The 60948-nt window shown below is 37.6% G+C and overlaps 2 protein-coding genes across 3 annotated transcripts in view; both read right to left on the bottom strand.

Annotated features, from left to right (window-relative positions):
* Positions 1–2170, bottom strand: part of TFAM (transcription factor A, mitochondrial) — an 18755-nt gene extending 16585 nt beyond the window's left edge. Inside the window, exons 1-2 of the mRNA XM_028513624.2 lie at positions 1637–2170; positions 952–1070 (exon numbers count right to left, since the gene is read on the bottom strand). Of these exons, the coding sequence (XP_028369425.1) occupies positions 952–1070; positions 1637–1737 (220 nt within the window). The 5' untranslated portion in view covers positions 1738–2170. The remainder of the gene's footprint in view (positions 1–951; positions 1071–1636) is intronic.
* A 20945-nt stretch (positions 2171–23115) lies between these two features.
* UBE2D1 (ubiquitin conjugating enzyme E2 D1) lies at positions 23116–60692 on the bottom strand. 2 transcript variants are annotated; one of them, XM_028512037.2, is made up of 7 exons: positions 60447–60692; positions 34693–34756; positions 34569–34600; positions 32520–32597; positions 31133–31238; positions 25524–25617; positions 23116–24795 (listed from the first exon to the last, which is right to left on the bottom strand). In XM_028512037.2, the coding sequence occupies exons 1-7, from the start codon at positions 60468–60470 to the stop codon at positions 24750–24752; spliced, it is 444 nt and encodes a 147-aa protein (XP_028367838.1). In that variant the 5' UTR covers positions 60471–60692; the 3' UTR covers positions 23116–24749. The 2 variants fall into 2 exon arrangements, with proteins under 2 accessions (XP_028367838.1, XP_035882831.1); XM_036026938.1 differs by lacking the exon at positions 34569–34600 and having other exon boundaries at positions 60447–60689.
* Between the last annotated feature and the right edge of the window lie 256 nt (positions 60693–60948).

Raw genomic sequence — 60948 nt, forward strand, 5'->3', positions numbered from 1 at the left:
TGCAAACAAACTAAAGTTTTCTAAAATTCATGCATTATTCCCAATTTCCTTCCTTAACTTAACTAAAATGGTGGGTGTAAATGCTTTACCAAACCACTTACTAGTTTCAACTCCTACATTTTAAAAGATGTGAGCACTTAAGCACGTCTCATAAACCAATTCTTTGAGAATTTTTATTATAGCTCATTTGATTTTTAGAAGTGTCCTGTGATGTACTACTTGTGACAAGGCTTTAGAAATCATAAGCAAAGGTTAGCTATTAGCTTTCACTACAACCCCAAATGAAGACCCTACAACCTCTCTAGGGAGTCATAAAACATGCTATCTCGAAATCTTTCAGTGCAAAAGCACTACTTTGTATAGAGCTTTCAAGTGTTCACAACACTTCCACAGATGTTATTTCACTACAACTTTCATTAATAATTCCTTGAGGCAAGGAGCTAAGCAAGAGATAAAATGATTCATCAATGGTCTTTTAAGCCAAGGGCAACTGGGCCCAAAATGGTGCTATTTTTAAAATACCTTTCCCCCTGGCTGGTATGGCTCAATGAATTGAGTCCTGACCTGTGAACCAAAAGGTCGCTGGTTCAATTCCCAGTCAGGACACTTGCCTGGGTTGCAGGGCCAGGTCCCCAGTTGGGGGCCTGTGAAAAGCAAATGATCAATGTCTGTCTCTCACATGTTTCTCTCTCTCTCTTTCTCCCTCCCTTCTCCTCTCTCTAAAAACAAATAAAGAGAATCTTAAAAAAAATACCTTTCATAAGTTCTCAATTATATTTAGTATTTCTATTTTGTAAAAATAATGTTAGACCTGCTATTTCACAGGCCATCAATGAGAACAGTTATGTTCCTGCAGTCACTGTATTGTTTGGTAGTGGAAATCAAATTTGCAGTTTAACTGCTTAGTGGGCTATTACATCAGAGAAGAGTGCAAGTCCCAAAACTCCTTACCTGGGTTCTGAGCTTTAAATATGGGTAGCTGTTCTTTAGAAAAGCGAACATATGAAGTCATAGGCTTCTTTGGATAACTTCTCAAGGTGGATGAAAACCATCTCGGTATATACACAAAACTACATAAATAAAAAGAAAATAACCAATGTCAAATATATATTCCCAATGCCAATATTCCCAAGTACATAAATAGGTCCCAAATAAGATGTCATCAAGATGCTGTATTTCCGACACTTTCGACAAAATAGCTAGTGACATTTAAAATCGTTCCCTAACCAGAGGGAACAGCAAAACTGAAACCTAACTCCAAGCCCTTACCTCCTACGAAAGGCAGAAAGTAGCGAACGCACCTCTACTGCAGCTCCTGGGCCCCGCCTCCAGCACGCGTGGATGAAGGCGGGAGACTGTTGGCGCAATTTTACAAAGAACGCCAAACAACCGGGCAGGTGCTCCAAGACCGGGCAGAGACGAGGGGCGGGAAGGTGGAAAGTGGCCCGAAGCAAAGCATGGGGTACTACTGGATAAGGCCTGCAAAGCTACCACCCCCCTGGCAAGGTCGGGGTCTGATCAAAGGGTTTAGGCAACCCTGACGTCTTGGGCCGGGGCGGGGTGGGGGGGGGGGTGGCGGCAGGGGCGCAGAAAGTGGAAGAAACCGTCTACATTGCAGGCTCGTGGTCTTTCTTACCTGAAAGGGGAGCGCAGTCGGCTCCCACAGTCCGCGCAGAGATCCGCTCCCGACTTTCCCAGGGCACTCAGCACGCCCCACACACCCCGAAGAAGCGGCATTGCACCCGCCGGAGCAGGTAGTAACCAAGCCGCAATCTCGCTGTGCACCCAGGCCCAACAGGAGAACCCCAACAAAGACAATCTGAACCTGTATTCAACCCTCCGGAGCGTGCAATCAAACCCCTCCACTCGCGAGGCACTATGGGAAACCTATTAACATCCTGTTGGTTGATAGGCTAGGGAGAGGCAGAATTGGCGCAGGCGCAATCGTGGCTACCCACGTGGGCGGGGCTGCAGAAAAGGTGGAGGAGCTTAGAAGGGGTGGAGGGGAACCGCAGCCCGGCTAGCTGCGGAGGGCCCTAGCCTCGAAGGGGCGCTGTAGAGCCGCCTCTGCCCCCGGCCCCCGCCTCCGCAGTAGGTTCCGCAGTGGGGCCAGGAGGTGATGGAGGTGCGGCGGCCCTCTTCATCCGGACTGGGCCTTGCTTGGCGTCCGCCAGTGTTGGCCGGAGGGCTAGTACGTAACAGACAGCTTACAATCAGAAAACGCGCCGCCCACGCTGCTCTGAGGTCAGATTGGGGGATGCTGAGCGCCCGCAGAGCCGCTCAGTGAATGCAGGAGCTGGAGCCGAAAGTATTGTGGAGGAGTGGGGTAGAGGATGCGGCGTGTTTTCAAACCTAAACATGCATATTTCCGGGCCTTTCTGCAGCGCCCGATTCAGTGTATCTGTGTGGAGCCCATGAATCTCCGTTTTTAGTGAGCTCCTCGAGGTTCGACAAATTCTAATGCCAGTGGTCGTGGGACTACATTTAAAGCAACACTAATCTAGACTGTCGTCCTGCAGCGAACATTGACCTTCAAGCCTGGCACGCTACCTTGCTTAATTTGTGGGCAGGACACTTAGGCCAGTTAGTTGTCTGAAGTCGCGAGTTCTAGCCCCAACATTAACATTAACGTCTTGATCCAGGAACGTCGTGTCCCATCTCTGAGATTCAATTTTTCCCACTGCAAATGAGGGTTTATATTAGATCAGTTTTCCCAACCAAAGCCCTGAGAACTTGTGTCAAGCAAGTACACCTTGAGATATTGATTCATGTGCTGTATAACATGAAAAAAATTGGGAAGACCTAAAGATATCTAAGGACACTTCAGCTTTTACATTATAGTTACTTCAAAGATAGCCATCTCCTCAAACAGCCTTTCCTCTGTTGGATAGCTGGGATTGTTCGAAAATTCTTAACCTATGTGATATTGAGCTGAGAATCTACTTCCTTTCTGTAGCTTTGAAACATCGGCCCTTTGGCCCTTCGGTACTACAAAGGAATGCAGATCACTTCCTTTAAGTGGTAAGGAATGAGTGCCACTTCCCTTATCATACTCTTAGGGTTGAAACGGACCTTCTAGATCATCTCTGTTCAAATCTCCAGTCCTGACACGAAAGAAAGTTTTTTTCCTGCGTACACAGGATGTACAGCACAAGACCCCTAACACAGGTGACAGACACAGCATTTCCCCACCCCCAGTACAATTTAGTGGCACAGAAAAAGAAATAAATAATTACAACTTAGTATTAAGAGAGAAGTATATATATAATTCCATTTTGGAAATAATTTTTTTCTAGTTTTGTAGAATGTTTTTGTTCTTTCAGATGTTTGATGTGTTAATCTTCTTTTGGATTATTAAATCTTTCTGTTGTTTTTAAGCGTCATTCTGATAAATATTGCTATATAGTTCCTTATCAATCTGATCTGTCACATGACTGTTTTCATCAGATACCAATATTCTTTAAAACACATTTACACTGCAGTGATTTTATTCCAAAAGCAGTAATTACAAAGAAAATATAATTCTACCTACTTTCTCATTCTTTGAATGAAGACATATGACTTTATTTATATTTACTTTATAAAACATGAAGACTTTCCATAGCCTTTCCCAGAGTTCTGTCCCTTTATTTTGTTTTAAAAATTCATCCACTCTGATGACTTCCAGTTATATTTTATATTGAACCTGTATTTTATATTGAAGCCAGACCTGTCATTTTAGTCCCGTATCTATGCAACCACTGTCTTCTCGACATCTGTAGCACCATGCCCCACATATACTTCAATTTTCCTGAACAGAATTCACTATCTTTCCCTAACTGGAACAACTCTTGTTAAGAGGTACCAGTATCCCATTTGACTCATCCAAGCCTATAACTTGATAAATCATTTTATAATCTCCCCCACTGACACTCCTCCCCTGTCAACCAACTAATGCTAAATATTGCTGATTCCTCATTAAGCTCTCTAGTAGGTTATTCCCTCCTCTCCAACCTATTTTCAAGCTAATAGTGTGTTGGTAAATCAGCTCTTCAAAATGAAAAGCCCTAATTGGTAGTGTTTGCCAACATTTGTGGTTTAAATACTCCCAGCAGGCTGACTGATCATAAAATACCAACCTGGTGTTGCTGAACCTCAAGTTGGGCAGACACATAGTTGGCTCTCCAACCCAGTACCAGCCAGTTCCTGCATGCCACCCGTTCAGGCTCTGCCATCTTCACCCAAACTCTGACAGCAGTGTTCCTACTTTCAGTCTTCCCTCCAAACCATATTCCACATTGTCGCCAGGTCATTCTTCCTAAAAGACAAATCCCATTTATTCATTTGTTCATTAAGTATGTTTGGAGCACAAGTTTTGTGCAGGCAGGCAGTGACTGCATTTCTGTAGTTGAAACCTTTGGAGACTCCTGGTTACCCACAGAATCAAGTTTTAAATCCTCACACATGGCACACAAGTCTTCCATGAGCTGGCCTTTGTTTCCTCTATAGCTTCATTCCTCACTTCACCTTTGCTTAAAATAATTTATTAAATACCTATTTCTTCTGATATAACACATGAAGCCACTTCATTTGGCTCTGAGTTTACTATTGCATTTTGTGTGATATTCCAAAGTTATGGAAATAACTGGTTTAGAAGTTAGGCAGATCTAGGTTCAAATAGTGCTGTTGTTACTTACTAGCTGTGTGACCTCACCAAAGGACAATCATTCTGACCCAGAGTTTTTCCCTCTGGGAAATAGGACAATAATAGTTGTTGAGATTAAATCAGAAAATTTAGGATTGTTGAGAAGATTAAATCAGAAAAACGCATAAAAAGTTCTTAGCAGAGTCTCTGGCACATAATAAAGGCTCAATAAACAGTGGCTATCATTATCCTTACATTATTCATAACAATTATTAGTAGCTTCTAAATAATTATAAGTGTAATATAAATTGTCCCCAAACAAGTCAGATTTGTATCACAGCCCTGTCATTACCTCTCCCTACTAAGTAACACACATACACCAAAAATATACCTCTCTTTTTATTGAACTTTCAACATTTCTTAGTGTTTGAGCATAAATATTATGGTATGTAATAAAAAATTAAAATTAGCCCTGGCTGGTGTGGCTCAGTGGATTGAATGCTGGCCCATGAACCAAAAGGTTGCTGGTTCAATTCCTGGTCAGGGCACATGCCTGGGTTGTGGGCCAGGTCTCCAGTTGGGGGTGTGTGAGAAGCAACCGATCTGTGTATTTCTTGGATGTTGATGTTTCTCTCCCTCTCTTTCTCCCTCCCACCCCCTCTCTCTAAAAATAAATAAATAAAACCTTAAAAAATTAAAACACACCCTTAGGTTGTAATCATACTTTAATATTGTCAGAACATTTTTATATAATTTTATTTGATTGTATGATTTACAAACTGAAGAAGTGAACAGAAAAGGTATTATCGTGATCATGATTCCCAATTTACATGTGAGAGAAATTAGCTTCAGAAAGCCCAAGTCATGATGTTACAATAGTTAACAAGTGGTGGAAGTGAAAACCTGGTCTTCCAATTCACTGTCTCGTGCTTTTCCCATTATATCAAACTATCCCTCAGACTCAGTCAAGAAACCACACAATTCCAGCCTGTAATATCTTCCTTGGATCTTCTATAGTGTGTAACTTTGTATTATTTACTTGTGCTATAGCATATACCACTTTAGTTTGTAACTCTTTTTTGTGTGTACAGATTTTTGCCTCAATAGTCAGTAAGCTACTTGAGGCAAGACCAAGTCTTCGTTTCTTTCAGTGCTCTTTAGTACCTAGCATAGTACACTGAACTTGACTGATAGAGAGAGGGAGGGAGGGAGGGAGGGAAGGAAAATATGAAAAGATTAGTATCCACACAAATTAGTTATCAACCCCAAGGAAAACATCAACTATCTTTTAGGAGTGTTATTTGCCAATAGAAAGCACAGTTATGTATGGAGATGGGAACCATGTAAAAATTTCGAATATACATATGAAAGTAATGAGCATGGTTTATTGATGCTTGCACACTGATAAAGCAGAAGGTAGCACCAATAAATAGCAGCAGCAGTCAGAGAAGAAGGTAATTCCCTGCTGAATAAAGGAATTAGGTACATAGATACATAGATATATCACTGGAAGGGAAAAAAAATTTTTTAAACACTAATGCTTTTGTAATTACAATGGATAAATAATTCAGCTATAACTGAAGCAATCACCTAATAGATTTAGTATATGTAATTCTGAGCGCCTGAGTAAAATATACTTCTAGGAATAAAATTATAGTGAAAACATCATATTCAAAGATAATTTACACATTGGCAATTACTTAGCACTATGATAGGCACTGGTCATGACACAAAAAGGTAAGATATTGTTCCTGTGGAAACAAAGTGTAAACATGCAAAAATACAAAAATGTAATAATTCATTCCAGCTATACAGGGTAAAAACTTATAATCTGACTATTCCCTAGGTTATCTTTCCTGTAAATTTTAATGAAATGTGTAATTTTTTCCTTCAAACCATTTTTATTCATTTGGGGGTCTATTATCACTTCACTGGAGTTTGCCCTTAAAATCAGTATGAAAAGGATGGAAGGGAGAGAAGAATTAGAAAGATCCATTGCATGTTAATAGTTCCCAGATATCCAAATTAGTTTATTTCTCAATTAGAACAAAGTCTGCATGCAGCCTTAATTATTAAGAGCATATCAGTTATTTTTAGCCAGCTGCTGTAGCAGCATTATACAAAATAAATATAGCTTTCTATTTTAGAGCTGATTCTGAGTCAGCAGGAGGTAGGACAAGAAAAGAGGATAACTATAATTTTATGCAAATTTATAAAACCTACATTCATATTGCTGGGTATTCCAGAGAGCTGACTGGAAGAGTGGAAGAAATCTAGAATGAATATATTAATGGAATAATGCTATTAATAAACAGGGTAACCTACAGTGTTTGGCCTTACATTACTGTAAAACACCTGATCAATACAAATAATTATAATTCATTCCTCAACTGAGTGCCCAAACATTTTAATATATTATCTCTAATCTTTTTACCCATCCTATAAGGTGGAATTATTTCTATTGTACAGATATAAAAACTAGTATTCAGAGAGATACATAGGAAGGAGTCATTTCCTTGTTGCATCTTTTTAAAGATTCTATTTTCCACCTATGAATCCAACTTGCAGCTTAAAATTATATTTGACTCTATGCAATATATGGAAATTAGTCATGAAGCTAGTTCTGTTTTTCTAACACATTAACTTGTTTTTCTATTCCCATTAAGACTCTTTCTTGACTTCTTTTTTAATGAGTGTTAAAACACTCTTGTTTAAATAACATCTTAAGATCCTTTATTCACTCATTCAGTCATTCAGTAACACTTAGGCTTAAGTTGTTAAAAATTACACTCACATGTGCATGGGTGTGCATACATAAAAAGTGTGTAAAGCAATATACACATTAGGTTTAATAGTGATTATACCTGAGTATTGCAGGCATGATAGATGGTACTCACTTTTTACTTTACACAGATCTATACTGTTTTATATTTTTCCAAAATAAAACAGTAATATTCAGCTTTTGTAATAATTTTAAAAAACTCAGTTCTCAGTAGAAGCCAGTACTATGCCAGATACTGCAGTAAGTTCTAAAAATACAAGAATGACTAAGGCATGATCCATCTGTTTAAATCTGCCTGGAAGAGTAAGGGATGGTTTCACAGAGTAGGTGACATTTGAACTGTTTTTGCAAGTGAGGAAGGATGGAGGTGCTTCTCAGAAAAAGGAAACAGTATGTGCAAGTCATAAATAAACATAAGAGCATGGTATAATTAAAAATATATATATATATGTGGTAATATGAGACAAAACCAAACAGGTTGAGTGGCATTCGTTTGTGAAGGGCTATGTATAACATGCCAAGGAGTCAAAAAATTATAGACAAATAACTTTTTAGGTAGTTTAAACTTGTACCAAATCTCTGGTAGGAGGAGCACAGAGAGTGATGGGAGTGAGGAGACTGTTAAGAAGATGTTAGGAGGCTTCTGCTATTATACAGGGAAGAGAGGATGAAATTCTGAACTTATACAGGTTCACACTCTAAAAGCATTTCTAAGCACAGCCAGCAGAATTTCATTGACCAGTTAAGTATATGGAACCCAAGAATGACTCTGAGGATTTCTAGTATGATGCACTATTCTAATCCAAGTTCTCTGCCGAACAAATATCCCCAAACAAATTCTTTCCTTACATCACTTTGCTGGTTAAAAACTTGCACTTAGTAGAGGCTATCAAGGTTTCACATCCAGTAGATCTGCCTTCTCCACCTAATCTTTTCTCTCATTAAATTGCATATACACCCACCAAGGTGGTTTTCACTTATTTCTACTTCATCATCTTTGTGTGGTTTCTCTATTTTAATTAATGTCTTCCCATGTACGTATGTCACTTAAGATACCAAATATCTTTCCACACCTAGTTCATTCATTTATTTATTCGATACATACTTGGGTTGTGTGCCAAATACTGTGCTAGGTCCCAGAAAGTACAAAATGGGAAACACACAGGATCTCACGATTAAAGATACTGATAATACACAGAGAAGGAGCAATTATAAAGACACACACTGGGGGTAGAGTGACATCAGCATTATGACAGAATAAGAAATCTGCTGTTCACTGCCCCCCGAAAGGAAACATTTTGGCATCCATCCTCGGACACAAATGCCTCTGTGGGAGCAGTGGGATCTAGCACCACATGCCAACGGACCCAGGAGGAGTCTTGCCTACTTGTGCATCAGGTAATAGGCATACAGATTTTGGCAGTGGCTGTGGATCCTGCAATGGCCCAAAAAACAGCTATAGCCCCTCTTGTCCACAGTCCAGGAACCCCTGCAAAACATTTTCATCTTAGATAATAATTTACAGATCGAAGAGCCATTGTGGAAGTCCAGCTTTCCAGCAGAGAACTTCCAGGACAATGCTGAAGCAAAACATAAGTTTGGACACGCTGGAGGAGGTCAGATAAACTGTTTGAACTTTATGTGCATCACCCATCTACCAAGATGGAACAGCTTAGGGCCAAGAGAGATCTTCTGGGCCTGTGATTTCTCCAATGAGTTAAAGTGAGAGCATGTGACTAGCACCCAGCTTCCCAGTGGTGTGGAACCCTGCAAAAAGAGCTCATTTCTTGTGTTCTCTCAGTCCAGAACACTGAATAATGAATTTCAGGACTACAGAGTGGCAAGAGGCTGAGAGTGCCAGATAGAATTCTGTAAGGACACTAAAGGCATTGGGATCATATTGTGTTGTGGACTCCAGCAAGAAGCCTGCCCATGAGCTGCTGAGGATGCCTCACTCACAGACCCCCTTAACTGGCCGTGGTCATCCCCAGTGCCTGGCACCCCCCCCCCCCCCCCCCCCCCCGCCATACACCATGTCCTGCGCTTCCCGTGCACACTTCTGACAACAGCCCTGAGAGCAGGACTTGGCACACAGCCAGTGGGCACACACAGAAAGCCAGCCAGACTGAAGGCCAGAGAGAGTACATAGACAAGCTTTAGCACCATTTTTGGAAAAACAAAAGATAAACTGTCAACACTCAACTTGGTGTGTTACAGGAAAGAGAGAAGACAAACAAGCTTAAGAATTCTGCCACAAGAGGGAGCAAGAAGCATGGAGCAGGTGTATTCACAGAATGTCTAAAAAAGCCTCAGAATCCCTAGCAGAGCTGATGGACAAAAGTTAATGATATTTCTCTCCTACAGGCAGTTAGTAAAGACTAGAAGTGCACTTCAAATGCAAAGATAGCAATGCAAAACTTGAAGAAACATGAAAAATCAAGGAAATAAGATGCCACCAAGGAACACATTCTTCTTGGAACCAATCCCCAAAACACAGAGATCTGAAATTTACCTGATGAAAATTTCAAAATAGCTGTTTTAAGGGAACTCAATGTGCTACAAGAAAACAAAGACAATTCAATAAAATGAGAAAAACAATACATTTAAAAAATAAAGTTTAAAAAGAAATGCAAATCGTCAAGACTAATACAAAAATTCTGGGGCTGAAGAATTCAACAAATGAAATACAAAATGCAACAGAGAGCATCAACTGCACAATGGAACAAGGGGAAGAAGAGAAGCTATGAGTCAGAAGACAGGAACTTTGATATTATGCAGTCAGAGGAGGAAGGCAAGAAAAACAGAGTGAAGACAGCCTGTATGATCTATGGGTTACCACAAAAAGAAACAATTTGCAAATTACTAAAGTTCCAGAGGAGAAGAAGGGGGCAGAAAACATATTTAAATACATAATTGCTGAGAATTTTCTAAATCTTGGGAGAAATTTGTATATCCTAGTTTATCAACCTTGCAGGTCCCCAACTCAAAATGATTGTTTTCCAGATGCATTATAATAACATGTCAAGTATCAAAGCCAAAGACAGAATCTTAAAAGCAGAAAGAGAAAAGAAGATTGTAACTCCAAGGGAGCCCCAATACAGCTATCAGCAGATTTCTTGGCAGAATTCTTACATGCCAGAGAAGATGAAGTCACATAGTCAAAGTGCTAAAAGGAAAAAAACTGTCAACCAAGATTACTCTACTGGGAAAAGCTGTCCTTCTGAAATGAAAGACAAATAGACTTTCCCAGACAAAAGGTGATGGAGTTCATCACTAATAGACCTGCTTTATGGAAAAGCTGAAATGAGTTCTTCAAGATGAAACAATACTATGTTTATTAGTACATGAAAATATCCAATACACTGGTAAAGGTAAATTTCCAAATTTAGAATACCCTAAAACTGTAAGACATATGGCATATGTTAATCACTTAAGTCCCATGTAATGGTTAAAGGACAAGATTACTACAAGCTATAACAACAATTATTTGTTAATGAATGTACAATATAAAAAGTGGTAAATACTTGTATCAAAGCATAAAAGGCAGGGGGATAAAAGGGTAGAGTTTTTGTATGCAATCAAAGTTAAGTTGTTATAGCCCTGGCTAGCGTAGCTCAGTGGATTGAGCATGGGCTGCGAACCAAAGTGTCACAGGTTTGATTTCCAGTCTGGGTTGCAGGCCATGACCCCCAGCAAACGCACATTGATGTTTCTCTCTCTCTCTCTCCCTCCCTTCCCTCTCTGGAAATAAATAAATAAAATCTTAAAAAAAAAAGTTAAGTTGTTATTAGCATTATACATATATAGTGTTTCATATAAGCCTTAAGGTAACCACAAGCAAAAACTTATAATACACTCACAGAAGATAAAGAGAAGGGAATCAAAGCATATCACTATGCAAAATCATCAGTTCATAAAGGAAGCAAGAGAGAAAGGAAGGAACAAGGAAACTACAAAACAGCAAGAAAATAATAAGTCAGTCCCTGCCTATCAATAAGCACCCTAAATGTAAGTGGATTGCATTCTCCAATTAAGACATTGAGTAGCTAGATGAATTTTTAAAATATATTTTATTATGCTATTACAGTTGTCCCATTTTTTTCTTCCCCTTTATTCCCCTCTGCCCTGCACCGCCCCTCCCACCAGCCACCCTATTTCATGTCCATGGGTTGTACATATACGTTTTTTGGCTTCTCCATTTCCTATACTATCCTTAATCTCCCCCTATTTTGTACCTACCATTTATGCTTCTTATTCCCTGTACCTTTTCCCCCTCTTCCAAGGGGTCCAAGAGGGAACAATCCTGCTTGCTCGCTTCTTGGCTGGCTTTCAGTCACTTTTTCTGCTACCCACAAGCAAATTGGGCTGTTTTGGCGCTGATTCTCTGGTAGGTGGGTTTGTATATGTTCTAGGACTCTGTGTTTCTCGCCTGTGCACTCACATGTGAGACTGGATGTTCCTTCCACCGCCTCAACCCCCGCAGGTTTTTACAGCCAGAGGTTTTGAGGCTTTACTTCCCTATGCTGGAACCCTGAGTTGTGCCGTCTGTCTTGCTCCCTAGGTGTTCCTTCTGGTTTATCCGCACGCAAATGTGGGACCACCTGGTCTGTCAGCCACCGCCTCTCCCGCCCCAGTCCTCCAGCCACTGCCTTGCCTTAAGTCCTCTCTGCCCTGGCTGCTCATCTCCACCCCTCCTACCAGTCCGGGTGAATGTTTCTTCTTGAACTCCTTAGTTGTGAGACTTCCATATAGTTCAATTTTCTGGCAGTTCTGGTTATTTTTTGTTTTTAAATCTGTTGTTTCCTTCTTTTGGTTGTGCAAGGAGGCAAAGTATATCTATCTATCTATGCCTCCATCTTGGCCAGGAGCTTGACTTCTTTTTTAAAGAGCCTTCTGATGCTGCCTACAAGAGACTCACTTCAGCCTTAAGGATATACATAGGTTCAAAGTGAAGGGATCAGAAAGGATATTCCATGCAAGTGAGAACCAAAAGGGAGCTGGGGTAGCTAGCTATACTTAATACCAGAGAGAGTAGGCTTTAATTAAAAAACTGCAACAAAAGACAAAGAAGGGCATTATATAATGATATAATGATAGAGGAGTCAATTCTTCAGGAATATGTAGCAATCTTAAATGTATATGCAACCAACATTGGAGTATCTAAATGTATTAAGCAAATATTAACAATTCTGAAGGGAGAAACAGACAGTACAATAATGGTAGGGAACTTCAAAACACCACTTTCAACATAATAGGTAGATCTTCCAGATAGAAAATTCACAAGGTGATGTTGGATTTGAACATATTTTATGACCAAGAGACCCAACAGACATATATAAAACATTTCACCCCACAGCAAAGAATACACACTTTTTTAAAAAGATTGTATTTATTTATTTTTAGAGGGGAAGGAAGGGAGAGAGGGAAACATCAATGTGTGATTGCCTCTCTCATGCCCCCTACTGGGGACCTAGTCTGCAACCCAGGCATGTGCCCTGATTGGGAATAGAACCAGCAACCCTTTTGGTTTGCAGGCTGGCACTCAATCCATTGAGCCACACCAGCCAGGGCAGAATACCCAATCTTTTTAAAAGTACTTAGAACATTGTCCAGGGTAGATCATGATAGGTCACAAAACAAATCTTAGCAGCTTAGGGAGAATGAAATTTTACCAAGTATCTTTTCAGACCACAATAGTATGAAACTAGAATTCAATAGAAAGAAACCTAGAAAATTCACAAAGATTTATAAATAAACAACACACTCCTGAAAAACCAAGGGTCAAAATAAAACAAAAGGGCTATTTTAAAAAATCTTAAAGTCATAAAAAATGGAACCAGTTCTAAAAGGAAAGTTTATAGTGATAAACACATATACTAAGACAATAGCAAGACTCCAAATAAACAACCTAACTTTACACCTAAAGGAGCCACAAAAAGAGGAACAAAGTAAGCCCAAAGATAATAGAAGGAAGTAAATAACAAAGATCAGACCAGAAGCCCTGACCACTGTGGCTCAGTTGGTTGGGCATCATCCCACAAAGTGATAAAAGTTGCCAGCTTGATTCGAGGTCGGGGACATGCCTGGGTTACCGGTTTGGTCTTTGCCTTGGGCGTGTGCAAGAGGCAACCAATTGATGTTTCTCCTCACATTGAGGTTTCTCAACCTCTCTGTCTCCCTCCCTTCCCCTCTCTCTAAAAATAAATAAAGTCTTGAAAAAAAAAAAGGTCAGACTAGAAATAAATGAAATACAGCCCTGAAAATTTCTTTTAAAAAATCGGTAAAACTAAGAGATGATTTTCAAACAGAAATTCAAAACTGAAAAACTTTTAGCTAGATTAAGAAAAAAAGAAGACACAAATAAATAAAATCAGATATGGAGAAGGAGCTATAACTGAAACCACAGAAATGCAAAGGATTACAAGACTACTGTAAACAATTACACACCAATAAATTGGATGACCTAGAAGAAATGGATGACCTAGAAACATAGAGCCTGAAGAAATAGAAAATTAAAACTAACCAATAGCAAGAAGATTGAATCAGTAATCAAAATCCCCCCACCAAAGAAAAGCTCAGGACCAGATGGTTTCCCTGGTGAATTCTACCAAACATTTAAAGAATTAATAGCAATCCTTAAACTTCCAAACAAAAAATTGAAGAACATGGAACACTGTAAAACTCATTTTATGAAACCAGCATTACCCTGATACCAAAGCCAAATAAGGAAACTGCAAAAGAAAACTACAGGACAATATCTTTGATGAATATAAATGCAAAAATCCTGAACAAAATATCAGCAAATTGAATTCAACAGCACATTTTACAGATCACACACCATGATCAAATGAGATTTATCCCTGGGATGCAAGGATGGTTCATATACACAAGTCAATAATTGTGATAAGCCACATTAATAGAATGAAAGATAAAACTCATATGATCATCTCAACTGATGCAGAAAAAACATTTGAAAAAAATACATCCTTTTAGGATAAAATCTATCAGCAAATTGAATATAGAAGGGACATTCCTTAACATAATAAAGGCCATACATGACAAGCCCTCAGCTAACATCAAACTCAACAGTGAAAGTTTGAAAGTTTTTCCCTTTAGATCAAGAATAAGACACTCCTACTCAACACAGTAGTCCTAGCCAAATCAATCAGGCACGAAAAAGAAATAAAAGGAAAAAAGTGGAAAGGAAAATGTAAAATATTCTTAGTTTGCAGATGATATGATCTTATACATAAAAAATCCCAAGGACTCCACCAAAAGACTGGTAGACGACTCAACAAAGTCAGTAAAGTTGCAGGATATAAAATCAACATACAGAAATCAGTTGCATTTCTATACACTAATAACAAAATATCTGAAAAAGAAATAAAACAGTCCCATTCACAATAGCATCTAAAACAACACAGGGGTAGGCAAAAATAGGTTTACAATTGTGAGTACATGAAACACAGAACTTATTTTTGTATTCTTGCTTATTAATTATTGTATTATTTTCCAAGCAAACAACTACTTTTGCCCACCCCTGTCAAACACTTAGGAATAAGTTTAACCAATGTGGTGAAAGGTCTATAAACTAAAATCTGGTAAGACTTTGAAGAGATTGGAGAAGACACAAATAAATGGAAAGCTGTCCTGTGTTCATGGATCAGAAGAGTATCATTAAAATGTTCACACTACCCATAGTCATCTGTACATTGAGAGCAATCTCTGTCAAAATTCCAATGTCGTTTTTCAGAGTAATAGGAAAAAAAAGTTCGTATGGAACAACAGAAGATCCTTAATAGTCAAAGCAACCCTGAAAAAGAACAAAGCTAGATGCATCCTACTACCTAATTTCAAATGATACTGCAAAGCTATATAAATCAATAGTATGGCACTAGCATAACAATGGAGATAGACCAATGGAAAAAATCAAGAGCCTATACATGAACCTTCACATCTATGATCAACTAAAACTTGACAAGGGAGCCAAGAGTGCTCTGTGGGAACAGTACCTTCAATAAATGGTACTTGGAAAACTGGATAATCATATGCAGAGGAATAAAATTGGACCCCTATCTCATACCACTCACAGTAATTAACTCAAAATGGACTAAAGGCTTGAAAGCAGGACTTGAAACTGTAAACCCCTGGAGAAAGCTAGAGAAAAACCTCCTTGACATTGTTCATGTGGAAAGGCTGGTCAAAAGATACAAACTTCCAGTTATATGATGAGTAAGTTCTGGGGATCTAATTATAACATGGTGTACATAGTTAACAATACCATATTATAAACTTTAAATTGCTGAAAGTAGATCTTAAATATTCTCACGACAAAAAAGAAATGGTAATTGAGGTAATGAAAGTGTTAACTAACACTACAGCGTGAATCAAATCAATGCATTGTTCACCTAATTGCACAATGTTGTATATAGCTTGTATCTCATCACAGCTGGGGGAAAAAGATGCATATTGAGTGTTATGGCAGTACCAATGAGGAATACTTATTTCCTCAATAGCTAAGGAAAAAGAAACAGGAAATTAAATTTTTTAATGGGTTGGAGAAGAGTGCCTTTTAGGCAGAATGAACAGTTTGACCAAAGTCTGAGAATGAGAAGCACAGGGCTCTGTACTGGAAGTGGAAGAGGCTGGGGGCCAATGGGAACTGCAGGAAGCTTGGTGAGGGGCAGGGAGTGGTAGATGAGTCTGGAGACGCAATCCAGGTCAAATCAGCAGAGTTGTAAATAACTGGTACTTTACTCTGCTGGTTGATGATTTACACAAAAGGAACAAACTGGAGAACCCACAGGACCCTGATATATAAATCTGATTTTGGTTCCTAAAATAGGAACCAAATAATAATGCCTTTGGACCCAAAGGCATTAGCGTCTCTCTTCTTTCTTTCCTAGACCCCTCTGCAAAATCACTGCTGAGGTTCTGGGAGCCATCAAAAAAATTTATAGCTGGTAACTCACAAGATCAGATTCGAGTTTGATGAAATACTCTGGTATTTCATGGATGATGAATTTCAGGGCAGCCTGATGGTAGAGAAGATATGAGGCTGTAGTAGCACTGCGTTCAAACAATGAAGAGGTAAGGATTCCTGTTTTACTGAGGATCAAAACTGGAAGAAATATAAAAATTGTAATTGAAAAGGAATGAGATTGCTTCAGAAGCCATGTGACTCTGAGGTAATCTCTGAGTACTTACACTTACTTATCTCCTGGAGTACAGGCTAGAGGCTGAGAATTTTTACTTAGCAGAGGCAGTAGGCCATTGCTGTGGTTACACAGTACTGGAGTGACAAAACTGGAGACTATGGACTTTCAACATACAACTAGTTTTCTCCTCAAGATATGTGCCAGACTTAAGCTTTGTTGGTTATGAAGCTGAACAACAAAACTTTGCAAACATAGTATAATTTCCTGATGTCTCAGCGTTAAGAAGACAAAGGCCTATTTATTAGACATAGACATTTTTTAAAAAAGATATTTATTTTTTAGAGAGAGGGAAAAGAAGGAAGAAGGTGGGGGAGAAAGAGAGGGAGAGAAACATTAATGTGCAAGAGAAACACCGATCAGGTGCCTCTTGCAAGCCCCCAACCAGGGGCCAGGCATGTGTCCTGAGAGTCATCAAACCTGTGACCTTTCAGTTTGCAGAACAATGCCCAATCCGCTGAGCCACATGAGTCAGAGCAAGGAAAATTTCTAAATGGGCAAGCTGGTCACTGTGCCAGGAAGACATCACCATTTCATGGTGGGTATACTGTGTGTGTGCGCCCAGTTGACCTCAAAATCTTTAAAGTAAAAATAAATTAATAAATAGACCATTTCACAATCATGACGGAGAAACATAAACATACCATCCTTTAATGACTGAGAATACTGTGAACACAACAAACTAGATCTGACACATATATAAACACTATACTTAATAATAACAGATTTATATTCAAGTACAAATGAAACATCAAAATTTACCACATGCTAGGCCATAAAGCAGGTTTCAACAAATTTCACACAATTGAAGTATAATTCAGATTATGTTTTTTGGCCATAGAGAAATTAAGCTAGAAATCAATAGCAAAAAAATATAATTTAAAAAATCCAATTGTCTAGGAATTAAACAATACATTTCTATTACTCAAAGGTAAATAGAAAAATCAAAACAGGGATTAGAAAATATTTCTAACTGAATGATAATGAAGTTTTATCTCAAAACTTGTAGGATACCACTAAAGTGGTGCTTAGAGAAAAATATGTAGTCTAAAGACATAGGCTAAAATTATCTCTTTAATCTCAAGATGCTAAAAAATAAATTAAGCACTCAAAACTAAAGAAAATTGTGTATAGAAGTCAATGAATTGGAAAACAAATGTGCAGTAGAAAAATCTAAAACTCAAATGTTGATCCTTTGAAAGATTAATAAAATTTACAGTCCCCTAATAAAAAACAAAACATAAGAGGTATGACTATATATGAGGGTATCAACTCTACATCACCTAATACACAAATTCCTTGAAAAACGCATCAAAATTGAGAGTAACAAATAAACAAATGTGTCTAATTCTCTCTATATTAAAGAGATAGAATTTATTATTAAAATCTTCCCACACAGAAAACTCTAGGCACTATGGCTTCAGGATATTTTTCAAAAAATTGGGAAAACAAATGTTACATGAATTCTTCAAGAGAATAAAGTGGGAATATTGCCCAACTCTTTTTATGAGATGAGCATACTCTGAGCTATCAAATTTGACAGAGATATTCAAGAAAGAAAACTATTAACTGACTTCTCTCATGAACACAGATGCAAAAATTCTCAACAAAATACTAGCAAATAGAATTGAGAACTGTCCAGATATGTAAGGATAATTTAACATTCGAACATTAGTTAACACAATTTATACTACATTTAATAATGGAAAAATGTTAAAAATCATAATAATGTCAATATATGTAGAAAAAGCATTGAATAAAATTCAAAATGTAACTCAACAACAGTAAAAATGCCCAATAACCTAAAAATAGAAGGGAACTTAGTAATATGAAGCAAAGATCATATTTGCTCCATAATAATGCTTCAAAAATCATGAAATCATAAAATCATACTGAAATAATGAAAATCTTCCCTCACAAATCAAGAGAGGATGTCAGTGATCACTATTTGTTTTCAACGACACAGGAGGTCATAGCTAATGGAAGAAGAAAAAGAAATGAGGTATCTAGATAGAAAATGAAGATATTATCACTATTTTGCAGGTAACAATTATAACTGCAGAAAACTTTAAAATTCTACAAATGTTTAAAAAGAGAATTTAGCAAGGTTGTAGGATATAAAGTGAATACTATATACGTGGTTTTTCAGTATAGTAAGAACACACAACTAGAAAATGAGATGAAAAGAACTTTTATAATAGATTTAAAAAATTAGATGCCTAAGAATCCAGTAAAAATGTGCAAGACAGCCCTGGCTGGCGTAGCTCAGTGGATTGAGTGCGGGCTGGGAACCAAAGTGTCCCAGGTTCGATTCCCAGCCAGGGTACATTCCTGGGTTGCAGGCCATAGCCCCCAGCAATCGCACATTATGTTTCTCTCTCTCTCTCTCTCTCTCTCTCTCTCTCCCCCTTCCTTCCCTCCCTAAAAATAAATAAATAAAATCTTAAAAAAAAATGTGCAAGACCTCTCAACACAGAAAACTACAAAACAATCAGAAATTAAAACACAACTTAAGTACAGTAAAATGTGGTGTTGGTCTCAAATTCTTTTCCATGGAAAAGTGGAGATCCATGTCACCTTCCCTTGAATTTGAAAAGACTTGTGACTGCTTCAACGACACAGGAAGTGCCACTGTGTTACCTCTAAGGCCAGATCCTAAAAGGTCATGCAGCTTCTCCTCATTTGCTCTCTAGATGCTCCTTCTTGGAGCTGCCATGTTGTGAGAAGCTCAAGTTCATACGTAAAGGCTTTTACTAAGTGCTCTACTAGATACCTGTCTAGATGCCAACATTGGCATGAGGAAGCTTCCCAATGATTCAGCTGCCGGCCATTTAAATCACCCCCAGCAGAGGCCCCCTGTTTCATGGGATGGACAAGTCATCCTTATGGCACCCTAATCCTAACTCGACCCAACAGAATCCATGAACATAGGAGTGTTCTGTTACACCTCTTAGTTAAAGGTGGTTTACGATTCAGCAACATGTAACCAGAACAAAAGATGTCAACCTTATCAAAACTGCTCTAAAAATTTAATACAATCCCCAATAGAAATCTCAGAAGTGGAAAAGATGATCTTAAAATACATTTGGAATTCCAAGAGATGTAAATAATTAAAACAAGATTGTAAAAGAAGAACAAAGTTGGAAGACCCATGCTTTCCAATTTCAAAAGTTAGTTCAAAGCTACAGTAATCAATATAGTTTGGCCTAGCATAAAGCGTAGAGATCAAGAGAAAATTGCGAGTCCACAAATCAACCTCTGTGGTTAATTGATTTCGACTGGGGTATCAAGACCATTCAAAGGGAAAGATTAGTCTTTTCGACAAATGGTACAGACTCATCTCAGAAGGTCTCACTTAGCTGGCTGGCCCTCAGCTGGCATTGAGGAGCTTGGCTTTTCCAGCGTTCACTATGTGGTATTTTTCATGTCTGCTGTGCTGACTAGGCTTTTTAAATAATGTGATTTATGAGTAACACCTGCTTTTCTTCTGGGAGACTAGAATTTTGAAGGGTAATAGGTACCTATGTGATTTGGCCCCCAGTAAAAATCCTGCCCTTTGCATTTCCAACAGACTTTCCTAGACAAACACTGTGCCCATGTTACTGCACGTCACTGCTGGAGGGGGAGTGCACTCCGTGTGGCCCCTCCAGAGAGAACACAGAAGCCTGCACATGCATTCCCACAGCCTCTGCCTCATCTCTCCCCGTCACTGATCCTTCCAGCTGTGTACCTTTGCCGTGTGACTATAAATCGTAGCTGTATGACCACGTGTTTAGTCTTGTGAATTCTTCTACAGACACACTGAAGGCATGGGTGGTCATGCAACTGCCAAAACAAGTGTATCAGAAGTGATGACACAACTGGTGTTATCTGTTCCCATATGTATATTTACATTTATATATATTAGGAGTTAGCAATAAAATATATATACACAACTCACAGTGACCTCTGGCACTGAGATCTTAACACAATCAGTAAATTATTTGGGGAAAGCATAGCTCAGAATTTGTACCAGTTTAATAAAAACAAGTCCCTCCTGAAGAAAGGCACATACCTCCCTATACAACAGCAGAACCTAACAAGAGTGTTAGAATAAATTTTTAAAGAAATGTAACTAAATGTGTCTTATTATACATAAATGCCCCCAAATGCTAGTCCTTTTAGGTAAATATTCCCTCTTCCTATTAGTTCAGTTCATTTCTAATTTCAAACCACATTCTCAGTATAACAGGACAACTGTAGCAGAAATGTCCAGGTGACATGTTACAGATAACTGATATAGCATTATTAGGCTGTCAACAAGACTGATGCATTACAACTTATTTCTACAACCAAAACCATCAGCTGTTCATGACTATTCAGTTACCACCACTATGGAAAAAATTCCTGGTGAAAGCTTATCAATTACACCGTTTAATAAGAGTTTGCAGCTATCACTCGGTCACCCCCCCCAAAAAAAAGGTAGAAATAACTGCACAGGATTTTTCACAAGTTAAATTGGATGAATCTCTACCTGCCACCTTATCTGTACCATGCAGCTGTCGTAACAGTAAAAAAGGTCCATTATAAAAAATGAGAACTTCCACAAATAATCTGCATTACATTTTAGGGATTTAAAGTTACTATTAAACTTCTTTAAAGTAAAAAAATTAAGGTTTGTTTGTTTATTTATTTATTTATTGGGAGAGGGAAAAGGAGGGAGGAAGAAAGGGAGAGAAACATCAATGTGTGGTTGCCTCTCACATGGCCCCACTGGGGACCTGGCCTGCAACCCAGGCATGTGCCCTGACTGGGAATCAATTCCGTGACCCTTTGGTTCGCAGCCCATGATCAATTAAAGAAAAAAAATTTGAAAGTTCTGGTTTACAGTTAAAAGAGTGATAGAACTGAACTCTAAAAATTCATATTTGTTGTTTTAGTAACAATCATTTAGAAGCTGTACATAAAAGTTGTAAATCAACTTTTTTTAAAAGCAGTACTGTTATATCTTCACAGACCAACTTCCATAATGCGAATACACCAAAGCTCTGTTTATATGGCCATGGCTAAAGCATTAATCACATTTTCCATGGCTGGTCCTAATAAGAATGAGTAACAAGACTGGTGATTCTGCAGAAATTAAATTTTAAATCATTCACTGGACTGGACTTTGAGTTCACATCAAATTGACTGCCAATAAATAAACATCATATAAGTAGCCTCGTGACCAAGAATTTGCCCAGTGTTTCCATTTTAAAATGGCGTCAGGTAAGTACTAGATTTATTTGGGTGATCACTTCCTAAGTTATATCAATGTCTAATCACTGGGTTGTACACCTGAAAATAATATAGTATTGTATGTCAACTGTACTTAAAAAATTCAAAAATTATTCAAAACATAAATAAAAATACAGAACTGTGAGAGAATAGGATCCTGTGAAACATCAATGATTGAATTGTGTGCAAAGATAAGCAGATCATTGTAATAAAATAAGAGTAAAGAAAAACTGTTCATTATTGTTTCTATGAAAAAAATCACTCTTTTAAATAGTAATACTTGGGATTGCCCTTGTGTGCCATGTGTTTCTCACTTAATATCTCTTGATCCTTTGAAATTGGTAAATAGGGATTTACAAAAAAATTTTCTGAATTTTTCCTACCAGAGTTCATGGAAGGGTGGGGGGTGGGAGATGGGGAAAATAAAGCAAAAATCAATAATATATGATTTACATAGGCATGTGCAAAACTAGTTCAGGAATCCTGTGCTTTTGAGATAGCTAGGGCATGAGGGTGAGGTTGCCCTTATAACCTGTATTACTGACTGATTGTATGTGACAATTACAAGAATCCAATTTTAAAATAGTTTTCAACTACATCTTGAAGCATCCATGGCTTCAGTGGGATCCTAAATCTCCCAAAGACTAACCATTTCCCTCGCTCCAAGGAGGTCCTTAACTTAACGGTTAAATGATGGAGGAAAGCCCCTGGCTTGGGATGTGCAGTTATAAAAGTTAACTAATGTGCTCTTTGTTCGAATTAAGCAAAAACATACCCAAATGGCAATTTGACTGATCATCATGCCACCAATGAGCTCTGAAGATTTGAGGTAAATAAGAGCTTGAGCTTACTCCTCAAGAGACTGGCTGCACAATTCAGATGCAAGCAAAGGCAAACAAGAGTTAGGCAAGTTTCAAAAACTTTAATAAAGAAAAAAGGACACTTCCAAAAATAAATGCCACACAAATGAAAGTTTATAAAAAAGTGAAAGATATTCATGAACCAAAACCCTTCACTATCAAAATATACTAAATACTAAAATCTAATGTTGTTGAGTGTTCAGATTCTGGGAGAATGTAGCTTATAATAATATAGCTAGTAAAGTGTTTTTCATGATATGGCTGTTTAAAGACATCACTTAATATAATTACTTTTTAAACCTATTATTTTCATAAACATCCATTTCACAATTCATGTAATTATTTTACATTCATTTATAAAAGCACATTTTCTAACAATTGGTTATTCTGAAATTTAATGATAATGAACCATGATAAAATACTTGAGCGATCTAGACGCGTTGCTAATGACGACACCCATCACGGACTCTTGCACGCTCCTACAACTACCGCGACAAGAAGAACTACGGCTCTTCTTGAAAATGACACTCACTCAGGTCTGGTAAGCATGCTAATAATCAGAGATGTATTTTTTCCAAAGTTAAACATTAGAACTTTCAAGCTTTCTTTAAAATCTGCAAAGATAACCTGCTTATTTAAACTACTTTTAACTGGCAATATATAAAAACAGGAAGCATCATTTTAGAATTTTCTCTATAACTTCTATAGTAAAAAAAAAAAAGAATGTTCTTTTCCAAACTGCTATCGCATTAAAATTCTATTTTAAAAATTCTAAATTTCAAAATGTGAAGAAATACAATGTCAGCTACATCTAAGCTGCTATTTTAATTAATTAACCTAATTATTCTTCAGGTCTAATAAAGACTTTTCTTCAGTGTGGGGGACACTACCTCACACACACATATCTTAGTACTTCAGTAAATAACCTATTTTAGGTATGATCCAAACAAAAACCCCAAAATTCTAAATTTTCTTCTATAACAAGGGACCAGTGTATATCATCCTTTAGACTGACAATGAGTAAACAGACACAAACCTAAAGCAATAAAATTTATATAATTAATGGTGATTAATTAGCCAATCAACAGACCTTAGTCTCACAATTTAGAATTAATTTGCATGCAAAATTTTACATAGAATTACGATCCTCACTTATACTTTTAATATTTTTAAGTAATCAAGACAAATAGTAGAAAAAGCATTTTATTTATATGGAAAAGCTACATTAAGATCTGTAAAAGGTGTCATGGTAATATGGCCTATAAAGGAAAAAATTCAAACGTGAATAGCAACAAATAAAAGTTACATATCTTCCTACTTAGCAGTGCAATTAATTCACATTGCAATAAAGTTAAGTCAAGTATAACAAAATCAAAACGAGTGTTTCTCCATAATCAGTATAATGAGAATTACAGTGTAAAGATCATTCAGGTTTAGGAAATCTGCAACTGATCTACAGAATACCCTAAGACAAGGGAGACAGACAATTAATTCATTTAATTATCAACCGTTCGGCTTTTTCAATACTGTTCACAGGAAAAAAGTAATGACTTGACATACATGTAAATAGAATACATTTAGTCTATACAGTAAAAAAATACAAATTATAAAGTGAGCTAACAAAATGAAATCTGAATACAGATTTATAAAACTGACGACAGATAGCACATACAGTATTTCTCATGTAAAAACATCTAGTTTCAGCAAAAAAATAATTTGGTTGCTTTTCAGATGCATTGTAGATCTTGTAAGATGAAGACGCAGATGTCCAAGTATCTTAAAACCCATAATAAATGTCTTTCTCAATGCATACAAAATGATAAATGCTCTCATCACAGTCTTAAGGGTATTTTTGGAAGTTTGTTTTGTCTTGCTTCAGAAATACATTTAAAATGGATAAAAATCAAAGGATCATGGTACAATGAAACAGTAAACAGTGCTCAATTTACTGCTGATATTGAAAAAAACCTAGATTTTACAGTACTCTGGTATATATGAAAATTTTTTTGATTTTACATTGCATATTTCTGAGTCCATTCTCTTGCGTGTCTGTTGTATCTGTAGGCATACAAAAGGAATATAGTAAAAACATACAAATCGAATCTTTAGAAGACCTATCTATATAAAAAAGGATACTCTACCTTCCTATGCTTAATTGCAATTATCATATATACATCAAATATTGGATCACTGTGAGTTAGCCTTATGCATAAATAAAACACAAAATTTAACTTATTTTTTAACTGATGAGTCTCTCTATAACCTATATGAAAACATACCTAAATTATAAACAACAAAGTGAAAAAAAATTTTGAATAAAAATCTATAAAATGCAATGAACATTATTTCTAAACTGCAAATGAACCAGTCATACCAAGATGACCTTGAAAACTAGGTCAGTTTGGGGGTTTAGGGATAACTTCTCTCCCTGGGAAAAGATAAGGAATATAATATCCAATACTTCCCAATTATCATTTTTTTCATTTAAATTTACTCCCTACAATTATATATAGTTATTTCCTACCAAAAACACGACCAACTGGGTAAATGCAAAGCATGTAGTACTAACAAGTAAAAAATTAAACAGCATGAAAAATGGAACAAGATTTTTTGTAAAAAGACTAATACAATTTAAAAAGGTAGGTTTACTCCTCTGGAAAGAAAAACAAACTTAATGTTAATTTTAGCAAGCATACCTAAATGTACTGATTAAATACATTGGTAATACTTATACTTTGGTAGACTACAATGAAACATACCCAAGCAGAAATAAATGAAACACTTACTTTTCTTTGTCTGATTTATAGATTTGTGCAATATCTGGTACTAAGGGGTCATCTGGATTAGGATCACAAAGTAGAGAACATATGGACAATAAAACTAGATTTAAAAGAGAACATCATATTAGATAATGACCTTTCTTGTTTATACAATTACATATGTGAAAATAATCATTAAATATAGGCAATAAAGTTATAAAGAAAACAAAATGAACATATTAAATTGCACTTTAGACTACAGCTGGTAGCAAGTATTTTTAATTTTTTAAATTATAAAATTACCATACAATATATACAATACAAATTATTATAATGTTTAAAATTTTAAATTCTAATTGAATTTTTATTTATTTAAAAAATGTGGCCCTGGCTAGTGTAGCTCAGTGGGTTCAGCATAGTCCTACAGGCTGAAAAGTCACCGGTCTGATTCCCAGTCAGGGCACATGCCTGGGTTGCAGACCAAGTCCCTGTTTGGGGGCATGCGAGAGGCAATTGATCGATGTCTCTCTTGCACATCTATGTTTCTCTCCCTCTCTTTCCCCCCGCCCCTTCCCTTCTCTCTAAAAATAAGTAAATAAAATCTTTGGGGAAAAAAAACCCGTGAACCTCGCTCTGACCAGTGTGGCTCAGTTGGCTGGGTGTCCTCACTCAGAATGAAAGGTTGCTGGTTCAATTCTGGGTCACAACATGTGCCTGAGTGGTCCTGTCAGGGTGTGTGCGAGAGGCGACTGATTGATGTTTCTCTCACGCAATGATGTTTCCCTCCTCTCCCCCCCTTTCCTAAAAATATTTAAATAAAATCTTTTTTTAAAAAAATGTTAATCTCCACAGTAGTTATTACAACCTTTCAACTAAAGAATCCTCTACAAAATATTTTTGGTAACACATACACATATCCCAAATGGAACGTAATCAGAAACTCTTTAGAACAGCATCCTAACTTTAGATGTCTCTTAGAGATACTTTTGTACTTTAATGAGAAAACTGTCCATTTTTTATTCTACAGGGTCCAGCAGAAGTAAGGCCTGCCTGAGTGTGGTTGGTAGAGTAATGATATGGGTGTAACAATTTATAGTTTTAATTTGGACATGTCACCTAAAATGTCACATGATGTGCTTGAGTGTGATATTGTTATATTAGAGAATTACATGCTTATGATTTTGTAATAAAAGATTTTTTAATAAAATAGGCACATTATTTCTGCCAGACCCTGTATTTAAATACAGAAAATTTGTGTTTTTATCAATTCAATGTAAAGCAATCAAATTATAGTTAATAGTCCAAAACATTTGGCCACTGTGTTCATGTCCTTTTTAACTTTCGCTTAGCAGTAGAGATTATCTACAAAGAAGGGAGATTTGTAAGATTGTTTTCAATGGCTCTTTTATTTCATGTACATTATATATACAGCACATGCATGTCAAAATAATGTGAATAATTACTATATTAAATATTTTAAAATATAGATGAGAATTTAAAGAGTAATTTTTTCCACATTACATCAAAATACTAATGCAAATAGCTGCACACACAAAAAAACCCCAAGTGAAAAGGAGAGAAGGAGGACTCTGCTTTAATTCAAGCCACCACTTCTGAGGGGCTCCGTGGAATTTCTGGATCAACCTTCCATCTTCAGCCTCATCTACTGTGTCCCTTTAGCTTTTCCTATTCTTAAAAACCCACAGGCAAATTTATAAAGCAAAGTTGACTCTTAGATGACACGGAAAGAGGGTATGAAGAGCACTAATGTTAAAACTAATTCTGAATTCCTCTTCCTTATCTTCTATTGCATATTAAGCCACAATTATCTGGCTCAAGTCTCCAGAAAGATTCCCAATTAAACTCACACACAAAAAAAAATCAAAATAAGGCATTTAAAAATACCTTTATTTTAGGTAGCAAGTATAAGCAACCTTACAAAATAAGAAAGAGACAAATTTCCTCATCTCCCCAGTGCTGATGCTCAGAGACATGAGCCCCGATTTCACCATTATAACATAGTTCAACTGTTTTAAGATAAGGAAAAAGGGATGTTGACATTCACTGGAGTGCTGCCCATGCGGCAGGTGCACAGGGACCCTGTGTGGCAATACTGCTATAACCCCCATTTTACATATGAGGAAACTGAGGCTATTTGAATCTGTTCTTAAAGGACAGTTACCAGAAGGCAACAATACTAATTATTCTTTAAAAAAAGCTACCAGCGTCAAAAGATAAGAGCTTAACATCTGGCAGTCTGCCATTTCTTTTACAAGTGTAAGTACTTAGCTGCTTATGCCAAATGAATTCTATTTTGTAATACCATTCCAGGAAAGATAGATGAATTGGAATAACCCTTTGACACAGAATCTTTCCTATCTGTGTTGGGCAGCAGCTAGGAATGAGTGACCAGAGAGGAAATAAAGGCAGGGCCCTCTCCACTCCCCATTACAATCTAACAAAGAACTTAATACAAGAGGCTAGAAACCATAGAAAGACATGTCTCATCGATTAACTCAGCTAGGTTTGAAAAGTTTGCCATCACAAGCAAAAATAGCATAGGAGAAAGGGGCAACCTTGAGATTGGGCTGGGAAAGGGAACTTCTGTAACAATTTCACTAAGTGTCCTGAACATCACAAGCAGGAATGGTACAGGAAGGCGGGGTAGTCCTTGAGACTCTACGCTGGGAAAGGGAGCTTCTGTAACAACTTCACTAACTAAGACAAAGAACCTTTACTAAGTGAGAAAGAAAGCCTTTGCAGTTGTACGCCACTCCCAGGGAGGGGAGAAGACGGGTACCTGGAAGCTAGCTAAGGTATATAACTTCTGATACCCAGTAGTCAGTGTATTTCGAACGGCTAAGTACCCACTTGTATCCTCGGCTCAAGTGTATAAAACAAACTCACTATAATACTAACAAACTTACTAAAAATTTTCTTTCCTCTGTATGTGGGGCATTTAGACTAGTTGGGTGCCTGCCTACAGCTTTGTGTTCGTATGTATTTCATAAATAAACTTGCTGTCTCATTTCCACTATACATGTTCGTCTCTTGCCTGAATTCGTGTCTTGTGAGCAAGACAAGACCCGAGGCAGGGTAGAGAGCCTCTTAACTCGGGTCTTTCTCCCCATCCATAACACATGTAGTACCTAACAGTTATACTATGTGAAAGATTTTTAAAAAGACACTAGAATCTACAGGAACATTTTATGCAAACATTTTAGGTCAGAAAAACTGTCATTCACAAATAACTGACCTAAACGGCTATTACTTACCTAATACTAGAAATAATTATGGCTGTAGACTGTTTCCTATACCTTATCACTTAAAAACATTTTTTATTTGTTTATTTTTAGAGAAAGGGGAAGGGAGGGAGAAAGAAAGGGAGAGAAATATTGATGTGAGAGAGAAACATCGACTGGTTGCCTCTCGCACACACCCCAACTGGGGACGGAACCCACAACCCAGGCAGGTGCCCTGGCCAGGAATCAAACTGGTGACCTTATGCTTTGTTGGACAATGCCCAGTCAACTGAGCCTCACCAATCATGGTTAAACCTCATCACTTTTAATGAATTACAGAAATGATCCCTGAAACTATAGGCTTTAAACTTCATCACTTTAAAAAACAAGTTATATGTTCACACCGCATTGATAAAAAATGTTTTTTTTAAATGTCCATGGATCCCTCCCTAAAACCTTCAAGAGAAACAATTTTCTTAAATTTTATAACAAGGAAAAACTACCAAGTTACTTCAGGGACAGATGCGTCTAACTCAAAACAATGTTTTCCAACTGTCAGGTTCTCTTCTGTTAGAGACACAAGACACAGATTAAGAGGGCTGGCACAGCAAACAGTACTGGCCACAAACCAAAAATGGCTTCAGATGCACGCATCTGATAATTTATCAACGGACAACGTTACAGTTTATTGGAAGTTAAGAACCCACATGGAGCATGTTGCAATCATTATGACAATACTACTGATTATTCAAAGTTTAGAGCATCAATTTTTCAACCAGTGTACCAGCAAGAGGCACTGATATGCTGCAAGAATTTTTAAATCGTGCAATACCTCCCTCTTTAGTCAAGAGCACAGACCTTTCCCTTAGATTGTCAAATGAAAAAATGACAACAGCCAACACAACGAAAGCCATCTGGTGTAAATGATCAAAATCATGAGGAAACCTTCCCAAAAGCGGAATTTATTTATAAAAAAAGTGTGTCTTTATCCTTACATGTTTAAACTTCAGAAGCCTTCAAAGTACTCTCCATTCAATGCAATATATACCTAGTGAGACTTTTTTTCATTGCTCAAAACAGATTTTGAGTTCTTTGATTTTGGTGCTTTTTAGTGCTTCTGCTGTCTTTTGTTTCACCTCTTCCAAAATGTTTCCCTTCAAGGACTTTTTTCATTAGGAAACAAAAAAGCTGCTTGGGCAAGATTGATTGGGTAAATAGGGAAGGTAGGGCACAAAGGTCATTGCAGTTTGGGTCAAAAACTAATGAACACTCAGCACAGTGTGGGCAGGTGCGTTCACAAATCCCATCATGAAATGGGCAAGTGCATTGAAAGAGTCTTCAAAAAATAAATTCACTGAAGCCAAATGCAGCCTCTCACAACACCACCAGCTGGTACACTGATACAGATGGGTTCCTAGAACACTCACCTAGTGGGGGAAGCCTGTACTACAAGGCCCTCCAGAAGAGAATTCTGGATTTTTGGCGGGGGGGGGGGGGGTGTTCTCCCTTGTATACCTATTTTTTTTGGCTGGATTGGCAAAAAATATATTTTTTGGTGTGCTGCAGAATTTAGCAATTAGTTTATGTGTGCCATAAGATGAAAAGGGCTGAAAATTGATGGTTTAGAGTAATATGGTATATGTACTATATTAGTCTAAAGTCTATTTCACATATAAAGTGAAACATGTCTATCATTTTAAATCATTTATTTTATCAGACTAATCTGATATATTTCTTCTTAAATGAAGTAAAACAGATATAAAGCTTTACTCATTATGTTAATAATTCCATTTAATAAATGGGGCAACTGGCCTTAAAATCATATACAGTGGCACCTTGGTACTCATCATTAATCTGTTCCAGAACTGTTTGTGACAAGTGCCAAAACCGACGAGTACTGGGCAAGTGATGAGTGATAAAGCTTTTCCTCTTGTGGGGAGGTGTTGTGACTCGCACAAGTTCTAGCAAGTGCGACAAGTCCCCAGCAAGCGCCAAGTGCTGAAACATTTTTTCTCGTCAAAATGTGACAAGTACAGGGTTTGATGACTTCTGAAGCCAGTGAGCAATGGAGTATGACTGTATTTACTTGGCTCTTCTCCTCCCTCTTTTAAATATAAAGCCAAAACTAAAGGGTAAAATGTCAAGAGGCATATCCCCAAATTTCTAGCTCTAACTCTTATTTCAGCATTTAGATTTGCCCACCAACATCCTGCAACCAAGCTAACTACTAAAAGCTCCAGAGAATACATGTCAGAGTGATGAAAACCAAACAAAACCAAAGGAGGAAAAAACACAATAGACTGTTTTTTTTAAACTTTGGACTTCAATATACTTCTGTCATATTTTTCCTGTCTCACTATTATGAAGTATTATATATCTGATAAATGAAATTACCTTTTGATACAGTCAGAGCTGGTGACCATTGTGACCTCAGGATATCAAGGCAAATACTTCCATTACTGTTTATGTTTGGATGGTAAATTTTTGTTGTGAAAGCAATCTACAACGAAACAAAACAAAATAAAAATATGACAATCCATGAACCATGTACAAAGCAGAACCAATCTACTTTAGGGTGAAATGTCTTCAATTTTACATGACCCTAGCAGAGAAACGTATTCGAGGCAAACTGAGCACCTACTTTGTGCACACATCGTTTTAGCTACTGGGAACAGGAAAGCAGATAATTCGTGTGGCCACTCCCCACCTCCCACCTGCCCCAGCGAGAAACTGAGAAGCATTTCTGGAGAGTGCAATCAGTAAGTCTGTAATAGCTAGTATGACTGGCTAAGTAGCACCTGAAGTAATTTAACCCTGGCTTTGATGATCCTTCAAAGTAATCCCTTTATTACTTTGATTATCAGTGACACCTGGTAATGACACAAGGCTCTAAAATTAGGGGCTGACCCTGTCCTAGGGGAAAGTTGAGGGCCTTCAGCTTGTGACCTGTCCTAAGAAATCCAAAAAGAATCCTAATTGTCCACAAGAGTTGTGGTGATATTCTTCATATATAATGTTATTGAGGTGTTCTTTAAAATCTAAAATGATACTTCCTGTACTCTGTCTCTCCTGGGGGCATGCCCACACCTTTCCCTCCCCGCCCCCCAGGCCAGTTACCTTTGCCTCTCCCCGCCTCACACTCCAAGGGCCCTTTGCTTCTGTAACGTGTTTCCTGAGCCTACTCAGCCCAGCTGGTTCACTTCTCCTGCCTCCATAACTTTCTCAATAAACTTTCTCTTATAATTTGAAAGAATAAATAAATAAAATAAACAATTATTTCCTCAGTGACAGAATTTGTTCATGATTTTCTCCCTTCTAATATCCCCATCATTTGTTTCCTCTTTAGATCTAATCTAAATTAAGTTGAATAAGAACATGGTTTTATATCTCTTACCACACTAATGAAGGGACTGTGTCATATTTTCTTTTGTATTCCCCAATGTAACAGAACATGGTAGGTATTCAATAAATGCTTGTTGAATACAAAACTGAAAAAAAAGAATCAACTTTGGAGAGATAATCCCCTAAATGGAAAAGTCATATTCTTGACCATAAAATCCAAACTACAGAAATCTAATGAAAATAATGAACCTAATTTATAGCATAACAGATACTACCTTTTGTTTTACAAATATAATACAATATTTAAGTAAGAAAACATATTTTAGACTTAGTAGTTTTACAATGCAGTTGAACATTCTAACCTGCCTTGAACATCCTAAAACTATCTCTGGATATATCCCTAACATAGGAGTCACATCAATCATAAAAATAAAAATACCTTTGGTGGTTTAAAAGGATAGTCTGTCGGAAAATGTACAGTGAGAAAGAAGACTCCACCTTGATATGCGCTATCAGGCTGAAATTACAAAATATGTGCATCAGTGTTTATTCACTACATTTATTTGGTAACCTAAAATGATCCCCCTTCCCCCCCCAAAACATATCAGCTGGAAAAACATGCCACCATTTTGTCATAAGTTCAAATCATGCTGACATCACAGAATTTAAAACAGGAAGAAAAAAAAAAGGAAACACGCAGTGGTGTGACTTGCCCAAACAAATCTGTTTACGAGTCTGAAACATCAGTGTACACACACACCTGCTCTGAGAAAAGAGTAACTCTCTGTAGAAGTGATCAGGATAAAAAAAGGCTAGGGCTTGTGTTTACCGTCTTATTTATGAATCTTACGTTCTGTTGGCCCTTTAAGGGGCAAGAATGGAGATGAACTAAAGAGAACACATTATGAAAAGGGAAGGCTAACGGACACTATTACGCAATTTAGACCTCAAATCTTCACTTAGTAACAATTTATAAAATAATGTGAGAAATGCAAAAATGCCCCAAACAAAACTAATAAATTCAACATTCATAGAATTATCAAATTAAGAATCAACAAGAAGAACTGAAATGTGGCCAGGTGTCTTCACAGCAACCAGAAAATATAATGTTACAAGCAAGGAAAAAAACTTTTAAAATTATCTTTTAGCTAGCAAAATTAGCTAAAATTATATTTTAATTCCTTTATATTTCATTAAGTTTACCATGTTATATTAACATGTTAGTTTTAATAGCAAGACTGTCATTACTTCCTTTTAATTTTCTGCATATATAGTAGGGGACTACACTGTATATTTTTTTGCTTAATTCTAGTTCATCAAAAATTATAAGGAATGTAGAAAACAAATAAATTACAATTGACAGTCATGGTCTGTTTAGATCTTCAAACAATACTGCAGAGTGACATATTTACATTATTAAAATAAAAGTGGTATGAGTAACATAATTGTAACCATTTGCTACATGTAATCACCTAAAAAATATTTTTGAAGAGATATAATTCAAGTGGTAAGGATGGACCTTTAAATGACAATATTTTGAAAGTTCTTAGTAAATTAAATAAGCATGAAAAACAAATACCTAGATGCTTATTAAACATTGCTATTTAAATAAATATGTTGCATTTTACACTTTACAAGATTAACTTAACAATTTAGTAATTGAGATACTTGCCCAGGACTCGAGCTCTGAATATTCAATAACTGTTTTGTTTTGTAAGTGAAGCACAAGGCAATATGATTAAGAACTCGGTGGCTTATTAGATAAAGCTCTTCTGGGAGGGGGACAGGCTGATGTTCATGGGAACATGTCACTGTGTTTCCCAGGAAGCAGATGTGAGCTGCCAGTGCTCATCTTACACAATCGGATTTTTGCTCATAGGAAGGAAAGCCACATTCTAGTGATAACTGCCTCTTGGGTGTAGAAAAATAATCTTAAAGGTAGTAAGTGCTGAGAGAAGCCACTCATAACAGGTAATTTTGACTTCCAGACAATCCAACAAAACTAAAAGCAGCAAGCCCAAAAGGTAGCAAAGACCCACTCAAATCTTTTATCAGCTCTCTCTCACAAATAGGAAGAGATGAAACTTATTGCAAACTGGTACTTGTTACTTGCAGGAATTCCATTATTGGGCTCATTAGACTTATTTCCGACCTACTAAAACTCTTGATATGAGAATAACAGTGCTTAGTTCTGACAACTGGCTTTTGTGTTTAAGAAACACATAGCCTGGTCACAAGTTGTAGGTGATCCATTCCTACTCGTAATGATTGAGGATTTGGTGAAGGAAAACACGTCACAATGACCCTAGCAAATATTTGCCATCAGTGGTGTAGAAAATTATCACAAACCCTTTAATCACATTTTGCTTCCTGAGTGACTCAGATACAAGAAAATTCAACCTTAGCCACAAACATCAGATCAAAGGTGAAATAGTGAAAATGAAGTATGGCTGAGGGGGTTAATTTCATATATATGAATCATACTTACAGGCCCCATAATAGTTGCTTGCCAGTGGAACACTGAAACAAACAAAGGAGTTTGAAGTCATTAACAAAGGTTCAAACCTATACTATTTATGGTAGCAAAATGCTAGCAATAAAGCAAAGCTTACAGTCATCTCCCACAGGACCAGCCGAACAGTGAGCAGGTGGGTCACGTTGTAGATCACTTAATTCCTAAAACAAAACAAAAATACCTAAGGTTAACTCTTTTTCTAGGGAAACAAGCACAATAATCTATGAAGACACAAACTATCAACTTTACTTCGAAACCATTTGAGGCAGTTCAGTTCAAAATATAAAAACAAAATGTGGTCTGTACTCCGCATCCCGCCCAGTTTACCCTCACACCCCCTGGGCTCCTGGTCGCCTTCGACTAAAAGAGCAATTTAGGGCTTTGTTCTTTTCTTAAGCTCCCAATTTGGCTTTATGATGTAGTTCATGTGGACTTTTATTCCTGAACATTGGCTAAATGCTTTAGGCTTCACCTTTTGGCCTCAAAAGTACTGGGCGGTTGCAGTGCTGCTGTATTGCCTCATTACTATAGGAATCAGGTGTGTAAACATACCCGATGTTTATTTGGAGTAAACATGATGAGTACCTCCCCACTCAACTCCATTCAAGAATCACAGATAACCATGCTAAATATCACCAGCAGAAGAAATATGAAGAGACAGCCACCCCAGCATTAAGAGATATTCCTATTAGTGAAGTAAGCCAAACATTCTTCCTTATGGGCAAAGAATTTTATATCACAAAATTAATTATATGTAGACTAACATCAAACATAATTTTTGACATAATTTTGACATAATTATCACTCTTACTAATATTCAGTATTGAAATATTTTGAAAGTTGTAAGTTTAACTTAAATTAAGGTCCATTAACATGGTGAATGTTCTCAAAATATTAGCTTTTAATGGACAGAATAATAAAACACTGTGCTACCATAAAAAGAAAGAAAACAAAATGTACTCTGTCACTGATTGGAAGAAGAGTAGGGAATAAAGTATTAAATTCCTTCATGAGATAGCTCCAAACCTTGAAAAAATTAAATGGGTGAAAATATTGTTTTTCTTTCACATCTCTAAGACAAAATAATTAATAAGCACCTACTGTAGGTAAGGTAATTTATATAAGAACCAGGTATATAAAATATAAGAAACGGGTGTTACTTCAACAGGTTTATAATCTAATTTGGTAGAAGGATGGCTCACAGAGAGATGGCTATTTAAGGAACAACCCGAAGGTTAAATGAGAAGAAAGGAGAACAGTCAGGCCATATTTTGAAGCCTAGGACATTGATTCATATGCCCTTTTCTGCTCTCAAGGAAGCAAAAGAAGGATCATACAAATGACACAGCTTTAGAGTTGGCCAGACCTGGGATGGTGTTGCAGTTGTATCATAACTAGCTCTATGACTTTGCAGAAATTATTGGGTTGGCCAAAAAGTCTATATGGTTTTTTCAATAAAATAAAAGACACATTTTTCATTTTCACCAATAACTTTACTGATTTGGATATTTTGAGTATGCCAGCTATCTTCTGCTATTGGCTTCTCGTGGGTAGAGGCCAGGGTGCTACTAAACATCTTCCAGTGAATAAGACAGCCTCACAGCAAAGATCTTCAGTTGGGAAGAAACTGATCACCTCTGAGCTATAAAGAACTATATATTAGGACTGAAGAACCTCATTTAGTTTGGAAGATCAGGGAATGTCACTGAGGAAGAGGGATTTAAGCTAAAGTCGAAGTGAGTGCAAGTTAGTCTTGGGAGTAATGAGTAACAGTGTAAGTTAGGGTGGCATGAAATGTGGTTGAAAACGTAGACAGAAGCCAGGCAGAAAACTGAGAACGACATACCCATGTAAGAATTTGAGGCTTTATACCAGTGCACTGGGAAGGGTTTTAAGAAGTGGCATGATCTGACTTAAAAATGGCTCTACTGGTCTAAGTACTGAAGGGATTCGAGATGGGAAAGAGGAGCAACTACAAGATTAATTACTACAGGCAAAAAAAAAAAGGGGGGGGGGATGGGACTGGAGAAGTGACAGTAGGATAAAAGTGGGCATATCCGAGTTATCACGATTAGTCTGCCTATCCCAGGATGTGATGATGACTACATGTGCAGAGTGAGGGGAGGTCACAGATGTGCACACGTGTGTTAGTGGCAGCTAATACGTACTTGATGTTTTATTGCCCTAACAATCCTCAGAGGTAGGTGTGATTATGCCCCCCCATATTACAGATGAACAACACAGATAACACGCTTCACTATGTGCTCATAATACTAGTGTGTTAAGTGTGGAACTGGAATTCACACGCTAGCAAACTTTTTTAGCTTCAAAAATGTACAAATGTAGATGCCATTTACTGAGATGAGGGAACACTACAAGATAAGTTGATTTGGAAAGTAGACGCATAAAATCTATGACCCCTGTAACAGCACGGGAAAATTTAGTTGAATATACAGGGCTGCAGCTTAAAAGAGGAATGGACTAGAAATTAGAAAATCCTTGTATACACCTGGTATTTAAAACTGTGGGGACGATGTAAACATTTCATGGGAGCACACGTAAACAAACATTACGTCAAGTCTAAGATGCCACCCACTGTAAGTCACATCCTTATTTTATGTACCAATAATTAAGAAGGAATGCTGCCAATTAATTTTAAGACACCATCAATTATAAGATGCATCCACATTATGCTAAATGAAATAAGCCAGTCAGAGAAAAACAAATGCCACGTGATTTTACTCATATATGGATGGAATCTAATGAACAAACTGAACTAATCAAAATAGAGACAGACTCAAAGAGAGCAGGGTAAACAGCTATTGGGAGGGTAGTGCTTAAGTTGATCATGCAAAAAGGAAAAAGAACTCATGAGCACGGACAACAATGTGGTGATTGGGAGAGGGAGAGAGGTTGGTGGAGATGGAAGAGGGTATAAGGGGATTAATGGTAATGGGAAAAATACAATAAAAATAAACTTTAGAAAAAAAAATAAAATAAAATAGAAAACAATAATAATCCCTGAAAAAAGTAAAATAAAATAAAAGTGATGTCTGCCTTAGGCTCCCTGCAATACGGTAATTATAGCAATGAGTTCAGTGTTCTGACGGCGATAAACAAGCGGAGGACACAGGAGGGAAAGGCCTCACTGAGAACGTGATATGAGCTAAGTAGCTGAGCCAAGTGCAGACTCAGGTCTCCTTCCTCCAAGTTTTCCAGTCTACCCTGGTACTTTCATTTTTGGTTTTGTCATTGTTTTTACCACAGCTGGTGCAATGCTCCTCTTCCAGACAAGAATTAACTGTTAGCGCCTTTGGTCCACGCATTGTTAAGCAATGAAGAGAAAGATTTCATTCTTTGACTTAGCAATAATGGTTAAAAAGCAAGGCTTTGAGGTTCAAGTCCACGTGCCATCACACTGTTGCTACATGACCTTAGGCAAAACATGTTTTTTCTCTCCTAATCTTAGTTTTCTTTCATATGAAGGTATTCCTACTTTCATCCAGTTTCTATGACAAGTGAAATGATACATGTAAAGTATATATATATATATATATATATATATATATATATATAGCAGTCTCTGGCATACAGTAGGCATTCAAATAAATGTTAAGATAATATAAATTGATAGCAACCATCCAATTCTCTAGTGGCAGACTATTCAATGATTTAACTAGTTTAAATGATTGGGAAAGGAGGAGTTCCCAAGTCACAGACAACCCCATTTTAGAAGGACTGTGCTTTATTTCAGTTTTCTAATTTGTTTTTTTAGGAGACTCCTTCTGAAAATGGTCATCACATAGAGTTTTCTAAACATTAGTGTAAATGAGTAAATGAGATTTTTTGCCCTCATTTTAACTAGAAAACTAATTAATTAGAAAATACTGTCTCTGTGGTTTAAAAAACTGTTAATAATTCACATGTACATGTATTTTACATAAAGTATATGTGAATATATCATACATACAAATTAATTGTTTATTAACAAAAAACTCCAAACTCTATTTTACTTAGAATAGCTTTGAGTCATGTTCAAATTTCAAATGTCAGACAGTTATTCAAATCCCATTAATTATTACAGAAAAATAAAAGCTATCTTGTTCTTATATTTTTTGTGCCCTGATTCTACAACCTTGGTAAAGAGAAATTAGAGCTAAGGATGAGAGAGAGAACATCAATGGGACTCCTACAAAGGCCAGGTTCTTAAGTTGTCTACTGAAAGCTCACGTGTTATAGGAAAGAAGCAGCTGATGGTACATCAAATATCTAACATTCTTAACAGTCACACTGACCATTACTACTAATAATGAGACTAATGCTTTGGTGAGGAAATTATAAAACCTAGACATTTTAGGAGGGTCTAAATTTCTAATGTTCTGTCCCTTTGTCAAACCATGTCTCAACGTATACCATTATATTGTTTGGAAATAAGTAACTAAAACTACAGTGCATAGGTACAGACAAAATGACCAAGAGAAACAAAAGGTACAATATATATACCCACCCTTAAAAATACAGATCTTGCCCTGCATGGTGTGGCTCAGTGGACTGGGTGCCTCCCTGAGAACCAAAGGGTCGCTGGTTCAATACCCAGTCAGTGCATATGCCTGGGTTGTAGGCCAGGTCCCCTATAGGGGGTGTGCGAGAGGCAACCACACATTGATGTTTCCTTCTCTCCCTCCCTTCCCCTCTCTAAAAATAAATAAATAAAATATTTTTAAAAATACAGATCTTGAATGTGAAAGATAAGTAAAGAATTCTAATGTGCTTAGAAGGTAAAAATATAAAACATAAACTATAACCAACAAACCAAAATTCCATCTTTTTAAAAATAATTTTATTTTAATTATTGTTCAAGTACATCTTTTTAAAAAATCTTAGTCTGCTCAGCAGTGTACTTTATTTATTTTTAAGACTTTATTTCCTTTTTTAGAGAGGAGGGAAGGGACAGAGAAAGACAGGGAGAGAAACATCAATAGGTTCTCTCACACCCCCACAAACAGGGACCTGGCAAGCAACCCAGGCATGCACCTTGACTGGGAATCAAACTAGTAACCACCTGGTTCACAGGTTATCACTCAACCCACTGAGCCACACCAGTCAGAGCAGCCAGTGTACTTTTATATAAGACAGAAGAAATCAAGGACTACTTATACTTGTTAAATTCTCCCTTTTGATTTAGTTTACTCGAAGTTCTCAGAAATCCTTTTATCTGATTTATGCTTTCTCTGCTATAACTAGTATTCCCATTTATCAGCTTCTAGCATCACAGACATATATGGAGTATTGAAAATAATTTAGTGGCTCTTATGATATTCTAGAAGGAAATGTTAGGACTAGAAATCTTTCCCTCTGTTCCTCTCTCCACTCTCTCTAAGAATTAACACTGAATTATATAAGTTGCTCAACTCCATAGGATCCTCATAAGAGCCAAGACTTACCTACACATTCGTCACAGCTAACAGAAGCCCCTTCTAAAGAAGAGTTTATGACACTGACACCCACTACCCTAAAATCCAGGATGCACACTGCAGGCAGCCTCCAGTAACCATTCCACTCATCACTCGGGGCTCTTGCCCAGGCCTTCATGGCCATGCTTTTATCCCATGCTGAATTAAAAGCAAAGGTCTTAAAGACAAAATATTTAAAACCATTCATTTTTAATTAAGTACTGTATTGGTGTGTGTTTTTTATAAAAGAAAAAGTGTTTTACAGGGAAAAAATTAAAAGAGCAACAAATAAGTAGGCAAACACGCATAAGACCATTACTCAAGCCAAATTATTATTAACCTTTTAGGTTACTTCCATCCAAGCTTTGGTGGAAAACAAGTACTGTTGGAAGGAACATAGAGATACAAACTTTTGGAGAGCAATTTAGTAGTAACTGTAAGAGTGAAAAATGTGTTTGGTCTCTAACTAATTTTACCTCATAGCAATTGCCCAAATAACCAAACATATATAATTATGAAAAACGGAGAGTAACCTATAGGTCCATCAATAAGGGAATGGTTTCATGATATCGCCATATTATGAAACACCATGCAGCCACTAGTAAGAATGAGATAGATCTCTCTATACTAACATTAAAGAATGTTGTGCGAGCCCTGGCTGGTGTGGCTCAGTGGCTCAGTGCCGGCCTACAAAGCAAAGGGTCCCAGGTTTGATTCCCAATCTAGGGCACACGCCTGGTTTGAGGGCCAGGTCCCCAGTATGGGCAGCACAAGAGGCAACCACACATTGATGTTCCTCTCCTTCTCTTTCTCCCTCTCTCCCCCTCTCTAAAACATAAAATTTTTTAAGAAAAGAATGTTACGTGACTATAATATAGTTTTTGAGTGAAAAATATTAAGCTGTAGTAGAGTATGCCCATTAGATTCCAAAATATATAAACATACATACACAGAAAACAAATAAGAGAATGCACACCAAATTATTAACAGCAGTTATCTATGGGAGTGGGTTGTCACTTTTTATTTATGTCTTCTACATAAATTTCAATTTTGCACAATACTTTTGTAACACTTTAAAAAATAATGATTTTATTCAGGTTCTTAGGTGTTTTAAGAGAGATAAACTGATATTGCTTCTTTCCACCACACACAAGCATTGTCTCTTTTCAATGGAGTATTTTTTTTTTAAGAAAAGACTGAGGAACTGTCACAGATGAGAGGCTATATAGATACTAAAGTGATGCAACAACTAAATCTAATGTGGGACACCAAACTGAATCCTCAAACAGGAAAAGGTGTAAAAACTGGTGAAATCGGAGTCAGGTCTATACTTTATAGGATTGTACATGTTATTTTCTTCATTTTGGTAACTGTATTCTAGTTATAAAGGTTATAAATATCAGAGGAAATTAGGTGAAGGATATATATAAACTTTCTGTTATTCTTGCAACTTTTCGGTAAAACTAAAACTATTTCTAAATAAAAATACAAAACTTTTCAAATACATTTGAAAACAATTCACCATTTTCTTTCCCCAATATGCTTCTTTTCCTGTGTTCCCTGTAAATACTAATGGAATATGAATCTCCCAGTCACCAGGCTCAAAATATTAGCATTGTTTTGACTCTTCTTTCTCTGGTTCTTTGTATACGCATATAGTCAGATGAAGAGTACTACAACATATTCTACTGCAATACCAGTTACATTGCTTATCATAGTTACCTCAAAAATCAATTACATTTCAATGATAATTGCTTCCCAATACTCTACATTATTTGCCTAGTAATCTTTTAAAAACATGACTATTTATTTCATTCTTCTGCTTAGAAAATTTCAGTGGCTCCTCACTGCTTATTAAAGACCAAACTCAACCAATGAAAGGTCTTTTCTTTTTCTTGCCCTGACCTTATGCTTTCAATTGGGTTCCCCTTCACAAACATGCCCAGTAATTCTCCAAAGAACACCCCTGGGTTTTTAAAACACTTTCAGGAGGTCTGTGAGGTCAAAATCAAATTCATAATACAACTAAGATGCTATCTACCTCTTTCACTCAATATATCACGAGTATACAGTGGTATTTTCCAGTTTAATGATGTGATATAGTAACATTAAAGCAGATATGAGAATTTGACTGTCATCTATAAGCCTGACTCTAATGAGATAATGAGATCTTAACACATATAAAACAATGCATCTCTACTCTTTTTTTAAAAAATATAGTTGTCTTGCCCTGGCTGGCGTAGCTCAGTGGATTGAGTGCGGGCTGTGAACCAAAGTGTCACAGGTTCAAATCCCAGTCAGGAAACATGCCTGGGTTGCAGGCCATGGCCCCCAGCAACCGCACATTGATGTTTCTCTCTCTTTCTCTCTCTCTCTCTTCCTCCCTTCCCTCTCTAAAAATAAATATATAAAATCTTTAAGAAAAAAGTTTAAAAAGAGAAAATATAGTTGTCTTAATAAGAATTTTATTAGATTAACATATAATGAATTTATCGTTATTTTAAAATTATAAATATATTTAAATTTGTTTTTAGTTTCATTATGGTAAAAAGTAATGATGTAACTCATACAAACAAAACTCTTTGGGACCCTCAATACTTTTAATATAAGGGCACCCCAGAGACCGAAGAGTTTGTGAAATCCAGTGTACTTGCATGTTCCCTGTACCTGGCCAAGTTTCCTGGCCTTTATAGTTTTCCTTTTCCTAAAAGAGCCTTTCTTCTATCTTCCTATGTCCACATTTTACCCATCCTCTTTAACAGTGGCTGTTTTCCCAATGGCCATTTGAAAAAGATGAGTTTTAGAGTCAGACCTGTATCAAATCTGGCTTTGCTACTAAACCTCACTAGTTGTATGACCTTTTGGGCAATTTAGCCTCTTTGAGTCTTGCCTGGGGTTACCACTGGTAACATTGAAGAACTATATTGAGAATTAAATAAAAACATTTAAGTAAAGTACCTAACTTAATACCTGGCACGTACAATAGATGCTTAATGAATACTAACTTCCTCCCTGTCTTTCTTTTCTACCAGAATATTTCTTATAAAATCAGGACTTGTACGCATTTTATTCATGTTTTCTCCACAATACTTACCACAATGACTTTTATAAGGTGTTTGAAATATAGTTAATCAATAAAATTCAAGGAATAATACAGCTATCTCATATTTCTATCTTTCAGACATGCAAATTATTAGACTTCCCAATAGAATGAGAATTAATTACTCCCAATGTAGATATGCTGATTGCGTATAATATATTAAAAAGAGTATCACAACAGGTATTAAGAGAGAATAATGCAGGTCACTTAAAAACACTGGTGGCCTTTTAAATAACAGCTAACACCATCTAAAAAATGAATCTCAAAAGAATATTAAACATTAAGGTATTAAAAATACATGCTACCACCAACTATTTTTTTAACTTTATTTTAATTATTGTTCAATTACAATTTTCTTTTACTCCCATCCCAGCCCACCCACTCAGCCCTCCCCAACCACAACTATTTTTTATTTATACAGAATATATGAGATTCTAGCAAAGTGTCTAAAGCCACACAAAATTTCTGTTAGAAATTTATTTTGGCTTTTCCAGTATAGAAGACCTCAAAACTCTAAATATTCCATCTTTATTGTTTATTTAGACACTGCTGAACTACTTTTAGGACACAGCTTTGGGTTGCTTTTCCTAGGAGCTGGGGGTCTGTGCTGAGCTGACCCAGTCTCAAAGTCAGTCATCTTCCAGGTGCTGGCTAGCCCCGGCCCAGAGCCGCCCGCAGGCGGAGCTGCAGTGTGTGACGCAGTGTGTTGTCGCTGTTCCATGCTCCACTGGACCAGCCGGACTGATTATAGTAGAGGCTTATTAAGCACTTCCTGATCCCTTCCAACATGGGTAAGGATTCTGATTTTATACTCTCATCCCAACTATACACTCCCATATATTTTAAGGGTTTAATTTGATTGTATCAGATTATGATGCTAATAAAAATCCTCCCAAGTCACTGGTCAGGCACATTTGTTGATGATTAAACTGGGACATGAAATTCAATAACTGATTTGTAAGAAAATCTATAAGCTGTGATTTAAAAGGTACAGGAAAGAGGCCCTCTGGATTCTTAGAAGCTTGAAAGTAATTGTATCTCCAAGAAAATACATGTAAGAGTAGCTATAAGCCTCAAGGGTCATCTTCTGAATGTGTTCATTAAAGTTTATAACACTCTAGGGGATCGAGGAAAGCTTCTCCTAGGATAGAAACATGATACAGCAAGAAACTGGTATAAAATACTCTCACTGCCACGAACTACCTTCTAAATAAAAAATAAGCACAAATATGAAACATTACAAAGTAAAGTTATAAGATCTGGTGAATTCTGAAAAGCCACATGAGTTGCCTCAGAATTTATTTCTTACTCTACCCCATTAAACTTGTGGCATGCTACAATACTGCACTTAAATAAAAAACAACCCTTATTGGTTAAAAGGTAGATTGCTGGAGTACAGTAAAAGTTAGTAATTTTCTATTTGTCAATTATTACAAATAGCATTCAGGGCTGCTGCATTTTGTCACACAGGCTGTGTGCACAGACTCCAAGGGGTGCCATTCTCACAAACTTCGATGTGAGTGGGGCCCTGTGGGGCTCCACAGAGCTTCATCATGGAAGGTTGCACGAGAAAGAAACGGACAGCATATCCTCTAAACCTAACCTAGGACGCTATCTCCTGTGAATAAACAAACAGCACTTTTGATGCAGAAGCAAAAGTGCTAGTGTTTGACATCCGAGTGGGGCATAAGCACTTATTTTAACTATTTCATTAATGTGTTGAAAATGGAAAGAAAATAATGGCAAACTTGGAATTCAAAAATTAAAAGTAAAGACAAGGACATTCTAGCAAAGGGAGATGGAAAAATTTTTTCATTACATAGTGCTAGGTCAATCAGGTATCCATAGAAAAAATAAATAAACTTTGACCTTCCTCACCTCAAATCATATACAAAAATCAATTCCAAATTGATCATAGCTTTAATATAAATAGTAGCACCTCAACTGGTGTGGCTCAGCTAGTTGGGCATCAACCCACCATGCAAAAGGTTATGGGTTTGATTCCCCGTCAGGGCATGTGCCTTGGTCTGGTCCCCAGTTGGAGGCATGTGAGAGGCAACCTATCAGTGTTTCTCTCAAACACTGATGTTTCTCTCCCTCTCCTCCCCTTCCCCTCTCCCCCCAAATAAATAAATAACGAAAGAATATATATGTATATACAAAAGGTAAAATAATAACACCTTTATAAGAAAACAGAAAATATCTTCATGACCTTGGGGCAGGCAGAGATTTCTTAAACAGGACACAAAGAACACTAATCATGAGGGGAAAAAAAGGAAAATTAGGACTTGATTAAAATTCAGAACATCTGTTCATCAAAAGACACATTAAATGTGAGAAAAGGCAAGCCACAAAATTAAGATATGTCTGACAAAAGACTCACATCCAGAATGTTAAAAAAAATTAAATTCCTACAGATCAATTTTTCGAAGGCAGAGTTGAGTAGGTACTTTATGAAAGAGGCTATACAAATGGCCAATATACAAGGTGAGGCAAAAGCAAATTTACAGTTGTTCATGTAAAAAAATCATTAATAGCCCTGGCTGGTGTGGCTCAGTGGATTGAGCACTGGCCTGGGAACCAAGGGGTTGCTGGTTTGATTTGTGGTCATGTCACATGCCTGGGTTGTGGGCCAGGTCCCAAATTAGGGCTGTGAGGCAGGTGATCAATGTTTCTCTCCCTTGTTTTCTCCCTTCCTTCCCCTCTTTCTAAAAATAAATAAATAAAATCTTTTAAAAAATCATTAATAAACATATAATTAATGAATAATACAAGAATAAACTCTGTTCCTCAAACTCTTAACTGTAACCCTACTTTTGCCCTACCCTGTACATAACAGAATGGCTTAGATTCATTAGCCATCAAAGAAATGCAAATTAAAACCCAAATGCTATGCCTCCACATATCTAAGAGAATCATTAAAATGAAAAAGACTGAAGATTTTGCACAGCAAAGGAACCATCAATAAAAAGAAAGAGAATTCACTGAACTGCAGAACATATTTGCCAATGAGACATCTGATAAGGGGTTAATATCCAAAATTTACAAAGGCCTTATAAAACTCAGTACCAGAAAAACAAACAATCCAATTAAAAAATGGGCAAAGAAACTAAATAGACACTTGTCCAAAGAGGACATACAGATGGCCAACAGACACATGAAAAGATGCTCAATGTCACTAAGTCATCAGAGAAATGCAAATTTAAACTTCAATGAGGTAGCATCTCACACCTGTCAGAGTGGCCATCATCAGTAAGTGGACAAACAAGTGTTGCCAAGGATGTGGGGAAAGGGGAACCCTCCTGCACTGCTGGTGGGAATGCAGACTGGTGCAGCCACTGTGGAAAACAGTATGGAGTTTCCTTAAAAAATTAAAAATGTAACTACCTTATGATCAGCAATTCCACTTATGGAAACCCGAGATACTAATTTGAAAGAATATATGCACCCCTATGTTCACTGCAACATTTACAATAGTGAAGACTTGGAAGTAGCCCAAGTGCCCATCAGTAGATGAGTGGATACAAATGCTGTGGTACATTTACACAATGGACTACTACTTTGCCATAATAAAAATCTTACCTTTTGCAACAGCACAGAGTATTATGCTAAGTGAAATTTAATGAACAAAACAGAAACAGACTCACAGATAAGAAAACAGACTGACAGCTTTCAGAGGGGAGGGGTCTTGGGGGGCTGGGTGAAAAGGTGAAGGGATTAAGCAAAACCAAACTAGCAAACAAACAAAACTCGTAGACCAGATGACACAGGAATAACCTGAGGGAAAGGGGGTAGGGGGAGGTAGAAGAGGGGACACATGGTAATAGAAGGGAACCTGACTCGGCGTGGTGAACACACAATAGGTTACACAGTTGATGCATTATGGAATTGTACACTTGAAACCTATTTAATTTTATCAACCAATGTCCCCCCTATAAATTCAATGCAAATTTTTTTAAAAGAAAATGGCAGAAGAAAGTACAAATGTTGGCAAAGATGAGAAACAACTGGAACTCTCACACACTGCTAGTAGAAGAAGAAAAGTTTGACAGTAAATACTGAAAGTAAACATGGTAGAATACTCAATGACCCAGAATTCCACTCTGAGGTACACAACTAAGAGAAATAGATAGAAACTGTATAATGTATAAAATGGCTATCAAATAATGAAACTAGTTATAAATCCATATATGAAAAGAACTTGTTATAATAAACACATTGTGTATATACACATTTGTGTGTATGTTTCATTTTTAGTAATTTTTAAATCTAAAACTGAAATATGTAGTTGATCCAATTCCCTTCTTCTCCTTTGAGAAAGAGTAAACTTGAAACAAACCAACCTTATACCTAAACAGAGACTGAATAGTAATTATCATCAAAGCAGAGAAAGTATACCCCAGACTAAAGCAATCTGCATCAATGAACCAATTTTCTAGTCCAATGTGATTGATACTCAAATAAAAAAAACTACTGCATTTTGCCACGTATAATGTGCACCCATGTTTTTGGCCCCAACTTTCAGGGAAAAAATCTTTCATTTTAATTTTTTAATTCAATTATTTATTTATTTATATTTAGAAACAAAACCAACTATCACATTCTAGGATATTATTTTGTATACATACATTGCTATTGCTTTCTAGAGTTACACTTTTAACTCAGAAGCATAAATAAAAGAATTAAAAACACATAGATACGGAATTGCTACTACCCACATATAATGAGCATCCTTATCCCCCCCCAAAAAAAATTGGGCAAAAAAGGTGTGCATTATACATAGCAAAACATGGTATTTAGGGTATCTAAATTTAAAAATATATATATGATATAGTAAGCAAAGGTAGATTATAAGACATTGCCTAAACTAGAACTCAGACTGTAAGCACTGTCAGCCCACAGAAATGTGTACTTAATGGCCTATTCTAGTCCAGATTTCTATAACCAGCTAAATACAAAGAAAAGTACTGAAAGGTCTGAAACTGAATTTTAAATTGGCACAGATGGCATGTTTATAACACCCCCACAATATGCTGAGTGTTCTCCATAAAACCAACCTAGACACAGTTCCTGCCTCTAGGGGCCTTAAAATCTAAAAGTAGATGAGGCAGTCTAATTCAAAGAAAGTAAACAAATAAAAGGAAACAAAGAAGGGAATGTGAGAGAAGAGAGGCTTGCATTAATCTCTCTGCTCCCAGAAGGGAAACAGTCCAATCTGAACAGCGAGAATGAAAGCTAGCCAGTCAGAGCTGCCTCGTTTACCATCAGACTTACTATGACAGTATCCAGTAAATATTCCCTAAAAAATTATGCTGACCAGACTGAAAATGCTTTGTTCTTCTCTAGTTTCCACATTTAGAAGGTCTAAACTCTGCAACAGATAGAATATATACTCTGCTGCGTGTATGTCAAGGACATTAAACAGTCCGTGCACAGTGAATGCTTTACAGTCCAAAACCTAGATTACTGAATCTGAAGCATATGAAAGCATCAGTTCAAAAATGCTGGCTCAACAGGCAATTAATTAATGTGACACAACCATCTTTGTCTCAAAACTCCTAAAACAAGACAGCGATTTGCACTGGACTGCCTTTCTGATGTTGTCTCTAAAGGGGTGTATGAGCTATATTTGGTTTGTCTGTAAATAAACATTTCATGGGCCCACAGTTCAGCCTCTGGTCTCCTTATCCAGCTGACTAGAGCTATTTCAATAGAGAGATGTCAAACGATTGTCTGAAATGTCTCCTCTTTAAGGCCTTAAATTAAAGAACATCTTGATTTTAAATCATGTAGATTCTTCCTGGAAGACTTCAAGATGCTGACCACATCCAAGTAGCTAAGTCATAGGAGTCAAGTTCACTTCAACAAACTGGTCCTGGCTGCTTCCCTGCCTCTTCGGATCAAGTATCTCTGGCAAAGACTATTTATTAAAAAGAATAATAATAAGAACACAGCCAAACTCCACACAAAAGAAGATGAAGAAAGCAATGATGATATTGACTTTGCAGCATCAAAGTGACATCTATTGACTGAACTATAAAGAGCACGATTAAGAAGAAATGTTTGAGGTCAGGATCAGGGGCATTACCTTCCCCGTGCTGCAGATCTGCAACCATGTTCCCCCCCACGACGTTCCCCCCTGCCCGTGCCCCGTAGTACTCTCCACAGCTGCTGCAATGACTTTCAATTTCCCCAAATGCTACCTTGCTTCTAGTTTAAAACACAGCTTCCTTTTAAAGAGAAGACCCTCGATCACCTCCCTTTATATGTAACATTTCAATCATAGGAATTTCATAAATAAAAATATAGCTTAAACAAATACAGGTATTTCAATAGAAACTGTATCTGTCTACTTTATTACAGTAAAAATGCACTTATTTCACTACCCCAAACTCTGAACCCTGGATTCATCATCTGATTCGGTCTTCCCTCCAGGTGCCTTCCTACCCTCCCACCCTCTCACATTAGTCAGTACCAAGTTGTTCAGATTCTCCTTTGACCCAGATTCCTTGCGCTTAAAGGGTCTCAAGAGTAAATGAGCCCATCACATAGAAAAACCAAAGTCCAAAAGGCATTAAGAGTCTGAGAAAAGCCAGAGGAGGCACATTTTAGCATAAAAAGACAGAGGTTCAAACAAGGGAGACACTACCAAAGTGTACGGGACAGACTGGGTAGTAGAAGGAAGAGACTACTTAGACTTCTGAGCGCAGACTTGACCTGAGGCAAGGGCTGTGTGGGTGAGGCCAACTCAAAAATGTTAAACAGCAAACACCCTATTGTTTTTCTCACATATCCCCCTTTCCAAACGTCCTCAGCTGCCACCCTAGCTCATACCTCCTTAAATCTCACTTGAACAAATACAATAACATTTTCACTGACCCTTTGTCCTCCTATTTCTCTACCAACACTGCCAAAAAATCATCTTAAAGTACCATGTCAAACTCTTCTAATGCTTTTCCTTAGCCTTAATGTAAGATTTATAAGTCCTTAATTAAAATGGCTCAGTAGACCTTCTAGGATCTGACTCCTCCTCCTCTGTAGCCTCATAGCTGCATACTTTCCTCCAATGTTCTCTGTACCCATCACAGCGACTTTCAATTTCCCCAAATGCTATCTTGCCTCTAGTTTGAAATATTGTTTCCCTTTAGACAGAAGATTCCAAATCATCCACACCACACACACTCACTCACTTTACCTACTTCAGTTTTACCTTCATGTCTCAACCTACACACCATTTCCTTAAGTAGGTTTTCCTTGACCCCTTTTTAAGGGGTGCCCACTATATTCCACAGTACTACCCTATACTTCCCTTTTCATGACATTTATCAAACTTGTAATTACAAATGGTAAACAATCTTGTATTCTATGAGAGCAAGAATACATACCTACACTGTGATTAGCAATGTTACTTCCTTATTCAAAAGCCTTTGCCGGCTCCCCCAAACTTCTGCATTAAGTTCACGTTTCTCAGCATGGGTCTTCAAGGACTTTCACGGTATGAATTTTTACGGCCTACAGTTCCTAAATGCTTCCCAAAAGCAGGATTATCTGTTCCTTCCCATATAAACCACATGCTCTCCAGTACAGGGGTGTCAAACTCATTTTCACCGGGGTCCACATCAGCTTTGTGGTTGCCTTCAAAGGGCCGAATGTAATTTTAGGACTGTACAAATGTAACTACTCCTTAACAGTTAAGCAAGAGCCCGGCACTTTCACCGGGTAGAAACAAGGTGCCAGATCGGATAAAACAAGGTGGAGGGACAGACTCGGCTAAGAGCCTTGTGTTTGCCACCTGTGCTCTAGTGCCTTCATTTCTGTAGCTTCCTTTATGAACCTGGCTGTCCTGTCTTTAAAACTGCTGCCCTTTCGGCCCTGACTGATGTGGCTTAGTTGGTTGGGTGTCATCTGGCAGGGCGAGGGGCTGCCTGCTGCATTTCCTGTCCGGGCACTGGACTGCGTTGGTCCCAGGTCAGGGCACACACATGATGCAACTGACCGATGTTTCTCTCTCACATCGATGTTTCTCTCCCTCTCTTTCTCTCTACCTTGCCCTCTCTGAAAACAAATGGATGAGATCTTTAAAAAAAAAAAAAAGCTGCCCTTTCTTCCAAACCCACAACCAATTCCATCTTCTCCATGGAATTTTCCCTTCTATTCCCCAAATAAATTTGGTCTCCCTCAACTTTGACTTCCTTCCTACTCAAATATATTGTCTTTTCCTTATGGCATGTTCCTAAAGCTACACTGTTGTTATGATACACTTCTTACCCTTATTTGTTTTAAATATCTTAGGTAATACTGGTTACTTTCCTACATTATCTCCTTATTCCATTTTGTATATGCCTTAAATACAGAGAGTCCCCCATAAATGCATGAACTTGTAAGGCAGTTACCTAAATAAATGGAGAAAATAATCTTTAAGTACAAAAGACACTTTTGAAACCAACAGAAGCTAAATGGAATTAGAAAATCATGCTATGCTACCAGCACAAAAACAGAAATACACCTTATCTGCATTGCAAATAATTGTTCCTTACTCAAAGAGCAATACATCTTTATACACTCATTAATATTATATTATACATTAAGATGTTAACATTTAGTTCAATTCTGACATCTCAAAGTAAACAGAATTTTAACTCAAGTTTCATATAGCAGCAGAGCATAGTGCCACTGCTCAATATTTATTTTTGTGACCATTTTTGCTGTTTGCTGAACAAAAAATAAACAGCGAATAACATTATTCAGGTGTGCCTAAAATTATACCCATACAAATTATCTAGTTCAACCCATTACATTTCTAGATAAAGAAAATAAAGATAATGAGTTACTTGGCCAAGGTCACAAAGCTGAAGCTAGGACAAAGGCTCAGGGCCATCTGACTTTCATTTCACCCACACACAGTTCCCACCCCAAAACAGGACTCGTCTCAAGGTTGTTCTAACTCAACCCCATTATTTTCAACCAGCATTAGAGTCAACAACACACCATACTGAATTAAGCCATTTGCACATTTTCAGCCACGCTCAAGAGAAAAGAAAGTGTGATGAGTGAAGGGATGAAAAGGAATTCTTTTTATCTTTTCCCAGGAGCCTTGTAACCCTAATAAAGGTTAGAAATGAGCACGACTTCATATGTTTCTAAGGAGAGTGTGTTCAAAGACCCCTGAGAGGCAAGGAAAACATGAAAGGAAAATACATATAACTTTGCAAATATATAACAGAATTTTGACACATAATGGAACATGCAACATAGAGCATTTTGAATGAAACATTATCAGAGGTTACTATTTACAGCATAGTAACCAAGAAAGGTGGTGCTTCAGGGAAAAAAGAAAGAAAAAAATGAAAGAAAAAAGCTAGCAGGGTATTTCTTAAAACCTACTTAAAATACCAACATACCTGCCAATATTCACCAAATATTTGTTATTAAGCACCACTTCTTACAGCTCTATTCTTAATAACTGGCATGCCAATAGACACTTAGTAAATATATGCATAATAAACTAATCTCTTTTAGTATCACCCAGTGCTACTCTTGAATATGATGGTTGTGTGTATAAACTGCTTCTATAGCCCTGGACAGGTGGCTCAGTTGGTTGGAGCATCATCCAGTTACACCAAAAGGTTCAATCCCTAGTATGGGAAGCAACCAATCAATGTTTCTCTCACACCCTTCCTCTCTCTCTAAAATCAATAAAAATAAAATATCCTTGGGTAAGAATTTTTTTTAAAAATCCACGGGCATATACTATTTGGTCTATGGTCTTTAAATGGCTGCTACTTGTAGTAAAAAGGAATTACCATTGACAGTTTGTATGAAATAAAATGCTTTCTAAGGCTAGAACATTTTACATTATTTGTATATACCTGTATAAGTATGTGTGTATGTGCATTTGTATGTGTATAGTTCATTTGCTCTCTCTATATATACATAATGTATAAATATATGAAATGTGTTTTTGACAATATTGATTCTACCTAAGAATCTTATGCTATGGGACAAGTGATACAGTGATTTTTTTTCCAAACCTTCCTTATAGCAATTCATAATAAGAAATACATGACAACCTTGTACACATACCACATACAAGGGGGTACCTCCCCCCAAACCTGAAATTTATTTATAAAAAATTGTGTATTTATTCTTACATGTTTAAACTTCAGTCACCTTCAAAGTACTCTCCGTGTAATGCAATATACCTATCAAGATGTTTTTTTCAGTTTTTGAACTCATTGATTTTGATGCCTTTTAGTGCTTCTGCCATTTTTTGTTTCACCTCTTCCATACCGGCGAAACATTTACTTCGAGGACTTTTTCATCCTGGAGGGGAAAAAACCCCAGGAGATCAGGCGAACAGGGAGGAAGATGGGGCACAGGGTGCATGCTGTTTTTGGACAAAAACAGCTGAACACTCAGCACAATGTGGGCAGGTGCACTCATAAATCAGCCATCATGAAATGGGCAAACAGGTTGAGAGTCTTCAAAAAAAATTCACTGAAGCTGAACGCAGCCTCTCACAATAACACCAGTGGGTACACTGATACAGATGGGTTCCTAGAACACTCACCTAACAGGGGAAGTCTGTACTACAAGGGGCCTGCCCTCCAGAAGATAATTCCAGGTTTTGGGGGAGTCCCCTCTTGTATATATACAGACACACACAGGAACATGCATACATAATACAAAAGTGAAACAACACCACCCTCATCAATGCCAAAGTATTAACATTTTCCATTCCACTTTTTAAAATGCTATTTGTGATCCATGAAACTGATCTTGTCATCCTCTTCTGAAAGCTCATAAAAATGCAAAAACACAGTGGGAAGGTATAAACCTGAGCCTGGCATTCAGTCTTTGGGAATGACTGAGGTCCTACAGACAACAATCAGACACAGCCAAAATGAGGTCTAAGAATTATTTAATATTGTTCATTGAAAAGCTATGTTGACCACCTGAAGGGCACTATTAAGTAAGTAAAAAGTACAGACCATATTCTGAGCCGTAAAACAAGTTTCAAAAATTTAAAAGGAATCAATAACACATCTTCTCTGATAATGGAATTAAATTAGAAATCAATAATAGAATGTTATCTGTAAAAGCCCATATATTTGGAAAACAAAATAATATATGTCTAAATAACTCAAGGGCTGAAGAAGAAGTCAAAAATGAAAGAGAAAATATTTTTAACTAAATGAAAATGAAAATACAATACATTAAAATTTGAGGGAAACAAAAACGCAGGCCAGAGTTTTACTGGTTTAGAGAAGAACAAGTCCAGCCATCAGGTTTGCATGGTCCCCTCTAGAACCACCCAAAGTGTTCACATAAGGAGGCCGGCTACTTAGAGTGAAAACCATCAATTCTTATTACTATTACGGAAGTTTAAGATGGAAGAACCCATCTCTCACCTCGTCCCTGTTGGAAAGGCTTTCCTAAGTCTGAAAGACTAGGACTCTAATAAGCAATCTGGTCACCAAAGGAGAAAAGCCATACAAACAGGATAATCTGCATAGAGAGCAGCAGCGGAAACATCCAGAAAGAGGCAAGACAGGAAGCTAGAGACGGTGGTGATCTGATGGGCAGCACCAGACTGCAGGCATCCTGACGGTAGCTTCCTCCCCATGCTGATGACAGTGCCTGAAACAAGTGCCTCTTATTCTTACTACTGCCTATTATGTGTGGCTGGAGCCTCACAGATTCATCCCAGAACCAAATTAAATGCAGAAAAACCTCAGCTTCTCAGAGGCCATCTAAACTAAGGCAGTCCAGAAATAAAACCTGTTTCGCCCTCAGGCAGATGTTCTGAGGTGGCCTGAGGACCCTGCCAATCCCCGATTCCTGAGTTACATTATATGTCCTAGTACCTTTTAGTCCAGCATCACACGGTTAAGAGAAAGGACAGTGTCTCAATATCTGTTCTTAACCAAATAAAATATCAATTCATTGACTGTTCAAAAGGAGGGGGGAATAAGAGGAGCTAATACATTGTAGACAACCATTAACTCAGTTTGATGGAAGGTATAAGGCTTGTCATTTTGATTAGTGGCACTCATTAAATGTTTCTCTGTGTTTTTCAGGGAACTAAAGCAAGTAAGGATGCTACTCTGCTTTTCTGGAGGCAAACCCACATCCTGGTAGGTTTGGTTTTTCTAATATGTGCTTGGCCTCCAAAAATAAGCATAAACAGCCTTATTTAGATCTATGCTATTTATTTCCACAGAGAAGGAACTTCAGAACTCCTTAACTATTAATAGGCTACCTCATCTTTTTACACCTTTTAGTGATGAAGGAAGAAAACTACATGGTACCAGAGGCAAAAGGAAGACTGAGTTTAATTACAAAGCTTCAGAAAAATTCACATGGTGGCTTTTTAAAAAAGAATGCTTCTTTCCTCTTATCTCAAAGCAAACCATTTATTTACCAAGAAGCATAAATACTGTTTTATTTTAATCCTTTAAATTTTTTTGAAGTTACATGCTTCTTTATTTAAAGAACCTGGAGACTGAGATTTAACCTTGTAATCTGAAAGTCCTACTAACATATATGTGCAATCTGAACAGCTGACTACTATTCAAAGCCCCCAGAGGAACTAAACAGCTACATCGATTCATAAACAGCTTTCTCCAATGAAAATTCCACAATGAAATGATACATTTGACAGAACAACTCTTCTAAATCCTTAGGAGGAGAAAAATTTTAAGTGACAGAACAAAGTTACATTATTGATTCACCATGTTAAAAGATCCAGTGTACACCACTTCAAAGCAGAGATTTATTTACAATGTATAATCAACACAGTGAGTGATGCAACAGTGAAAATGATTAAATATGCCAAGGTCTTAATTATAATACCACTTTACATTCGACTAGAACAGTTTACAAAGCACTTACACCCATAAACTCATTTGACTCTATACCTCCGTCAATTTAAGTACAACAGATATAAGATATGAGTCCATCTGGATAAGAGAAGCTATGTACTAAAATGGTTAAGAGGAGAGAATCTCCAGCTAACTGTCTGGTTTGGAATCCTAGCATTGCCACTTACCAGAGATGGGATTCTGAGTGCATTACTCAACATCTCTGTGCCTCAGTTTCATCATCTATAAAATGGGAATAATAATCATTTCTACCTCTTTGGCCCACTGAGGATTAAATTAATTAATATATGTCAAGCACTTAAAATATTGTCCAGCACAAAGTAACCACTATATATTATACGCTCTAATTGTACTTATCAGCAGCCTCATTGTAAGGACAGGGAAACAAGCTAGTAAGTCACAGAGCCAGGAATAGAAACCAGATCTTCTTCTCCCATTTGAAGCACCATCCACAGAAAGATGGGTTTGTTGTTATTTTTAAGTGTCCTAAGGTTTTCTAGACTAATATAAACAGTTTAATGTGGAATTACAAATTTAAAAAATTCAGCAGCTTAAAACATTGATAAAGTTGAATTGTAATCTATGTTTATATATTTAAGTTAATTATTAAAAAATAAATTTTCCACTTTGGGGACAGAACTATACATTAAGGAACAGTTAGTTATCTGTGTTGCTATTATCTGCAAAACAAAACTTCTGTTTCACTTTTCAAAATATAAATTAAAAAGGCAACAAGACTATCATATCATATCATGTTAATTGCTTCAACTTCTTTATCAGATAAAAAAACAATCTAGAAGAAATACAGTTAACCCTTGAACAATGCAGGGGTTAGGGGCACCAAACCTCACACATTTGAAAACCAAATCCACATACAACTTTTCACTTCCTCAAAATTTGAGCTGTCCCTTAGCCATGGAGGATTGATTCTACACAATACCACAATACCAGAATCCCCCACAATACCAAAATCCACTGATGCTCAAGTCCAGGATATAAAATGGCATACAGTTGGCCCTGCACACCCGCAAATTCCCAAATGTGAATCAAAAACAGTATAGGTATTTATTGAAAAAAAAAATCCCACATACAAGGACACTTGTACAGTTCAAGCATGTTGTTCAAGAGTCAACTACATACTAGGATGATCATAATGTCTGTACTCTGATTTCCTGTCTTTCTCTGTTCTGGTTTTCAAAACTTTCAGTATTATGATATAGTTATTTTTAAAATGACTTCAAATCAAGTTTATCAAGATTTGAAAATACTGATAGAAAAAACACTTAAAAATTAATTCTAGGCAAAAACAGATGCCCAGCTGAACACTGCCCTCTTTTTTCAGACATGTTTTAGGTATCTTTCCTCAGACTTTGTTTAAACTTTTTCCCTTTAGTGATTTAGGTGACTGATAACATCTTCCACTGAATCTAAAAATAGGGCACAGCTGTGTAAATTTATGAGCTGACGTGCAAAACTGGCACTAGATGCCTACATTAGAGTACTAAATCACTTAACATACTCTAGTATAAAAATGCTTTTAAGCATTTATACCCACATGCTTTGTATACACTGTATATACAATTTTAATTCAAGTATATTTAATATTTCCAAATGAAGTGAAAAATATAAAGTCATAAACTTTTTAACATTCCCAAATATGTCAAATTACTTCTTAACAAATTAACTTGGACAAAGTACTCCTCTACCCCAGGCCTTTGAACAATGTAGGTAGAACATCACTGGGTCTCAACCTTTCCACCGCAGCCCATCTGAGGGATTCAGCATCTCTCCATTTACTGCAGTGGGGACAGTCTGAAAATATCCCACAAGGAATTCTGATACACTACCCTAGAAGCTGTGCCCCCGCCCTCCGCTCTACTCCACTCTACTACTTCCGAGTGCTCTGGGGCTATACACAGCTCTCAAGTCTGCTGCCACTTTACGTACAGAAAAATCACAACCCCATGAGCTTGGAAGGTATCTGACAGTGTTAATTAATTCACTTATTTTTACTGAATTTTAGAGAGAAAGGAAGGGAGGGAGGGAGAAAGGAGAGAAAGAGAGATAGAAAAAGAGAAACACTGAAAGATCAACATCGATTTGCTATTCCACTCTTCCATGCTTTCACCGGGTGATTCCTGCATGTACCCTAACTGGGGATCAAACCTGCCACCCTGGTGTATCATACCGATGTCCAACAAACCAAGCTACCTGGCAAGGGACAACAGTATTACTTAGAAATGCTTAAAAAGAAGGGCTAAATATTAATGTGCACCTTCTTCAGTGGGAACATGCAAGGTGCAAATAAGAACCTGTCTACTGATGATGCAATGGAGAGCTTCAGAACTGCACATATGGCAAACAGCATGTCTTACCTGGAACTGGCTTCCAATCAAAAGGAAGTGGCTAAAGGAGGAGGAAAAGTGGGAAATCAAACAAAATAACGTCCTCTAAAGTTTGAGGGAATAGTCTGAACATGTGATTAATGGAAAGGCAATTTGTGCAAGTGAAGTCTTCTGATAACAGAAAAGGAATGCCAAAGATTGACATGTAGAGATGTGCTGTTACATGATCCCCAATTTCTTCTCCCAAATACCAACTTCTGCAGATCTGACATCAATTCCAAGTGATTTTTTTTATCAGTCAACCCAGCCGTAAACTAAAAATACCTATAACTATAAAAATATGGTTTGTGCATATGCCACATTATAAGTATAGGTCAAATGCATTAGTTAAGCATGGTGAATGACAATTGCCCGGTATGGTATTTACAAATAGTGTCCATTTTCTTTGAAGTCCTACTTACTGTGAACAAATTCTACACTATTTAAAAGTCATTATATATGCAAAGTCTCATGAAAAATGCTCATAACTAGGGAAGAAGGAAATGGAATTTTACAACATTCTTGGAAAAGGTGTATTATTTAAGTGTCAGCCAATATTACATCATCATTAAGAAGTACATAAGGTATGGCAAAGATTTTGGCTGGGGCTTAAAAATTAGGTTGCCTATATGTAAAAAAAAAACTGTGTGACTGCATTATCTCCAAACCAGAAAATATGTTAATAAATGCTGATTAGATATGTTTTATAGTAAGAAGACCCTTAAAGGCACAAAAAATAACAGTGATCCACAGATTTGAAACAAACAAAAAAATTGTGTAGGTATGAAAGTTGCTGTCCTCTGTACCAAAAGATGTCACCAGTGGTAACTGAGAATATAATGTATACATCTCTATCATTGCTCTCTTGATAAAACGCTGATAAAAATTTCTGGTAGGCACCGATTTTTTCTGAAATCACTTACAAAACGTGCTGTCCATTCTTGGCTTAACTTGCTGAACACACTCCCGATTTAAACAACAAATTCTCAATGCTCTCCTCATGAATGTGAACTATAACTGTAAAACCTAAAACTTGTCTAACTGAACAGATCACTAACTCAACACAAGTAAAACTGAACAGAGAGAAAATGCCCCAACCCCAATATTGTAAGATGTTCACATCTGATACGGTAGCAATAAATATTATGCACAGGATGACAATTCCTTACCATTGGAACAGATAAATATTTCCTGAATGAATACATACATTTCTTCCTCATTCTATACCCATGTGTCAAAGCATCAGACAATTTAATTGTGCCAGTTTCTGTTGTGTCTCAAACTTTACATGTAAGTTTATCATGAAAGGGAGGAAAAAAAAACCTGTTTGGCTGCCCCACCATGAATCACAGCCAGGAGGTCATCTTGTGTACCAGCAACTATGTTTTCACTACAGCTATGTGACCTAAAGTGGCAGCAAGAGAGGCACCAAAATAGAAGGAGCAGGAGGCTTCTCCTGGCTTCTGGGCCCCAAATCGGCTTTTCCAGCCCATTCGGGTATCTGAGCAAGATCCAAACGCAAAGGAGAGAAAGAACAAACCCAACAGCTCCGAGCAAAAGGGCTGCAGGCCCACCACACCTTCCTTGCCTTCACCGGGAGCCCGGGGAAGCAAAAACATAAAAGAGAATGGGATTAAGAAACAGCAAAAAGAAAACACAGCATGACAGAGGCCAAAACTAGCCCGGTGTAGGGCAAAAAATCCAGCGGTGACTGTGAAGCCCCGATTTCGGGAAGATCTGGAGACAGAGTAGGATGGTTTCCCGACGGGGGCTCAGGGCACAGGTCCAGCGCGAGCGCCGGGGGGGCCCCCTGCCTCCAAGCACCTCCAGCCGCCCGGGACCGGCCCCTGCTTCCACATCACCTGTCCGGAGCCCGCTGGCCCGGCCCGCGTCTCCCGCCGCAGGTACCCGCCCGTGCTCACCCTCCCATCCCTTGTCCTCCCGGAGAGCCGCTCGGGAACACCGCCGGGGTCAGTGCGGGCAGGGACCGAAGCCCGCCCCGGCGCCCCAGGCCTGCCCCCAGCACTCACTTTCTGAATCCGCTTCAGCGCCATGGGTCAGGGAGGACGGCGGGGACACCGGCCGGCGGGGGACGGCTGCGGGGCTCGGGGGCGTGGGGGCGTTGCGGCGCGGCTCGCTGGTTCCTCGGCTGGCTCAGCCCGGTAGGTCCCCGGCTCACAGCTCGCTGGCTCGCTCCGGGAGCCTGTGCCTGTTCCTTGAGCGCCCGAGCGCGAGTGTGCGCGAGTGTGCGGGCGGGGACGCCGGCGAGACTCTTTTGTTTCCGCTTTTACTTCTGGGAAGGAGCTTGCGCTCTCCCCGCCCGCGCCCCGCCCCTCCGGGCACACTGGGAAGTGTAGTTCCCGCCCGGCCCTCGGCGGCCAGCCCGGGGCGCGGTCCGGTGACTCACCGCTGACCTCCGCCGCAGCCTGGGTTGAGGACCGCCGGGGTCGCCAGTTGGTTTCTGCAGTTTGATCTGGATCCAGTTACTGAACCTGGCCGTCCGGACCTGTAAAGTGGGGGTAATAAATTAGT

The sequence above is a fragment of the Phyllostomus discolor genome, chromosome 5 (genome assembly GCF_004126475.2).
Source record: "Phyllostomus discolor isolate MPI-MPIP mPhyDis1 chromosome 5, mPhyDis1.pri.v3, whole genome shotgun sequence".
NCBI lineage: Eukaryota > Metazoa > Chordata > Mammalia > Chiroptera > Phyllostomidae > Phyllostomus > Phyllostomus discolor.

Excerpts from the sequence above, each read along its gene's own strand:
- UBE2D1 (XM_028512037.2), bottom strand. The coding sequence starts at position 60,470 with ATGGCGCTGAAGCGGATTCAGAAA. Across the intron at positions 32,598-34,568 it reads AAGCAACTATTATGGGGCCT|CCTGATAGCGCATATCAAGG; the intron begins GTAAGTATGATT and ends TTGTAATTTCAG. Across the intron at positions 25,618-31,132 it reads AGCTCTGACTGTATCAAAAG|TTTTATTGTCCATATGTTCT; the intron begins GTAATTTCATTT and ends TTTTAAATCTAG.